We start from the raw sequence: 72089 nt of genomic DNA on the forward strand, positions 1-72089 counted from the left end.
CATGGAACTCGCTACCTCAACACGTCAGATTATCTGCTACACACGCAAGCTTCAAACTGAATCTGAAAACTCATCTGTTCAGAAATGACTATAACCTTCAATGACACCACCACCATACGTACTTGACGCTCAACCTAAACCACTCCTACTGTCTCCTCCCAAAAATCCTTTAGAATGTAATCCTGCAAGGGCAGGGCCCTCTTCCCTCTGTACCAGTCTGTCTATAGTTACTTGTATATGTATTCTGTATGTAACCCCCTTCTCATGTACAGCACCATGGAATCAATGGTGCTCTATAAATCAATAATAATAAAAATAATAATAACTTCCTTGTCTGTACTCATTGCAGCTTTGGAGCAGACCTCTGATTCCCAGGCTATAGTGCGACTGAACAGCTATGCAAACTCAACCATCTCTGTCACCCCATACTCAGCAGGGCTGGTGGAAACTTGAGAGCTGTTAGGAAGCAAGTGCGATTGGATTGACACCACAGAGGAATGGAGTATTTGGGATCTTGAAATTGGGGTGGAGGAGAGGCCACTTTATGGAGCAATTCAGATCCATTGAAGCAGCTGCTGATTTGGCCTCATCTACATTTGTTAGCGATGGTCGTGTCCATGAAAAAAGGGATCATATCAGATTATCCATGGGAAGAAGTACACCTGTTCTTTTGGATGTTATTTGTTGTTACAAAACGGTGACGCCTTAAACACAAGCAGCCTGCTGCGGTTTCAGTTGCGCCCAGGCATCAGCTGCCATTTAGGCCTGTGCCTCGGGTTGTCCAGCTGGCTGCTTTCTCCTCCACGTCTAAGTGTGGAGAGGCAGCTAGTGCGCATGCGTGTGCCGATTTACCCCAGCCGCAGCCTAACTCCAGTGTTTTGCCTAGTGAGTATGCTCAGCCTGACTGTGCCATTCCTGAGGCTAAGTCTTCATTTCGGGCTACAGCGCATGCTCCCACACTTAGTGCGAAAAGCCTCTTTGCACAGGTACTTGCACTCCGTGCCGGGTCTAAGTCCTGTGTTGTGCATAGACACCATGCTAAAGCTGATAGTCTTTTTTCAGAGACTGTATTTCATGCAACTGACCATGGTCAGGCACTTACTGCATCAGAAACTAGGTCCGGTAATGAACTCTTTAGCCCTGCCCCTGATGTGTGGGGCCCATTTAGACCACAGGGCATCAGGTGTCCTGACGATGGCCAGGCCACTCCCAAATGGCTTGCAGAGGCCCGCCCCTATGACTTGTCACCTCATTATTGATGGTCAGACGATGACTGGTGAGGTGTTTGGGTCATGACAGCCATGAGGTAATCATTGAAGTTGCGGTTCCAAATAGGACGCTAGTTATGCCACTCATGACGTATCACTCTGCTTTTGTCTCCAGGAGGTGCATTGTGGTCCACCCTGGTTTGGGGCGGACCCAGGTTATAGAAGGGGCTGGAGACAACAAGGAGGTGCGCAGTCTTCTATTATGCTCCTAAAGAGCACACCTCCATGTGTTGAACCCATTGCGGCTTTAGGCCAGAGGTAGGCAGGGATAGGGCGTCGATGCAGGCTGCCACCACAGTTGGTAACGCAGAACGGTTAAGACCAGCTCCTGTCCTACAAGTCCTGCTTGTGCAGCCCAGTGGCATTAACAGGCCTGCTGCTGCTCATACGCCTGCTGTTCACAGGTGTGGCCCCAATGCACACGGTCAGCGTACTGAATGGCCCCTGTGATGTTAACAGGGAGTTCCTGGGCTGGGTGGGCGTGTGGACCCTGTGACGCTAACAGGGCTCCCAGTCTCAAGATCCGAGTGGCGTCTAACTTGGTTCAGGCTACTATTAGTTTCATAGCCACACAGCTCTGTATCCTCCACCGAACCTTCCAGTTGCCAACCTCTCCTTTTCCATCTGGGAGCACGGTGGACACTGACTGCTGATGGGGATATATACCTTTCTCTTTCTTTTCATATTAATTTTCGTTATATAGCGGTAACATAGTATATACCACCTTATCCAAATCTGCCAGTCCCACCGTAACAGATGGTGTTTCTTCATCAAATGTTACTTTTGCTTAACCACCAAACCCACGGACCAAAACTTTTTTCCCCTTTCCAACACACCTGTTCCCCTTTTCACCAGTATCTGTCCTTTTTCAACTCATTTTGTATATGACCAAAAGTGCAACTCTGCAGGGACAACGTACTCAATGCCATCTCAGCACAATAGCCAGCCCTCGGTCCCTCAGATGTGGACAAGTAAAAGCCCTTTTCCTCCTATCCATGACAAAGCGTTGAGATTCACTCTGTGCAGCACTGGTGTTTAGTGGAAAAGCAGATCGAAGATTGCGTACCACCTTCTGAAGATACTCCTGTACACGTGCGTCCCTTTCTATGGCAGGAATTATTTCGCCAAATTTTGTCTTGTACCGGGGATCTAACAGTGTGGCAACCCAGTAGTTAGCATTACTTCGAATTCGCACAATCCGAGGGTCATGTTGTAGGTAGTGCAGCAAGAAGACGCTCATGTGTCTTGTGCATCCAGGAGGACCAAGTCCTTGGTGTGTTGGTGGCAGAGAGGTGAGAATCGTGCCTCCTTCCTCTGCCCTCTCCCCCCAACCTCGCACAACCGAAATTTGAGCAAGCTCTCACTCATCTGCTGAGTCTTCCATGCCCATCGCAAGTTCGTCCTCCATTTATTCATGGCTCCTGCACCTTCCTCACCAATTTTTGCTGATACTATGCGCCCTTGTTAATCCCTATCCCCCACCATAACTGCTGCCTAGGTGCCGCTTACCGTATGGACCTTGTAGATCTTATTATCCCTTCTGCATATGACTCATCCTGTACTTCCTCACCTTCCTCTTGGAACAATACCTGACTCCGAATAATGCTTACAGTGTGCTCCATCATGTAGATGACCAGAATTGTCACGCTGAGAATGGCATTGCCAGTGCTAATCATCTTCGTCGACATTTGTAAACTGTGTAGAAGGGTGCATAGGTCCTTGATCTGACACCACTCCAGCAGCGTGATCTGCACCACCTCTGGATCAAGTTAGCCCAGGGTATACGTCATACCGTATTTCAGCAGGGCTTTGCGGTGCTGCCACACACGCTGCAACATGTGCAGATTCCAATTCCTGCGTGTCGGAACATCGCATTTCCGGCGTTTAACTGCCAGACCCTAAGACTTCCGGAGCGATGAAAGTTGTTGAGCTGCTGGGTGCGAAGGATCAAAGTGACCACATAGCAGCGTGCCCGCTGCACAAGGCCATGTAGGCCGGGATGGTATTTTAAAAATTGCTGGAGAATCAGATTCAACACGTGAGCCATACAAGGCCCGTGTGTCACATTGCCCTGACGAAGGGCCGCAGACAGGTTTGCATCATTGCCACACACAGCTGTTAAGTCACCAACGTAGTCCACTCAATCAATTTGTACTCTGGTCCCAATGGGAAGACACCACACCCTTTTTTAGGCCCCTCCTGTCTGCAGACCACTGCCAGACAAAGCTATGAACCTCTTGTTACTGTTACCCCCAGTTCAGTTTTATGAGTTTGTGTGCTTGTTACCTGACTACGTTTCCTGCTTGCTGTTTATGTACCTCGTTGGCCGATCCGCATTTCACGTCTGCTTGTTTTCTGATTAAGTCCTGGCCATCCCATTCTGTTCCTCTTCCTCAATTAATGTTTTTGACCCTGCATGACTACTATTCTCTGGAACTGCAGCCTTCCACAGGTATTGATCAACTTGGGCCCTGTGTAATTCCAAATCACTGTATAGGGGTTAAAGGGTTTCAGGGTTCTGTGTCTCCAGCTTGGTGAGTGGCTTGCCTCTAGCCTATCCTTTACAGCCCATCTGAGTGTGTCGATCCAGGCAGGCGTTACACCGTGCCCTCTGCAGAAGGCCATGTAGGCCGGGATAGTGTTTTAAAAATTGCTGGACAACCAGGTTCAACACGTGAGCCATACAAGGCACGTGTGTCACATTGCCCTGAAGAAGGGTCGCAGACTGGTTTGCATCATTGTCGCACCCGACCTTCCCTGACTGCTGGTTGAGTGGAGACAACCATTGATGAAACTCGGTCTCACTCTCCAGAGCTAACCGTCCACAATTCCTCAGCGGTGTCTCACATTTCCCCTACATTTCAAAGTAAATATTTAACCGCCTGATGGCCTTGAGCTCTGCTGCCAGCATAGTAAGGAGGTGTGTGGGATTCCTTGGGCGCAGTTACAAGGAAGGGTGGCCTGACCACACAGGGTTTGGGCCGAGGTGGAGGACCCACACGAGGTTGAGGAGGCAGAAGCAGTGGAGGAACTTGTACATACAGAGGAAGGATTGACACACAAGTCGTGGGGACGGCAAGACTTGTACAGCAAACCCTTCTCCATCTCTCACCATAGTTACCCAGTACCCAGTCAGCAACATGTAACTCCCCTGTCCATGCTTACTGGTCCAAGTATCTGTGTTGAAATGCACCCTGTCACACACAGAGTTTCTCAAGGAATCGGTGAGGTTGTGTGCGACCTACTGTGGTAGCGCGGGCACGCCTTTCTTGGAGAAGGAGTGACGACTGGCCATCGGCTCTTGGGGCGCTGCAATGGGCATAAGGTCTCGAAAATCCTCGGTCTCAAAAGGGTGTAAAGGCAGCCTTTCTGTTGCCAACAAGTTGCAGACGATGAAACTCAACCTCTTAGGCATGTCATGCCCTTCGAAAATCATGTAAAACATAGCGAGGGTACTCCAACCACAGTCTCCCTCGTTGCCACTAATTGTGCCACACACACCCCACTTGACTGGCATCAGTTGACCCCCCTTTTGAAAAAGAAAAAGATGCTTTGCATGAAGCACTCTCAAAAATACGCGTGCCTTTCCCGTCCTCTGGCTGACCCAGGGGAAGAAAAGTCCTCTGAGAGCCATGACTTGTTCATCTTGATACAAGTAAAATATATCTTTGTACCGTGTTAGCCAGTAGAGATAAAAAAATTGTTTAAAAGAACAGAGAGTCCTCAACCACTGAGGACTCTCTGTTCTTTTAAACAATTTTTTTGTTCATCTTGGTTCTTTTAGAAACACAGCGAGGGGACTCCAACCACAGTCTCCCTCGTTGCCACTAATTGTGCCACACACACCCCACTTGACTGGCATCAGTTGATCCCCCTTTTGAAAAAGAAAAAGATGCTTTGCATGAAGCACTCTCAAAAATACGCGTGCCTTTCCCGTCCCCTGGCTGACCCAGGGGAAGAAAAGTCCTCTGAGAGCCATGACTTGTTCATCTTGGTTCTTTTAGAAACACAGCGAGGGGACTCCAACCACAGTCTCCCTCGTTGCGACTAATTGTGCCACACACACCCCACTTGACTGGCATCAGTTGACCCCCCTTTTGAAAAAGAAAAAGATGCTTTGCATGAAGCACTCTCAAAAATACGCGTGCCTTTCCCATCCCCTGGCTGACCCAGGGGAAGAAAAGTCCTCTGAGAGCCATGACTTGTTCATCTTGGTTCTTTTAGAAACACAGCGAGGGGACTCCAACCACAGTCTCCCTCGTTGCCGCTAATTGTGCCACACACACCCCACTTGACAGGCATCAGTTGACCCCCCTTTTGAAAAAGGAAAAGATGCTTTGCATGAAGCACTCTCAAAAATACGCGTGCCTTTCCCGTCCCCTGGCTGACCCAGGGGAAGAAAAGTCCTCTGAGAGCCATGACTTGTTCATCTTGGTTCTTTTAGAAACACAGCGAGGGGACTCCAACCACAGTCTCCCTCGTTGCCACTAATTGTGCCACACACACCCCACTTGACTGGCATCAGTTGACCCCCCTTTTGAAAAAGGAAAAGATGCTTTGCATGAAGCACTCTCAAAAATACGCGTGCCTTTCCCGTCCCCTGGCTGACCCAGGGGAAGAAAAGTCCTCTGAGAGCCATGACTTGTTCATCTTGGTTCTTTTAGAAACACAGCGAGGGGACTCCAACCACAGTCTCCCTCGTTGCCACTAATTGGGCCACACACACACCCCACTTGACTGGCATCAGTTGACTCCCCTTTTGAAAAAGAAAAAGATGCTTTGCATGAAGCACTATCAAAAATACGCGTGCCTTTCCCGTCCCCTGGCTGACCCAGGGGAAGAAAAGTCCTCTGAGAGCCATGTCCACATTGTCAGTGGACAGACACGTGTGCTTATCTGCCAGCAGACCCCCAGCAGCACTGAAGACAGGTTCCGAGAGAACGCTGGCTGCAGGACACAACAAGATCCCCAAGGCGTACGTGGCGAGCTCAGGCAATTTATCCAGATTGGAAGCCTAAAATGAGCAGGGCTCAAGTTGCTCAGTAATGGCATCGACGTTCCCTTGCATATACTCATATCTGTGTCTCCTCCTCTTTTTCCTTGTCCAGCTCCTTTGTTTTCGCATGAGTATATGTCCTTGTCACTTTCCCATGTGTTTGTGTTGTGAGTTGTTTGTCACCTTTTGGACACCTTTGAGGGTGTTTTGTAGGTGTTTTTATGTGTTTGTGATTGCCTGCCATTGTTTCCTATGCGGTTCGAGTTCGGTTCGTCGAACGTTCGACGAACCGAACTCGAACGGGACCTTCGTTCGGCGAACCGACCTCGAGCCGAACCGGGACCGGTTCGCTCATCTCTAATAAACACATAACCCGAAAAATCCTTTATTTGGAATATAAGACAAAAAAACCCCCCTCATTTACCCCTTTATTAATCCCCAAACACCCATCCAGGTCCGAAGTAATCCACATGACGCTTTCAGCTCTGCTACATGAAGCTGACAGGGAGCGCTGTAGAACACGACTGCTCTGTGGCAGCTCCACGCAGCAAGTGAAATGAGCCGTGCTGTCACCGGAGACTTCACTCAGGTAGTGCCAGTGCGTGCGGGGATGATGATGGGTGCGGTAGTGCCGGTGTGTGTGCGGCGATGATGATGGGGGTGGTAGTGCTTGCGTGTGTGCGGTAGTGCCAGTTGTGCGGTGATGATGGGGGCTCTCTGTCTCTCGGCTTAATGCAACGCGTTATTTCACAGGAATCCGTTGCCTTTATATCACACTATTTACAACGCATCCGTCACACAACGCATTGTGACGGATGCCGTTCAACGCAAGTGTGAAAGTACCTTCTGCTGTCAGCGGGCATGGAGCCGAGCTGAACGGCAGAGCAAGCATCCAGCGTGCATACATTCTGCCCCGATTTTAGAGGTGTGTCCGCAGCCCCGCGGCTCACAGCTGATGTCCCGGCTCCTCCCCTCAGTGCAGTGAATAAATTAAATTCTCATCGGTTCTGGATTATCAGGGGCGGCGGGATTCAAACCCATGAACTGTGAAGCTCAGTGCTCCATAGGCAGCAGCTCTACCACTGAGCTACTGCCCGTATTGAAAAACAATGGAAGATTTGGGATGGAGGGAGGGATGGATGGATGATAGATTATATAGATGGATGGAGGATAGACTAGATAGGTGGATGGATAGAGGATAGATTAGATAGAAGGATAGAAGATAGAGGATAGAAGGATAGAGGATGAAGGATAGAGGATAGATTAGATAGAACGATAGGGGATATATTAGATAGAAAGATAGATTAGATAGAAGGATAGATTAGACAGAAGGATAGAAGAAAGAGGATAGAGGATAGATTAGATAGAAGGATAGAGGATGAAGGATAGAGGATAGACTAGATAGAAAAATAGGAGATAGAGGATAGATTAGATAGAAGGATAGATTAGACAGAAGGATAGAAGATAGAGGATAGATTAGATAGAAAGATAGAAGATAGAGGATGAAGGATAGAGGATAGATTAGATAGAAGGATAGAAGAAAGAGGAAAGATGATAGATTAGATAGAAGGATAGAGGATGAAGGATAGAGGATAGATTAGATATGGGATAGATTAGATAGAAGGATAGAAGATAGAGGATAGATTAGATAGAAGGATAGAGGATGAAGGATAGATTAGATAGAAGGATAGAAGAAAGAGGATAGATGATAGATTAGATAGAAGGATAGAGGATGAAGGATAGAGGATAGATTATATAGAAGATAGAGGATAGATTAGATAGAAGGATAGATTAGATAGAAGGATAGAGGATGAAGGATAGAGGATAGATTACATAGAAGGATACAGGATAGATTAGATAGAAGAATAGAGGATAGAGGATAGATAGAGGATAGATGGATAGAGGATAGATAGATAGAGGATAGATTAGATAGAATAATAGGAGATAGAGGATAGATTAGATAGGATAGAAGATAGAGGATAGATGATAGATTAGATAGAAGGATATAGGATAGAGAATAGATTAGATAGAAGGATAGAGGATAGATTAGATAGGATAGAGGATAGATTAGATAGAAGGATAGAGGATAGATAGATAGAGGATAGATAGAGGATAGATGGATAGCGGATAGATAGAGGATAGAGGATAGATAGAGACTAGATAGATAGAGGATGAAGGACAGAGGATAGATTAGATATGATAGAAGATAGAGGATGAAGGATAGAGGCTAGATTAGATAGAAGGATAAGAGATAGAGGATAGATTAGATAGAAGGATAGAGGATGAAGGATAGAGGATAGATTACATAGAAGTATACAGGATAGATTAGATAGAAGAATAGAGGATTGAGGATAGATAGAGGATAGATGGATAGAGGATAGATAGAGGATAGAGGATAGATAAATAGATAGAGGATAGATTAGATAGAAGGATAGGAGATAGAGGATAGATTAGATAGGATAGAAGATAGAGGATAGATGATAGATTAGATAGAAGAATATAGGATAGAGGATAGATTAGATAGAAGGATAAGATAGAAGGATAGAGGATAGATTAGATAGGATAGAGGATAAATTAGATAGAAGGATAGAGGATAGATAGATAAAGGATAGATAGATAGAGGATAGATGGATAGTGGATAGATAGAGGATAGAGAATAGATATAGGCTACATAAATAGAGGATGAAGGACAGAGGATAGATTAGATATGATAGAAGATAGAGGATGAAGGATAGAGGCTAGATGAGATAGAAGGATAGAAGATAGAGGATAGATGATAGATTAGATAGAAGGATAGAGGATAGATAGATAGAGGATAGATAGATAGAGGATAGATGGATAGTGGATAGATAGAGGATAGAGAATAGATATAGGCTACATAGATAGAGGATGAAGGACAGAGGATAGATTAGATATGATAGAAGATAGAGGATGAAGGATAGAGGCTAGATTAGATAGAAGGATAAGAGATAGAGGATAGATTAGATAGAAGGATAGAGGATATATAGAGGATAGATAGATAGAGGATAGATAGATAGATAGACGATAGATGGATAGAGGATAGATAGAGGATAAAGGATAGATAGATAGAGGATAGATAGATAGAGGATAGATGGATAGATACTTCATCTCTTCGTAGGTGAAGGAAAGAGTCAGATTCATTTGTTCCCATAAAACTATCATAAAGAAATGAGGAAAAAAAATACAAATACATTTTTTTTTCACCACTTTGGATTCAACCCAGCAACTTTCAAACACGTGCCCAGCAGCCTCCTGGCTTTCTAGCTTTTCTAGCTGATGAGCCACTAGGAATTGATGATGTAAGTGAGAGGATTTTATATGAATAAATCTACAATGCAGCCTCTGATTACACAGGACACAGATCTCCATTGTACAGAGCAGCGTCTCTGTGTCCTGTTTTCTAGAGGGAGAGGAAAAGAGATGTTTTTTTCTTCTAATGAAATTACTAAAAATAATAATAAAATAGAATAATGGAATTTTATTACACTTTTTTTTATAAAATAATAAACATCACAAATCAGCAAATATCATGGACATATTTGGTGTCCCTGTAATCGTAATGACCCGAACAAGACAGCGATGAGATTATTTATGGGGATCAGTAAATAGCGGGAAAAAAATGGCACAATTTATTATTTTTCTTTATTAAAACCCATAGAAAATGTAATAAAAATGTATCACTGAGGCCGTGTTCACACGAAGCGTAAATGCTGCGTTTTTTCTGCAGGTGACCGCACCACGAGCGCACTAACAATCTTCTCTGATTATTGTGTGTTTGCGGTATTTTTTATGCATTGTCCTCTTATTTGATACATGTTTGGTGCAGATGTGAATCCTGAAGCTTATAAAGAAAAAAACACCAAATCCGCACAATTCAGCGGCGTCTTCAGACCGAGGACGGAGATTTCATGACGTCTCATCCACTTTGCTTGGACATTTAGTCCGTGTTCACATGTAGTGTAAATGCTGCATTTTTTTTCTGCTGTTTTTTTGCATAATTTTTTCCGCTGTGTTTAATTGTCCAAGTAAAGTGGATTCCATGAGAAGACGCTGCTGATCTCTGCGGTTTTGATGCTTTTTTTTCTCTATATGTTTCTATGTGGAGCTTAAAAAAATGCAGGAAAAATCTTCTCTCTACAATAAAAACACTTAAAAACGCAGATTCACATCTGAACCAAAAACGCATTAAATAATGGAGAAAAGGCAGAAAAAATGCAGCAAGAATGGAAAAATCAGAGAAGATTGTTATTGTGTAGTTTGGTGCAGACAGCGGCAGACACAAAAAGAAACAGAATTTATGCAACGTGTGAACATGGCCTTATAGGCGCAAATAAGCCACATGTCATATAGTGACACATATAAATATAAGAAAATTCTGGCTGCTATCACGATTAATGAACAGTCCGGGGCATCTGCTGAATGACCCTTACTGACAAATGGGTGTGGCTAGGGGCATAGTCAAAAATTGCAGCAGCGCGCTCAGCGCGCCCCATACTTTGTCCCTCTTTCCTTTCTTCAAACGTTGGGAGGTATGCCAGAACTGGATCGATCGAACTGAATCTGGATCGATCCGTGCACCTCCTGATTTGTCCTGTGGCGTCTACGCTGGTAAGCTGAACCTTTTTTTGTGTTTTCTATGTGTTTGTATGTGTTTGTGTTTGCCTGCCATTGTTTTCAAAGGGGTTCGAAGGCGTTCGTGGAACGTTCAACGAACACACCCGCCGTTCGACGAACCGAACTCGAACACTAGGGGGATCGCTCATCTCTAGTTATGAGTACCCAAGCATCCAAGCATGGCAGTGCCCGCTCATCACTACTGAGACCCCAACACATGACAGTGCCCGCTCATCAATGCTGAAAACCCGAACATGGCAGTACTCACTCATTACTATATACATATACATATAATTGTGATAAACATAAGAAGAGCAGAAAAATGCAGGAAGGGGCATTTATATATATGTGGCACCCCTGCGGCTTCAGGCGCCACAGGGTACTCCACCTTCTTTAAGGTGTAGTACTTATCCCGGGTCTAAGAAATGTCGGTACCAGTTCCACCAACATACACATACATAAACAGTGGGTTGCCCTCCCAAATGGGGAATGGGCCAGGGTCGGGTCACAGAAGGGGGTCACCACAGCGGTTGGGTTTATAGGACCCACCGCACTTAGGGGCTCCAAATCCACTGAAACCGGGACTCAGGGTCAGGGAGAAGTAACCACAAAGGGGAGTAGGAGCACACAGGGAAGGAAAGCAGGTTGACCTAGTGAGAGTAGTGAACTAGCGGCTGGGGGCAACGGCTTCCCGGACTCAAGACACCACTTAAGGACAGTCAGCTAGACACGTCGAGCAGAGTAGACGTGCCATGCGGCAGCTCTGTGGACCAGGCGTTTTTTGCTGGGGGTGAAGCAGGAGAATGCTTCCACAGGACCGGTGCTCTTGGGGTACAGAATCCTAGGGCAGGCATACGTCAGGTTGTCTACCAACTGTCTAGAAAGTCACCAGACACTTCCCATTATTCCTGGAGCCAAATAGCACATAGAATCCGGGATTGAGCTCTTCGGCTGGCCTCACGGCTGAACCGCGCTATCACCATACAGGACAGGACACTTTTCTGACACCAGGATCCCCAAGTGCTTTATGTCATAGGGATCTGATACTTAGCGCATCAAAAGAGGAAGGGCCCATATGCTGGCACACCGGTTCTGACCTTTCATGGATCTGGGATCGGCTGGAGCCCATCGTGTTGGAGACCAGTACTCTGGGGTAGCGCCTGAACTACCAGTGAGTAAAAGACCTGGAACCGCAGCCTCTGCTTCTGCCTCTCATTTGCCGGCGTCATTGCCCAGCGCCGCGCCGCCAACAGGAACTACCACCACCCCCATACCTTCCTCCATGATAGTCCTCAGGGAAACTCTGCTCCGCCTGTGGGGAGCGACACCATCACGGCTGCGAACTTCACCATCAGCCCCAGAGAACAGAACCTTTGAATGGCCGTATACCACAGGTGGTGTCACGATCATAAAAGACTTTCCTCACCGTTAACCCCATCCTCCATCACCTCCATCCTTCCTACCACCCTCCACCTTCTCCTTCATATATGCCTAGGGGTCACGACACCGGGTGAGGCCATCCCGTGAGACGCAGAGGATCTGCACCACTGGCCCGGCGACAGGTTAACTCCCTCGACCCCAGGGTGCTGCATATACATAGATACATATGTAGCGCCCCTGAAGCCATCAGGGTGCTACAAGGTTCTGCATCCACACAAGTATGCAGGGCCTACCTCCGCAGGCCCCGGAATAACAGTGCTGGTAATACCAAAAACCCAGGTAATCCCAATTTTTCCCCAAACAATCCCCCATACAATGGTGAAAGGCTAGGGTCGGACCAATGGATGTCCGTCTAGAGGTGGAGCCACTCCAGTCCACTAGTTGACTAGGGGGAAGGGGTGGACTGTGGATAGTGACAGCGAGAGACAGTGTGAGTAGTGTGACAGAGAGTGAAGGTGGATAGGAACAAGCTGTCGTAGGTTAACGGTAACCTGGTACCCAGGAGAGTAGTTGCCAGTGGAGCCGGTGGAGAGCTTCCAGATCTACGCACTGACGGGGTACAGGACCCTAGGACAGGAAAGAGCTCCACGCAGACCTGTTAACACCTGCACAGCAAGGGGACCATCAAGGACCTCGCTGACCCCTAAAAACCCAAAGACTCAGTAGCAAAAGAAGAACCAGGGAAAGAACCAGAGACTCCAACCCCACAGGGTTCACGCTACCGTGAGGCGACAGAAGTGGACAAATCACTGGACAGGTGACCCCCAGTTGCTTTACGCCACGGGGACCCATCTTACCAGGAACAGGTGCAGGGGAAGAAGGTATCAGAGTACTGAACTGGCACTGGGACAAAGGAGACCTGGAGGTGAAACCAGCAGTCCTCGGGTAACCAGCTACCACCAACCAGCAGTGAGTAAAAACCAGTTGCACTAAACCTCTGTGTGGACTACATTCTTCCTACGGCCGTTATATCACCCATCCTCTGGGGCCCGGCCCTGCTTGCGGAGGGCCTACCATCCAGGCTGCAATTAACACAAGCCCCAGTAGTGACATTTTGCAGCGGTGGCTCCACATATATATAGCCGCAATACCGCAAGTGGCGTCACGTATGAACATTAACCTAAATTCCCTGTAAATATATCCCCTTTTCAAAAAGCACCCAGGTCACGGAACCGGTCAATGGCCACCAAAGTGACATTCCCTAATTGCATACCTCCCAACCGTCCCGGATTCTGCGGGACTGCCACGATTTTTCAGGTCTGTCCCGCACTCCCGCGGCTCACAGCTGATTTCTCAACTCCTCCCCTCAGTGGAGTGAAAAAATTATCATCGGCTCTGGATTTTCAGGGCGGCCGGGACTCGAACCCGTTGAACTGTGAGCTCATTGTTTCAAAGGCAGCAGCTTTACCACTGAGCTACTGCCTCTATTGAAACCCATAGGAAGATTTTGTTATCTTCACCTCTATACTGCAGGTGAGACACCAGAAGTAGGTTATTCAGCTGCAAAGATGGATGGAGGGATGGATGAATGGAGGGATGAATGGAGGGATACAGGGATGGATGGATGGATGATAGAGGGATGAATGGAGGGATAGAGGGAGGGATGAATGGATGATAGAGGGATAGAGGGAGGGAGGGATGGACGGATGGATGATAGAAGGATGAATGGAGGGATGAATGGAGGGATAGAGGGTGGGATGGATGGATGAATGATAGAGGGATGAATGGAGGGATGAATGGAGGAATAGAGGGAGGGATAGAGGGATGACTGGAGGGAGGAATGGAGGGAGGGATGGAGGGAGGGATGGATGGATGATAGTGGGATGGATGGAGGGATAGAGGGAGGGGTAGAGGGAGGGATGGATGGATGATAGAGGGATGAATGGAGGGATGAATGGATGATAGAGGGATGAATGGAGGGATGAATGGATGATAGAGGGATGAATGGAGGGATAGAGGGATGGATGGATGATAGAGGGATGAATGGAGGGAGGAATGGAGGGAGGGATGGAGGGAGGGATGGAGGGAGGGATGGATGGATGATAGTGGGATGGATGGATGATAGTGGGATGGATGGATGATAGAGGGATGTATGATAGAGGGATATATAGATACACGACAGATAATAGATAGATAGAGATAGAATCATAGATAGAGAGATAGAATCATAGATAGAATCATAGATAGATGGATAGATAGAATCATAGAGGGATAGAGATAGATAGATAGATAGATAGATAGAGATAGATAAATACTGTATCTCAATGTAGGTGAAGGAAAGAGTCAGATTCATTTGTTCCCATAAAACTACTATAAAGAAATGAGGAAAAAAATACAAATACATTTTTTTTTTTATCTTCACCACCTTGGATTCAAACCAGCAACGTTCAAAACTTGTGTCCAGCAGCCTCCTGGCTTTCCTAGCTGCTCTAGCTGTGGAGCCACTAAGATTGATGATGTCAGGGGGAGGATTTTACATAAATGAACCTACAATGCAGCCTCTTACACAGCAGATTACACAGGACACAGCTCCATTGTACACAGAAGTGTCTCTATCTCCTGTATTCTGGAGAGAGAGGAAAAGAGGATTTTTTTTTCTTCTAATAAAGTTACTATAAATAATAAAATAATTAGAATAATGTAATTTTATTACACTTTTTTATAAAATAATAAACATCCCAAATCAGCAAATAACATGGACATATTTGGTGTCCCTGTAATCGTAATGACCTGAACAACACAGCGATCAGGTTATTGATGGGGATCGGTAAATGGCGGGAAAAAAATGGCGCAATTTATTATTTTTCTTTATTAAAACCCATAAAAAAATGTAATAAAAATGGATCACTGAGGCCGTATTCACACATAGTGTAAATGCTGCATTTTTTCTGCAGGTGTCCGCGCCACGAGTGCAATAACAATGTTCTCTGATTATTGCGTGTTTGCGGTATTTTTTATGCATTATTATTGTTATTTGATACATGTTTGTTGCTGATGTGAATCCTGAAGCTTATAAAGAAAGAAACACCAAATCCGCACAGTTCAGCAGTGACTTTAGACGCACCAGGGGCGGAGATTGCATGACATCTCATCCACTTTGCTTGGACAATTAGTCCATATTCCCATGTAGTGTAAATGCTGCATTTTTTTCCTGCTGTTTTGTTGCACATTTATTCTGCTGTGTTTAATTGTCCAAGTAAAGTGGATGTGATTCCATGAAAAGACGCCACTGAATTCTGCAGTTTTCGGGGGGGGGGGTTTCTCTGGAGGTTTCTATGTGGAGCTTGAAAAAAATGCAGGAAAAAGCTTCTCTGTACAATAAAAACACTTAAAAACGCAGATTCACATCTGAACCAAAAACACATTAAATAATGGAGAAAGGGCAGAAAAAAATGCAGCAAAAATGGAAAAAACAGAGAAGATAGTTATTGTGTAGTTTGGTGCAGACAGAAACAAAAAGAAACAGAATTTATGCAACGTGTGAACACGGCTTTATAGGCACAAATAAGCAACATGTCATATAGTGACACATAGAAATATAAAAAAATTCTGACTGCTATGAATATGAATGAACAGTCCGGGACATCTGCTGAATGACCCTTACTGCCAAATGGGTGTGGCTAGGGGCGTAGTCAAAATTTGCCGCAGCGCGCTAGACTGCTGAGACCCACACCCCGCAAACAAGACCCTCCCATGTCCGATTAACCACTCCGAGACCAAATTAACCAAAATACAAACTTTATTAGGAGAGCTTTACCAAAATTAAACAACTCTCATCTTTTATTGTGGATGGAGGTCGGTCACAGCACAATTAACCATTATTAATCAATACTTTCAAACGAAACTTTGTGCCAGGCCAGACTTCCGGCGCACTTTAGCTTTCGTAACCGAACTGTTTGGCTCAAAACCGCCACGGAGGAGCAGAGGACCTAGACTGTGCTCCGACCCCCACCCATAAAGAACAAAGCCTGCTCAATACCATCTTGCAGCGGGAACCGAGGTCATTTCACCCGGCATGAATGACGAGGACCACTGGAGTTAAGGCAGACCTGGCAATCTCCACATCTTCAGGTATAACTTGAGCCCATATGAGACCCCTGATGCCTCTCCAATTCACCTCGAAGCCACGAAAGCCAAATATAGGAGTGGCCCAGTAACCAAATTACAGACTTAGCTGCGCCTAAAAGGAAAAAACTGTTAGTGAAACGTATACAATAAGGCAAACCTGTTTAAGTAATTGATTAAAGAAGCAATAATACCGGACTAATACATTTCGCAAAACATGCAGAACACCACCGGCCTATGCATTGGGCAATCCCGCCCAAGCGGCCTCAGTCGCCGCCCCTATCCAAAGGAGTGAGTACCAAACTCGCTGACGGGCAGACCCAGAAACGTTAAACATTTACGAAAAACTTATAAGAATTGGAATCTCGTCAGAGGGGAACCGTCTTCATGGACTAGAATGAAGAGTTACCATGGCGCAAAGTGATGTAGTTACGGATCAGTCTAACAGGGCACACTGGGCCAGGAATAGAAACAAAAATAACCAGCAGCCATTCCTGGTTTGATCAGTCTTAGATTGCCGAATTCTTATCCTTAAACCCCCATTACCCGATGTGATGTCGTCGTGCCGAAGGCCCCCGTGGGTGCCTCCGGCAGGAGAAATCAACTCACCAATGCGCAATGCGCCAAAAAAGGCTATAGCAAAAGCGGCAGAGAAAAGAGCAGACTCGAAAGGAGGAGGACAAACGGCGGAGATGTGTCCGATGATACTAGGAAGAAGGCTAAAAGAAACCGGCCTTCTGCGCTCCCTTCTAGGCTGTCCCCTGCCCCACGCCTTAACTGCTTGTTGGACTATAAAAAATTTAGCAATGGCCAACCAACCTCGTAGTTTGAAATGGAAAGCAAGCCCCGACAGATAGTTCAGGTGATACAGGTACTGGCAGATAACATCCAATCTGGCAGAATCAAATGTAGAAACCGTGTAATTTGCTGCGAAAAAGTTAACCATTCCGCCCATGCCTTACCGTAAGCCAGCCGGGGCCCCTGAAGACGTCACCAACGGCATCAGCTGCATTCCAACAGATCCCATATGCTGTGTGGGCACGATATTCCCTCTGTTTGGGCGCAAGGACAGAGCTGTCGGAACTTCTGAAATTGAAAACGGGAAAGTGAGTCGGCGATAGTGTTGCACCTGCCAGGCACATGGCGAGCCCGGAACCAAATATTGAGCTCAAAACTTGAAGCACAAAAATTTAAGTAATTTTGTAACTGGCAAAGAGGATGAAGTCAGGTGATTTATCGCGTACACCACCCTCATGTTGTCAGTCCAGAATCAAATCCGTTTATTTCTGAAGGGCGGGCACGAAATGGCGACCGCTGTCACAATGGGGAATAAATCGAGGAGAGTTAGATTGGACACGAGACCATTGGCATGCCAAGATTGGGGCCAATGCTCAGCACACCATTGAACACCGGAAATAACACCAAAACCCAACGATCCAGATGCGTCGGAAGAGTGATAGCTCTTCATTGGAGACAAAGTTATCCTAGAAACAAGTTTGCCTATTGTACCTGGATACAAAATCGTTCCAAATGAACAAATCAGCCCATAGGCGGGATGTAATCCTGGTACGGAGATGGGGAAGCCAAACGCCTTTTGTAGCCAGTGATAACCTCCGGGAAAAACTCGACCCATTGGCATGACGAGACAGGCAATACTAGAAGGGCCAAGAAAGATTGCATCTGATGGAGGGTCACTCTACGGACCGAACAAAAACCCCATGATCAGTGAGCGCAGCTTCAATACCTTGTCATCTGGGAGACGAAAAAACAATCGCATTTGAATCTATCTCAATACCAAGAAAAGAAAGGACCGGCAAAGGACCGACTGTTTCTTCCTTTGACAACGGGACACCGAATCTTGACATCAAGCTGCAAAACGTATGTAATAGAAAGTGGCAGTGAGTGGAATCTTGGGGGCCTACAAAAAGAAGTCATCAAGATAATGAGTAACGGATTGAGAACCGGATTCAACTTGTACAACCCATTCCAAAAAAGAACTAAATAGCGCAAAATAGGAACAAGAGATTGAGCATCCCATAGGAAGGCACGTATCGTAGTCATAACAACCGTCTGCAAAACATCCCAACAACTGGTAGCAATCAGGGTGGATCGGGAAGAGGCGAAAAGCCGACACAATATCTGACTTGGCCATCAGCGCCCCCCCGCTTGCCGAACTAAACCCATAGCTTTGTCAAAAGAGACCTACGTGACTGACGTGTCCAATTCAAGTATACCATTGTTGACGGATGAACCTCTCAGGTGAGACAGGTGATGAATTAGACAGAATTTTCCTGTTTCCTTCTTAGGAATGACCCCAAACGGAGACACCCGAAAGTTGTAAAAAGGTATCACCTTAAAGGGTCCCTTAAACCTGCCTTTATCTAACTCGCTGTTTAGTTTATCAAGCAAAACCTCATGGAGTTCCGTTGCCGACTTTAGATTCCGGACAAAAACGGGTTGTCTGTTAAGGTTAAAAAGGGGGTAAAGAATCCAAAAGTAAAGCCGAAGTGCAGCTGAGCTGCCGCCTCTTTATTGAGGTACCGATCGAGCCACGGCCCCGTCTCTGATACGCTCACTGGTGTCTCGATTTTCAGGTGAATTTGACGACTTTGTTGGCAATTTTGCCGAAGGGCGGGAGCATTTTTCTGCTGCATAGGGGCCTCCGCAGGTAGAGCATTCAAGCTTATATCTGCAGAGACCAAAGAATCGGCAGTGCCGCTGGGTCTACGCACGGCCACTGAACTGGAACCGGCCGAGCTGCCAGGGGCCGCGACATGAAAGGGGACTTTAGGAGTCATCATGAAGCGCAACCAGGAGTCCGTAGCTTTAACAAGTCAACATATATAAAAAGCTCAGGACAACGGTCAGGATATTTCTGACCCATGCACACCCTAATACGAAAAAATGCTTGCAGTTAATTATTAATAGTTTTTGCAACCCTGGGGTGTTTTTTTTTTTTTAAAAAGGCCGTTCAGCAGAACCCTCTCCTTGTCTACAGTAAATTGATCAGTGGAAACAAGCGACCAAATGTCTATATAATCATTTGCCCAAATTTTTTTTTTTTTTTTACAGTCTCTGGGTGAAGGTGAGAGTCTAAGGGGGGAGGGATACCGCAAAAGAATGTATCCTTATGTATATCAGCCCTAGGAGGGGACTCGTATCTCTTTTCAGGTTGATTTCAGAGTAATAAAGGGTTAACCATATTTTTTTTTTTTTTTTACTCGGGGTATTTAAATGGGCTAACAGAGCTTCTAATGACATAGCTGTAGTATCGGCACCTCCCCAAGCACCAGAATAATTGTACTCACCGACCGCTGGAGCATCCGTAGGATTCACCGATATATGTTGAGCCGCTACCGATCCGGCGGCATGTGGTTGAACCACATAGGGTTTGGCATCTCTCTGCATGATCTGCGTCGAGAGTGCCTGCTGGATGTCCTGGAGTCATCGGATGAATCAGCCGTGGTTGATGGCGAACGCCATCCTGATGACCGAGACCGACGGCTTCTGCGAGAGGATGTGGACCGTCGCTCAGAATAGGCAGAGCGGCGATCGCGATCCCTACTGGATCACCTGCGTCTATATAGGCTACGGGAATGTGAGGAGTCAGAGGAGTCGGAGGCAGCGGAGCGGTGTCCGCGCCCAGGCGTCGCCTACCATGGGCCGTGCTTCCAGCACCCGCTGCATCGTGGACAGGGAGGACCCGGGGTAGGTTCTGCAGCTCCGGGGGAAAGGCCGACACTGTATGTGATGCGTGAGGCAAGGCTATCCCCTCTGGTGCCGCTGGGGGCAATGCCAGCACCTGCGGAGCAACAGGATGCAAAGCCATCCCAACAGTAGCTGCAGGAGCAGCAAGCGGCAAAGCCATCACCGCAGCTGCTGCAGGAGCCAGAGCAATCACTGTTGCCACCGCAGGGGGCAAAGTCATTCCCCCACTCATGTCTATGTGTTGAAGAGACAACTGGGGAGATAACATTGTAGTTGAGGGAGCAGCTGCCCCCACCCTACCTGCTTCTCCATTAGTGCATTGTGGCAGGGGAGGTAAGAGTAGATAATTGCATACTACTAGCAAACTCCTCTGCTGAGGAGGATCTGCAGCTATTATTTCCTCCCATGGCCGTGTGTGGGGGCGCTATTACAGGTGGAGTGTTGGGCTGAAGCAGCAAGGATGGGGTTAAGCCTTGCCTCCAGAGCGCAGGGATTTGATTTATTAATTACAGCGGCACCGCTTTGCCTGTAGGACAGGAGAGGCTTGCGGCCGCCGCGCGTGTTACTGTGGTCGGGCGTGTGGGCGTTACTGAGCGTGGGAACATGCATGGCGCGCACGTGATTCGCGGGCACGTGGGGCGCGCGCCCGCCCCGCGCGCAGTGTGTGACTCAGACGCTCCGGCGGGCGGCTTAGACGAGCAGGCCGCCTGCCGGCCGGAGTTTGCGTCTGAGCCTCAGGAGGAGGGGAACGCTTCTCACCTATAATAGCAGCAAGCCACGCGTCACCCTCCCTCCTGATCCTGTCCCTGACAGCCTGGTCCAGCATGTCAGCCATCTCTCACTGGGAACGACAGGAGAGACCGGAACCAGGAAGAGGGTGAATATTTATAGGGGAAAGAGTGGGATCATGGGAACATTCCCATTGGATAACACCCCTGGAAGGGGAGGAGGGAGAATCGGACATGAGAGGGAACTTAACCCCTTACTACCAGGGCACAGCAGTCAGGGTGCTTTCAGTAAAACACTGACATGCCCTATAATGTCATGGTTCTATAAAGATATTAGGTAGAAGCAGCAGCAGGAAGAATCCATCATAATATAAGAAACTATACGACTATAATGAAATAACAGTCACTAATCATATTTAGAGGACTGAATAGTTGTAACAATTATGCAGCACCCTGTGTCCACATACTTAAGCTCCACCTTTGCTTTCTGAGTATCAGACACTTTCAGTTTCATTTCTTCCTTCCTCCCTCAGCCATGGCGTCTGCTATTCTGAATGACGAGCTGCTCTGCTCCATCTGTTTATCTATTTTTAAGGACCCTGTAATGCTGAGATGTGGACACAACTTCTGCCGGGTCTGTATTGATCGTGTGCTGGATACACAGGACGAGTCTGGAGTTTATTCCTGTCCTGAATGCAGAGAAGAGTTTCAGGAGCGGCCGGCGCTGATGAGGAACATAAATCTTCATAATGTCGCAGAACGTTTCCTGATTACTCAGCAAGAACAAGAGATCACCGGGATCTACTGCACTTACTGTGTGGACTCTCCTGTACCTGCTGTTAGATCCTGTCTACACTGTGAGGCTTCTCTGTGCGAGAAACACCTGAGGGTTCACAGCAAATCACCAGAACACGTCTTATCTGATCCCAGCACTTCTCTGGAGAAAAGGAAATGTTCTGTCCATAAGGAGCCTTTAAAGTATTATTGTACTCAGGATTCTGTCTGTATCTGTGTGTCCTGCAGTTTGGTCGGGGAACATAATGGACATAAAATGGAGTCACTGGATGAGGCCTCAGAGAAGAAGAAGAAACTGAGAAATGTTCTCCAGAAACTGATCACAAAGAGAGAGGAGACTGAGGAACGAGTCCAAAGATTGGAGGAGCAGAGGAGAAAAGCTCAAGAGAAAGCAGCTGGAGAAGCCGAGAGAGTCACTGCCCTGTGTACAGACATCAGGAGACGGGTGGACGACCTGGAGAAGAAGGTCCTGAGTGAGATCTCCAGGCAGGAGAAGGAAGAGTCACTGTCGCTGTCTGCTCTGATCCATCAGCTGGAAATAAAGAAGGACGAGCTGTCCAGGAAGATGAGGCACATTGAGGAGCTGTGTAACATGACTGATCCACTGACCGTCTTACAGGAACCAGACACCGGGGACTTGTGTGATCCTGAGGAGGAGGGAGGTGATGAGGACACAGGGGGACATGATAAACAGCTCCATGATGGAGATGACCTGGACGTGGCTGTGATCTCACACACATTACACACATTATGTGAGGTAATAACAGGTATAAGGAGCGGGATCTATGTGGAGGGTCCTGCAGACATATTACTGGATGTAAACACAGCTGCTAATAGTCTCCTTATATCAGACGACCTGAAAACTGTGACCAGCACACGAGAGAACCAGAATCGTCCAGAAACAGCAGAGAGATTCCAGTATAATCAGGTGATGAGCAGGAGGGGATTTACCTCAGGACGACATTACTGGGATGTGGAGATCAGTAGATCAGGGGGGTGGAGGGTGGGGATGAGTTACCCCAGTATAGACAGGAGGGGGCCGCAGTCACTGATTGGAGATAATAACAAGTCCTGGAGTTTGGAGAGATATAATAATCAGTATTCAGTGAGACATGACAATAAAGAGATCCAGTTACCTGACAAGATCTCCAGTGATAGAGTCAGGATCTGTCTGGATTATGGGGTCGGGCAGTTGTCCTTTTATGAGCTGTGTGACCCCATCAGACACTTACACACCTTCACTGCCGCCTTCTCCGAGCCCCTTCATGCTCTATTATGTGTATTGGATGGTTCTATAAAGATATTAGGGAGAAGCAGCAGCAGGAAGAATCCATCATAATATAAGAAACTGGTGATGAAGAATATAATAGTGAAATGATCATGTGACTTTTGCTGATAATCTGATGCTAATATTATATCCTCCTGATCATATATCTATACGCTGCTTATAATTCCCTCAGTTACTAGAAGACATTTTTATACCTTTGTTCTCTTCTTCTATAATGGAATCTCTGATAAGATTTTCTTCACTTTTTCTCCATAAATGAGGCGACTAGTAAAGGTCAGATCGGCTTTTCTTGATATAATCCTTGGAAATTGATGACTTCTTATCTGTAATATTGTAATAAATTGCTCAACAATGTGTAAGGAAACTTCTTAGTGGCCGATAACAAGAAATGTGCCATTTGCCAATCTAATAGATGGATAATAAAGAACAGGTCACTTATATCTGACTCTCTGTGTTCATCTGATGACAGAATTGTCTAATCTCCTCAATTAACTCCTTCATTACCGATGATCTACTGGTATGTCGTTGGCCAAGTAGAAGTAATTATCGCCGGCTGCTGTGGTGAGTCAGTGGTAATCCCTGCACATGTCTGCTGATTTGAACAGCAGACATATGGGGCCATGGGCGGATTAAGGCTGTGTCCACGGTAGAATGTTGCTGCGGATTTTTCTGCATGAAAATTCGCAATTTTCGCGGCAAATCCGCACCTTTTTTTTGCCGCGGATTTACAGCGGAATTGCCGCGGATTTTGATGCGGATTTTTTATTTTTTTTTCCCCATTCTATAGCCAAAATCCGGATCAAAATCCACAACAATAATTGACATGCTGCAGATTTTTCCGGATCAAAATTTCACAGATTTGAATAAGTAACTGGTGTTTTTGAGCGGTTAAATGGTTTTGGGCCACTGATTTCACACCACATTTACATACCTAGTGATGCCACACATCAAATTCAGATCACTCCAGCCTGGCCCAAACAGGTTCTGGGCATCAGAACTGGCATCAAAGTGGGCAAAACCCCAGTTTACACAGATTTGAATAAATAACTGGTGTTTTTGAGGGGTTAAATAGCTTTGGGCCACTGATCTCACACCACATTTACATACCTAGTGATGCCACACATCAAATTCAGATCACTCCAGCCTGGCCCAAACAGGTTCTGGGCATCAGAACTGGCATCAAAGTGGGAAAAACCCCAGTTTTCACAGATTTGAATAAGTAACTGGTGTTTTTGAGGGGTTAAATGGCTTTGGGCCACTGATCTCACACCACATTTACATACCTGGTGATGCCACACATAAAATACAAAAAAATGAGGTAATCTCATGCTTTATAGCAGGTTCCTACATGCCCATACACAGGAGGTTTTTAACCCAGAGAGAGGCTTCAGAATAGCGTTAGGGACCCAGATACGAGATATGCCGTGAAGGGGCAACTGGGCAGATATACAAATGGCCATTTATATATGCTAAATATCTCATTTTTCTTCGATTTTCCTTAGCAGTAATGCAGGTCCATGTTCACACATTCATGGTTTCCATACTTTAGCATTATCAGAGTGCAAACTGTGTTTTTTTGTATTTTATGTCATGTTCAGTTATGCGCCTGTTCACACGTCAGGTTGATGAGGCTGAGTGCAGGCAGTCTTTTTTGACAGAATAGAGTGACATGGTATGAGGAGCAATTGGGCAGAATGGGGAGTGAGGTGGAAAAGTATATGGACACACAGGAGGTAGTGCGGAGACAGTAAGGGATGAGAAAAATGTGAGGGGCACAGAATAAAGACTGGGTAGTGGAGGGGGGTGGTATGGAGAGGGGCAGAATGGGAGGACAGTGTGAGGTTATAGCAAGGAGGGGGAGTGTGATGAAGGCACAGTATAAAGACTGGGCAGTATAAAAGGGACACAGTGTAAAGGACACTGTAAACAGTAGGCTCAGTTTGGAAAAAGGGAATATGTAGGCCATGTACGAAAAGAGGGACAGTGTGGGTCATATTTTGTGCAGAGAATACTGTGAGGGGCCATTATTTATTCTGGGGCACAGCGTAAGGCAGATATTTTTAAGTAGAAGTATTATAATCATTCTGCTACTTTTAGGGGCATCGTGTCGGGATGTGCCGCAGAAGACCGGAGAAGATGGAAATCTGCAGAGACGAGATGTGAATGTGAAAAGTCATCATGGCGTCAGGACAAGATGAAGAATAGAAAGAAATAACTAAAGACAACGTCATATATATATCTATAAGGTACCTGAATGTAAATGTTTATTTGTGATACTGACAATGTCTTATCATTAGGCCTTGGTCCCACTTGCGCATTGCTTCTGGTGTGAGAGCAATGGGACCCCACTGATCAGGTGATTATGGTGCAGGTGGCTGGAAATGCTTATTTCTGGATCTGCTTCGTCCTCTGATGGATTCCGCGGCCGGGTACTGCACATCCACCTCATTGATTTTAATAGGAGACTGCTGCCACTATCAGAAGACGGAGCAGATCCAGAACTGAGCACTTCCGGCCACCACCGGCACCTAGAGTAGGGAATTGGCGGGGTTGCCAGTTGCCGGACCCTGACCAATGAGACATTTGTGACCTATCCTAAGGAAAGGTCATTAATGTTAAAGTAGTGGAAAATCTCTTTAATAAAGTCTTGTGCCGTCTGACAAGTTAAGGGTTACTATGTTTTTATTTATGTTGTTAGGAGCATTAAAGGGGTTGTCCAAATTTGTGATGAGTCTGCAGTTACTCTGTGTGTCCCTCTGTGACTGCAGCCTTCTGAATTCTCAGTGTGCACACTGCACGCTGTCAGGATTCTCTGGTGCCGGCAGTGACAGTGGGAGGTTATGAAGCTGCAAGTATGCGATTTACATAAATGTGGCCATGTGCTGAATAGACATGCTCAATGAAAATGAATTGACTGAGGCTGGACACATCAAATCAGAATGTGTCGAGAAGTATACAAATCTCATACTTGTGCTCACATGATCGTCCACTCTCTCCACTGGCACCCCCCCTCCCCCCCCTCCTCGCCGCAGATATGTGCAGCGGCAAATTGTTTTTCTACAAAAAAAGCACTGCTCGTAACTAGTGATGAGCGGGGACTACCATGCTCGGGTGCTCGGTACTGGTAACTAGTGATGAGCGGGCACTAACTAGCATGCTTGGGTGCTCAGTACTCGTAACTAGTGATGAGCGGGCACTACCATGCTCTGGTGCTCAGTACTCGTAATTAATGATGAGCGGGCACTACCATGCCCGGGTGCTCAGTACTGGTAACTAGTGATGAGCGGGCACTACCATGCTCAGGTGCTCAGTACTGGTAACTAGTGATGAGCGGGCACTACCATGCTCGGGTGCTCAGTACTCGTAACTAGTGATGAGTGGGCACTACCATGCTCAGGTGCTCAGTACTGGTAACTAGTGATGAGCGGGCACTACCATGCTTGGGTGCTCAGTACTGGTAACTAGTGATGAGCGGGCACTACCATGCTCGGGTGCTCAGTACTCGTAACTAGTGATGAGTGGGCACTACCATGCTCAGGTGCTCAGTACTGGTAACTAGTGATGAGCGGGCACTACCATGCTTGGGTGCTCAGTACTCGTAATTAATGATGAGTGGGCACTACCATGCTTGGGTGCTCAGTACTCGTAATTAATGATGAGCGGGCACTACCATGCTCAGGTGCTCGGTACTCGTAACGAACAGTTGGATGCTTGGATGACTTGGATGGGCATGACTTGAGTACCCAAGTATAATGGAAGTCAATGGGAAATTTGAGCATTTTTCTAGAAGATTTCCCGCAAAAATGCTCAAGTTCCCCACTGACTTCCATTATACTCAAATATTTAAGTTGCGCCCATCTGAGCATCCAACTGCTCGTTACTAGTACTGAGCGCCCGAGCATGGTAGTGCTCACTAATCACTAGTAACAACGTACTTGTTAAAAACATTTTTGAAAGGTTAGGATGTTGCTGCCTTTTTCATGGCAGAATAAAAACTTTCACTCTGAATTTGGACGCTATCTCTTTATAGACTGCTGAGACCCCCCAACCAAACCAACCCCCCATGCCCGAACAAAACACACGTTTGTAATAAAACAAGTAAACTTTATTGGAGAGATAACCAAGTGCAAACATATAAAACTCTCATCTTTTGCTGGGTTGAGGTCGGTCACAGCTTTTACATTAATTTGTGCAAATATCAAAACCAACTTATACTGCTGTCAAGACGAGGCGTAATGCCAGGCCGGTCACCCGGTGCAATCAGCCTTCGCTTGACACCACCATTCCAGAACTGACCGCCACGGAGGAGCAAAGTCCCTAGACAGCGCTCCGACCCCCACCCATTAAAAGAAGTGCCTGCTCAATGCCATCTTGAAGGCCTGATAAAAAAATATCGATGCCAATGTCCGATAAATGGACGCCATCCGGCAACATGAGGCTAGAGTTGTCCCCTTCCAGCTGCCTATGTCTGACGACTACACCACCCTTAAAGCGGATGAAACGGGACATTCTCGCGTTCAAAGTACGGCGTGACCGCTCAACCGCTGCTGCGTCGCGAGCCCCCTGCCATGCAATGCGGGGAATTACTTCTGACCAAATGAGAACCAGCTCGGGAAAGAAACCGTGGAATTTATCCACGTCAGACCTCATAGTAGTCAGGAGCTCTGCAAGCCGGTAGGAACAAAGATCATTGCCCCCGGCGTGTATTATTATTATTATTATTATTATTTATTATTATAGCGCCATTTATTCCATGGCGCTTTACAAGTGAAAGAGGGTATACGTACAACAATCATTAACAGTACAAGACAGACTGGTATAGGAGGAGAGAGGACCCTGCCCGCGAGGGCTCACAGTCTACAGGGAATGGGTGATGGTACAATAGGCGAGGACAGAGCTGGTTGCGCAGTGGTCTGAGGTGTATGAGAAGAATCACCGGGGACGCAGCAACTTGAGCGATGCCGACTACCTCCGGGAGAACCTGCGGCCACATCAGGCCTCTGATGCCCCTCCAATGCACATCGAGGCCACGAAAGCCGAGATGCCTTCCACCCGGACGATACGCCGCTCTCTGGCCAGCCCAAAAAATATATGAGTGGCCCAACAGCCACACCGCCGGCCGTGCACCACCTATGGAAAGAAACAGAATTAGTAAAGCAATAAATCAGGTCGAACGTAGCGCGCAAAGCAAGAAGAACGCCATCTACCAATGCGCTGAATCTCGGAATTGGACAAACCAGCTCTCGCGGCCTCGGTAGCCGCACCTATCCGAAAGGAGTGTGTACCAAAATCAGTAGGCTTCAAGCCAAACGATCGCAGGCATTTACGAAAGAGGGCCAAAAACTAGAACTTTGTGAGTGGTGAACCATCCTCGTGAGATAAGAAGGACACACCAGAGCGACGCACAGCTAGATAGTTGTTTACCAAAACAATGGGGCAGACAGGGCCAGGGATAGCGAATAAGGGGATCCAAGAGCCCCTGCCAGATGGGTCCGTTTTGGACTTACGGATGCGGATACGCAAACCCCCATTGCAAACTGTAACATCATTGTGCCGGAGGCCACCGGGACGGTTCTTCGACAAGGACAAAAGCTCACCAATTCGCAAAGCGCCAAACAAGGCCAATCCAAAGGAAACCGCGAAAAGGGCGGATTCAAAGGGGGATGAGCAAAAATTATGGACGGCCCCAATGAGGCGAGCCAACAGTGCAAAAGAAATGGGCCGTCTATGCTCCAGGCGGGGGGTCAACCGACACCAACCACGAACGGCCCGACTGATAATAAAAGATTTTGTGACGTCCGACCAGCCGCGAAGCTTGAAATGGAAGGCGATGCCAGTTAAACGATTCCGGGCCACGAACCCAGAAAAACCAGAATCACGCAAATGTATCAAGTACCGAACTGTAGCTGCCAAACGGGCAGGTTCTGAACTGTCAATCGGAGGGTGCCCCGCAAAATTCAGCCATTCCGACCATGCCTTACCATAAGCTTGCCACGTCGCAGGAGCCACGGAAGCTCTCACCAACGGAATCAGTTGCTGAGAAGGAGGTTCCACATACTGACAGAGCAGGGCAAGCTGTCCGGCTGAGCGCGAGGGCAAAGCTCTCGGAATTTCTGTAAATGAAAACGAGAAAGAGCATCAGCAGCGGAATTGCGAAAACCAGGGACATGACGGGCACGAAACCAGATGTTAAGTTCCAAACATCTAAGGACTAATGACCTGAGTAATTTTATGACCGGGGGGGACGAGGAAGACAAATGGTTAATTGCATGAACTACACTCATATTGTCAGTCCAAAACAAAATGCGCTTATTCCGTAGAGCAGTTCCCCAAATAGCGACAGCCGCCACTATGGGAAAAAGCTCAAGCAAGGTTAAGTTGGAAACCCAGCCTAAGGCATGCCAGGAATCTGGCCATCGTTCAGCACACCACTGGTCATCAAAAATCACTCCAAAACCAAGTGACCCAGAGGCATCAGAGAAAAGGGATAGCTCCTCATTAGTTATTTCCTCCTCCTGAAAGCATGTATGACCGTTGTACTGAGAGATAAACTCAGTCCAAACAATCAAATCAGCGCGCAGCGGTGCCGAGATCCGAATCCGGTGGTGGGGGAGCCTGACACCCCTGGTGGCGAGGGCCAGGCGACGAGAAAAAATACGTCCCATAGGCATGACACGGCATGCAAAAACCAGAAGGCCCAGTAAAGATTGCATTTGGCGTAAAGTAACGCTACGAACTGAACGAAAACCCTTGAGCAATGAAAGTAATGCAGAAACTTTGTCAGATGGGAGGCGAAAAATCATAGCCTCAGAATCGATTTCAATCCCCAAAAAGGATAGCTTTAAAACCGGACCAACTGTTTTTCCTTGTGATAAGGGAACGCCAAATTTTTCCATGAGCCGGCAGAAATTATCCAACAAAAATTGACATTGTGAGGAATCACCTGGTCCTACAAAAAGAAAATCATCCAAGTAGTGAGTGATGGAATGGAAGCCAGACTCCCATCTCACCACCCACTCCAAAAATGAACTGAAAAGTTCGAAATAATAGCAGGAAATCGAACAACCCATGGGCAGGCACGTGTCGTAATAATACGAGCCATCAACGAACCAGCCCAGTAAATGGTGACAGTCGGGGTGAACGGGGAGGAGGCGAAAGGCCGACTCAATGTCAGATTTTGCCATCAACGCGCCCCTACCAGCCTGTCGAACTAGCGAAACCGCTCTATCAAAAGACACGTAAGTCACGGTGGCATCCGCTTCAGATATGCCATCATTTACTGATGATCCTTTGGGGTAGGACAAATGCTGAATCAGGCGAAATTTGCCCGGTTCCTTTTTGGGAACAACACCCAAAGGAGAAACCCTTAAGTTGAAAAAGGGGGGTGAAGAAAATGGGCCTCGAATCCTGCCTGCTGACAATTCGCTTTCCAACTTCTGTAGTAACACATGATGAAACTCAGTAGCCGATTTTAGGTTCTGAGCAAACGAGGGGTCCCTACAAAAATTAAAAGGGATGAAAAAACCGAAAGTAAAACCAAAACGCAGCTGGGCCGCCGCCTCTTTATTGGGATACTGGTCGAGCCACGGCCCCATCGCGAGGATGCTCACTGGCGTCCTTATCCGGCATGCTGGATGTTTTTGCAGGCAATTTTGCGGATGGACGGGTACACTTGGCTGCGGTATGAGGTCCACCGCAGGCGGAGCACTCGTGCTTGAATTTACAGAGGCCAAAGAAACGACAGTGGCCTTCATTAAATGACCAGCATGTGCCGGGTCTACGAACGGCCACTGAGCCGGAGCCGGCGGTGGTGCTAGGGGCCGCTGAATGAAAGGGCTGATAAGCCTTCTGGGCCAGCATCAGTCGCAGCCATGTGTCCGTGGCTTTGACCCCCCAGCCTAGCTGGGGATGGAGGGCTAAACGACGACGAAAATCTTCGTCGTAACGCCACCAGGCAGATCCCCCGTGCGATTTGTAAGAATTGTATATGGTGTCAAGATAAATGAACAACTCGGAACAGCGCTCGGGGTGCTTCTGTCCCATTACGCATCCCATAACACAAAATGCTTGCAGCCAGTTGTTCATAGACCTGGCTACTTTTGGCCTCCTTTCAAAAGGACGATCCGCCGATCGCCGCTCTTTATCAACTGTATGTTGATCAGTGGAAACCAAGGACCATATATCAATATAGTCATTGGCCCATATTTTTTGAACAGTCTCCTCGCTCAAGTGGGATCCCAAAGGGGTAACGTCACAGAAAAAAGCGTCTCTGTGAATATCCGCGCGTGGAGGGGGGGGGAAGGAGGGAGGGGGGTGGGTCAGGTTGGTTTGAAATTTGAGCATTAAATGAAGGGTTAACTAGTATTTTTCCCCCCGCCGCAGGCTGCAAATTTGCCAAAAGTGCTTTAAGGGCTGCTGGCATACCCGCACTATCCCCCCCATGCCCCAGAGTAGTGGTACTCACCAGCATCCTGAATAGGGGCGACATAAGGCTCCAGTGGTGGATCAACGAATTCCACGGGCTGCGAACGCGCTGTGGGAGGAACCGACTCCCTCTGCGGGTGATGGTGACGTCGGCGATGATGCCCATGAGGCACGACGGAGGCGTCCGATGAAACTGATGAGGCGGAAGGAGAGCGCCACCTCGATGAGCGAGAGCGGCGGCTCCTCCGAGAGGACCTGGAACGGCGGGAATGGCTAGGTGCTCCATGCGACCTAGCAGGGCGCTCGTATCGCTCTGGGGTGTGTGATGATGCAGATGAATGTGTTGCTGAGCGTTCGCGGCAGCCGCGGCGGCTACGACCGCGGGCCAGAGCTTCAGCATTCATCTGTTCCAAAGCAATCATGGGGGCCTGTGAAGTGTGTGCTAGTGGGAACAGATCAGATGGGGGGTGGGCAGACACAGCTGGCTGCGCACCCGCAGATCCCTGCATAATGGGTGGCAAGACCAGCATCTGGGGGTTAATGTGTGCTGAAGGGCTTATTACTGCCCCAGCACATAAAGCAGGTTGGCTTGGAACAATGTTTGCCTGTGCTGTTTGTGAAGGCTGGGTGGGAGGGGGAGGAGGCAGTGGGGGCACAGCGTCTGCAGTCTCCTCTATGGATGAGGAGCTGCAGCTATGATGACCTCCCATAGTTGGTGGCAAGTGGAATAGTGGTGGTTCAGGGTGGCAGGGGTTACCAGCTGCCGACCGCGGGTCCGCGTTACCGGAGGGACAGAGTCGGCGTGCGGCAGCCGCGGTCGGGAGCTGGGAGGAAGTGGGCGGAGCTTGTCGCGAGGCGCGCGCACGAGTGCGCATGCCCCGTGACGTCATTGTGGATGGACTCAGGCGCTCCGGCGGGCGTGTACGCCGAGTGGATCGCCTGCCGCCGGAGATAACCGCCCGAGCCTCAGGAGGGAGAGGACGCATCTCAGCTAGGATGGAGGTAAGCCATGCGTCCCCTTCCCTCCCGATCCTGTCCCTAATCGCTGCAGCGAGCGCGTCGGCCATCTCTCACCAGAATTACTGCTGTGTCTGGGTAACCAGCAGCACAGCAGCTTCCAGGTCTCACGGATGAGGAGAGACCGAACCAGGAAATAAGGGGGATTTTATATGGGAAACTGGAGGAGGAGAAAACACTGGGATTGGACACGGACAAGGGGGCGGACGGTTCGGGCATGGGAAGGAAGAATTAACCCCTTCAGACCGGGCTCAGCAGTCAGGGTGCATCCAGCTCAATATTACTGATATGCCCCACAACTTTTGGACATACAACAATCAGGCAAGAAAATATGTCTGGTTTAGCCATTGGCATTAGCTGTAGGTGAGTGAGACTGTGCACTGATCCATGCCTGAGTAATATTTACAATCTGTGGTTTTTCTAAACTTGCAGAGGAAAACGTGTTCCACTTGTGTGTGACAAAAACACTTGCCCTGCTGAATACCCTCTCCGACATTACGCTGGAGACTGGACATGACAATACACAGAGAGTAAACTAGGCCAGTTCTTGCCTCTGGTCCAATCTCCTGATAAGGGTGCGGTTGCATTTCGTTTTGCATGGAGAAGTGAAATCTGATAACATATCGGACTGCACTCGCACCAGTGCAAAACGTTGGGGCAGTGTCCATCTGCGATTGATTTTTCATGTCACATCGGCCTGAGAAATTAATTACAGCACGCTGCGTTTGGCAGCAAGTCTCAGCTCACGCCCCCAATACAAGTCTATGGGAGCGTGTGAAACATTGCACTGCACTCACATGTCATCCGACAGCAATGTGATGTACGCAGAGACAGGCCGGGGAGGAGATAGGGAGAAAGTGCTCCCTCCCTCTTCTCAGCAGCTGAGATACTATCGCAAGATCGCATCACAGTCGCATGACTCTCGGCTGACGCCTGTAGCAGAGGGTCATTAGCATATCGCTTCTGATGCTCTTGCATCGGAAAATATGCGCAAGTGGAATCGTACACTAAAGAAGGTAATAGGATTGTGCCTCGGGGTATCTGCCTGAGAAAGCACACAGTCTAGGTATGAGTGAACCTGGCTGTTTAGCCAGTGCATCTCTATTTGCTGAAGTGCTTCAGGTTTGTGCAATAACAGCTAAAACCTGTGATCCATCATGCCAAAAATACTGTAGCTGCTGCTGCCTTGGTTACTAGTTGTAGGCCTAGCTCTGTCACAGGTAGGGGAACATTGTGTCTGGGGGAGATCATATAGGGTCTGTTGGTCAGATATGCGGTTGGGAGGTGTTCTCTCAGTGAAGACGTCACAGAGCAGATAGCAGAACCTATTCTGGTAATAAGCCAATTACGACAACCTTTCGGAAGCTGGAACAAAATAATATTCAATATTGATTACTTTTCTTACTGGTAATAAAATGCCTGTTATCCCACCAGAATTCCAGCATACAGCTTACCATGCTGGCCAGCACAATCAGGGCCCCATTTGGTTCATTATCATCAAACTATTGAGAGAGTTGTTTGATATTATCATCATCATCATCATCATCATCATCATCATCATCATCATCATCATCATCATCGATTGCCCTGTCCCCCTTCGCATCCACCTGCTGCTGCAATTCTTCCTCCTACTACGTTCTCCTTATCTAGATCTTGCTGCAGGTAACATAGACCTTGAGAGACCCCAACTGAAGCACTGTGTAATACTATTGTATGTACTGAGGATTTCGATTGCGTAGGGCAATGACAACCAGAGACGGGTTCTTGGTGCAAATACGTTTATAATATGCAACCAACAATATGTACACAGAACAGAACATAAACACAGTAGAAATAAACACAGTAAATACCTGCCAGGTTCGGGGCAAAGGGGAATTCCCGGGGCCGCGCACCGGACTCCCCCAGGGAGACCACCAGGAGCGAACCCCTATACAGGGGCTGTCTGGCGATCACCCCAGAAGGCCTAAATGCTCAGCAGCCGAGACACGAAAGGGCAACGGGTATAGTCCAAAAATGTCCGTACGTGATGTGAGTCCTAGGGTGGATATGAAACGGAAGGAACTGGGCAGAAGTGCCGACCAGAGACGGCAGACGGAGTCCGGGCACAGCTTGATGAAACCAGGTGAAGTCCAGAGCCGGTGTCGGGTGTTTCCACAGGATCCAACTAGCAATCCGGAGATGAGAGCAGTCGGGCAGGAGTACACAGGAAGCAGTATACTCAGGCAACTAGACTAAGCTTAGGGGCGGCCTTTTAAACAAATGAACAGGAAGTAGGGCAACAGAACAGAAAACTCCATGTTAACAAAGGGCAAGATCCTACAGAAGCAAACTGGAAATCCCGGAACACTGACAGTGACTTGTTGTTGTTCTTCATTCATCTTGTCTTGCACTCTATGTTTTTTTGCCAGGATGAATGAGGGGGGGGACATTGTTAATTTCACTCTTGTCCCTGTAGATAAATGTGGTTGCCTCTTCAAAGGCTTCAGTAGACTACACACATCCCTCATCAGCTGTGACTAGCATACCGCAATGTAACCCAGGCTCCTGGTAGGCTGCTGTATGAGTCCATCACTTTTGTTGCTGCTCCTACAAATGCTTCAACATATGCAGCGCAAAATTCCAGCAGGTTGCAAAATCTCCGACCATACCATTTTTGCCATGCCTGTAGGGTGTTGTCTTGCCATGTCAGAGCATTTGAACTGAGCTGCCACTTCTCTGGCCATAGCTCCCTCACAACTCATTTGTTATATCTCTTGCTTCTCTTCACTTATCCAAGACAGGTATAAAATGGCTGTGGCTTACAGCTGTCAAGTATTTTTGAAAAAGAAAATAGTTTTGGTTACTATGGATTATGTTACCTGTTTGGCTATATCTGTACTTACTGTAACATCAAGGAATTTTCCTCTAGGCGCTTTACAATTTTGTTCAACAGCAAAATACTTTTGTACATTTTTGTCCTATATAAATTTGGTCAACACGGTATACCTTGTATTACTTGTGTATGGGGCCATAAACGAAACTAAGGTATAAACAACAAAACAAAATAGTACAAGGTGTGAGGTAGCGCGGTCGGCTGCGCAGCAGAAGACACTGGATCCAGGCATATAGGTTCACAGCACACGGTGTTTAATGTCCAAACAAAAATCCACAGCAATATACATGTCTCTCCAGCAGAGACTCAGGGAGTTGTGATCACTCCCTCACACCCGGCACACCTGCCCCTCGTTCCTGTTTCCATTTAACCCTTCCTTCAGCCTGTAGGGAAACAGCATTAACCCTAGAGTGGATTTACTTTCTATCATGGAGTGAGCACAACCGGGGCGAGACATACCGGCCGTCATAGATAACCCCGGTCACAGTCTCACATACCCCCCCCCTCAGTTCAAGCGAGCGGGGTTGAACTCCTGCCAGCAAACACGGGCCGCGGGACAAGGCATCGGCGTTGCCCTGCAACCTACCGGCCCGGTGTTCAACCGTAAACCGGAAGTTCTGCAGAGAAAGGAACCACCGGGTAACCCGGGCATTCCGTTCCTTGGCGGACCTCATCCAGACCAGTGGAGAGTGATCCGTCACCAAGCGAAACTGCCGTCCCAGCAGGTAATAGCGTAGGGACTCCAAGCCCCACTTGATCGCCAGGCACTCCTTCTCCACTACGCTATAATTCCGCTCGGGAGGGGTGAGCTTCCTACTTAAGAAGGTGACGGGGTGTTCCTCCCCCTGAACCACCTGAGACAGCACTGCCCCCAGGCCGACCTCTGAGGCGTCAGTCTGTACTATGAACTCCTTCCGGAAATCAGGGTGTACGAGAACGGGCTGTCCGCACAGGACCCCCTTCAGGGCCCGGAAGGAGTCCTCGGCCTGCGGAGTCCAGCGTACCATGACGGACTTCTTGCCTTTGAGAAGGTCCGTCAAGGGGGCTGATAGTCCCGCAAAATCCTTTACAAACCTCCTGTAGTACCCCACGATACCCAGGAAGGCCCTAACCTGCTTCGTGGTCAGGGGTCTAGGCCACTTCTGGATCGCCTCAACCTTGTTAATTTGGGGCTTAATCACTCCTTGGCCTATCACGTAGCCCAAGTAGCGGGCTTCCGTGAGTCCCAACGCACATTTCTTGGGATTGGCTGTCAATCCGGCTGTTCGAAGCGCGTCCACCACCGCTTGTACCTGTTCCAAGTGGGTCTGCCAATCGGAGCTGTAAATAATGATGTCATCAAGGTACGCTGATGCATACGCCTGGTGGGGTTCCAGCACCAAGTCCATCAACCTCTGGAACGTGGCCGGAGCGCCATGTAACCCAAAAGGCAAGACAACATAGTGGAAGAGACCCTCCGGCGTAACGAAAGCGGTTTTCTCCTTGGCGGACTCCGTCAGTGGCACCTGCCAGTACCCCTTGGTCAGGTCGAGCGTGGTAAAATATCGCGCCTGTCCCAGCCTATCAATCAGCTCATCCACCCGGGGCATGGGGTAGAGATCGAACTTGGATATTTCGTTCAATCTCCGGAAGTCATTGCAGAACCTTAAGGAGCCATCGGGTTTTGGTATTAGGACAATGGGACTAGCCCATTCACTCCGGGATTTTTCGATGACCCCCAGGCGTAGCATTGTCTTCACTTCCTCTGATATGGCTTGTCTTCGAGCCTCCGGCACGCGGTATGACTTCAGGCGTACCTTCAGGTGGGGCTCGGTGACAATGTCATGTCGTATCAGACTGGTCCTACCCGGCAACTCGGAGAAGACATCGGGGTTCTGCTGAACCAGCCGTCTGGCCTCTCGCCTCTGTTGCTTGGTGAGGGCTTCTCCGATCCTTACTTCCGGTTCGTCCTCTCCGGAGGTCGCTGAAGCCGGGAGTGAACGACCCGAAGAGGAGGGAGATGGGGGAAACTCAACCATCAGGCTTTCCCGTTCCTGCCACGGTTTTAATAGGTTGACATGGTATATTTGTTCAGGTTTCCGCCTACCGGGCTGCAATACTTTATAGTTGACCACCCCGACTTTTTCCTTTATCTCGTAGGGGCCTTGCCACTGAGCCAGGAATTTACTCTCCGCCGTGGGGATTAATACCAACACCCGATCCCCGGGTTTAAAGGTCCGCACGGTGGCTTGTCTATTATAGCGGCCGCTTTGCGCGGCCTGAGCCTCCTGTAAATGCTCCTTCACAATTGGCATGACCGCGCTTATGCGGTTCTGCATTCCTAAAATGTGTTCAATCACACTTTTATGGGGGGTGGGCTCTTGCTCCCATGTTTCCTTTGCCAGGTCCAACAATCCCCGGGGATGTCGCCCGTATAACAATTCAAAAGGCGAAAACCCCGTGGATGCCTGTGGCACCTCTCGGATGGCAAACATCAAATAGGGAAGCATCATATCCCAGTCCTTCCCGTCTTTGGAGATCACCCTTTTTAGCATGGTTTTCAGGGTTTTATTGAATCGTTCTACTAACCCATCCGTCTGAGGATGATACACAGACGTACGCAACTGCTTGATCTGGAGTAGCCGGCATAGTTCTTTGGTCACTTTAGACATGAATGGGGTCCCCTGATCCGTAAGGATCTCCTTGGGCAACCCCACCCGGCAGAACACAGAAAACAACTCCCGAGCTATAAGCTTCGCCGCAGTATGTCTGAGAGGTATCGCCTCTGGATACCGGGTGGCATAGTCAACGATCACTAGGATGTGTTGGTGCCCTCGAGCAGACTTTACGAGGGGCCCCACCAGATCCATCCCTATCCGTTCAAAAGGGACTTCTATAATGGGTAACGGCACCAACGGACTGCGAAAGTGGACCAGTGGTGCGGTAAGCTGACACTCCGGGCAGGTTTCGCAGAACCGTTTTACCTCCCCAAAGACCCCGGGCCAATAGAACCTTTGCAATATTCGCTCCTGCGTTTTCTTGACCCCTAGGTGGCCACTCATCAGATGTTTATGAGCCAAGTCGAGGACCCGCCGGCGATACGGCTGGGGCACCACCAACTGCTCCACCCCCACGCCCCGTATTTCATCTACCCGGTAGAGTAAATCCTGTTTAAGAGCGAAATGGGGGTACCTTACCTGGGCACCGGGCAGCTGGGCCACCCCGTCAATTACTAACACCCTATTCCGGGCATGTATTAACGTAGGGTCCTGGAGTTGGGCTGTCCCAAACGCATCCGGGGATGCCTCCAAGTCCGGGATGGGCTCGACCGTCTCAGCCTCTCCTGCCAATACCTCTAGGGGCGACCTATCGGGTTCACATTCTGTCCCTATCATGGGGACCCCTACGGCAGGTGTCCCGGATTCAGGATTGTAGGGCTCAGGCCCCGGACTGACCAATATCGGAGGGGACCTAGGGGTTCCCTTCCATAAAGTCCAAAAATAGGGCAGATCCCGTCCTAGGATCACGTCATAAGGAAGAGTGTTAAGCAGTCCCACCTCATGTTGCACCTGACCGCAAGGTGCTGTGATGGTGACAATCCCCGTGGGATAGTCTCGGCGGTCCCCATGTATGCAAACCACCCCCACGGTACGTCCTGTGGCCTTTACTTTAGCCCTCAAGGTGGATCGCACAAGGGTCACTAAGCTTCCGGAATCCAACAATCCTGTAACCGGACATCCATTCACCTGTATTTGGCACAAGTGGGGCTCAGTCTCTGGGGGAACCAGGTCAGCGGTACACACCACCTGAGCATACATTGAACCCCGCCGGGTAACCCCACAATCCATGGGCTCCGTGGTCAGGGGACACTGGGCTTCCATATGTCCCACCCGCTGGCACCGCCAACATCTAATAGGGAAGGAAACCCCCTTGACAAGTTGTCGTTTAGGGTACATGGCCTTCCGGACCTCAGGAACGGCGGGCGCGGCCTCAGCCAGGATGGTAGCGGACTCCTGTACCGGTGTCGGCGGTGGGTCCTTGGCCCTAGGCTTGGATTGGCCGGACCGACGGGCGGTACGCAAAGTCTCAGTGTCCCGTATCAAGTCCTGCGTAGCCACATGCCGCTCTACCAGGGACACTAATTGGTCCAGGGTACTCGGGTCACCCTGTCCTACCCACCGTTGAACGGTGACGGGTAAAGTGCGCACAAAACGATCCACTACTACCCTTTCCACCATATGCGCCGGGCTCAGAGTGTCAGGCTGCAACCACTTTTTTACAAGATGTAATAAGTCATAGGCCTGGGAGCGTACGGGTTTGGCTTCCTCATAGAACCACTGATTTACCCGCTGAGCCCGTACATAGGTATTCACCCCCAACCGAGCCAGTATTTCGGCTTTCAGGGTCACATAGTCAATGGCGTCCTCGGTACCGAGGTCCAGGTACGCTTTTTGGGGTTCCCCCGTCAGATAGGGCGACAATACCTCAGCCCACTGGGGGGTCGGCAGCTTTTCCCGCTCGGCCACCCGCTCAAACACTGCCAGGAACGCTTCCACATCATCCCCCGGGGTCATCTTTTGCAACGCTTGTCTCACCGCTTTCCGGACGCTGCCGTCGTCACCCGGTCCCGGGGTTGTTGCTGCCGGTCCGGCACGGATTGACTTGGCCAGGAGAACCATCTGTTCTTGGTGCCTTTTTTCCTGCAATTTCAAGGATTGCTGGTGCTGTTGCTGCTGTTGCTCCAACGTCCGGAGCAGGTGGGTATTCACCTCTTGTTGTTGTGCATTAGCCTGCTGCTGCTGTGCATTAGCCTGAGCCAAATGCCTTAGTATGTCCTCCATGGCGTCGCTGGGTTTGGGCCGTAGTATAGCTGCTTGAATCCAGGACATGTGCTACCGGATCACCAGAAAAGGAAGTACACCTCACCGGGCTGGCATGCCCGCATTCTCCACCATATGTGAGGTAGCGCGGTCGGCTGCGCAGCAGAAGACACTGGATCCAGGCATATAGGTTCACAGCACACGGTGTTTAATGTCCAAACAAAAATCCACAGCAATATACATGTCTCTCCAGCAGAGACTCAGGGAGTTGTGATCACTCCCTCACACCCGGCACACCTGCCCCTCGTTCCTGTTTCCATTTAACCCTTCCTTCAGCCTGTAGGGAAACAGCATTAACCCTAGAGTGGATTTACTTTCTATCATGGAGTGAGCACAACCGGGGCGAGACATACCGGCCGTCATAGATAACCCCGGTCACAGTCTCACAAAGGCCTAAAATGAATCTTTATTAAAGATATGATTAAAACAAGTCATACAGTATTAAGATGGTACCACAAGATATTGGGGATGAACGGAAAAATGTGTGTGTATATATATATATATATATATATATATATATATATATATATATATATATATATATAAAAGCTCAGTGTGTGTGTGTGTGTGTGTGTGTGTGAGTGTGTGTGTGTGTGTGTGTGTATGTCCGCTAAAGGAATCCGCACCGTCGCATTTACAATCACAAAATTTTGCACAAACACTTCATGTGACTCAGGAACGTCATAGACTGTTTTGACAGGAAAATTTAACCCCGCGCTTTACATTTACACTCCAAAACTCATGTTTCCGTTAGCTGTGAGTGGTTGCTTTAGGAACAAAATAAATTGTTAGTATAAGAAGCTTATGTGTGAGGTAATAAGATGTCGGTGGGGAGACGGATAGAGAGAGAGACAGAGACAGACAGACATAGACACAGAGAGACAGACAGAGGCAGACATGGAAATAGGTAGACAGAGGGGGGAAAAGAGACAGAAGGGAAAGGAGACAGACAGGGGAAAGAGACAAACAGGGGAAAGAGACAGACCTGGAACGAGACAGACAGACACACAGACAAACAGACATGACTAGAGACTGACAGACAGACAGGGAAAGAGACTGACACACAGACAGAAAGATAGACAGACAGACAGACTGGGATAGAGACAAAGAAACAGTTACTATCCCGGGCAACGGCCGGGTACTACAGCTAGTATATATATAAAACAAGGTATAGATCACATAATTATACACGCTCGCATAAATGAATTACAATGGATATCACAGGAATGTATTAAAGCACAGTACAAAAAAAAACACAAGATATAAGGATTAATAATTTAATAAATAAGAACGCCCTGACGAAGTTTCTACGAAACGTACGTCGGAGTGGAGGGGGTGGATGCAACTTGTATCATAACTGAACCATAGTAAGTACTATACTTGAATCTTAATTATGTATTAATAGATCACTTTTTGATTTCAATCCTTGTGCTCTGGATACTTACCTTAGCTCTCTTTGAGCTCCCCCTGCTGGGCACTTACTAAAATTTTGGAGTCAATCGATGTACAGGACATTATCTGGGCATTAATATGTTAGCGCACTTAGAGCTCCCCCTGCTGGGCATTCCACGTATTCCACATGCTCAGCTCCGGAGACCTAGTTCCAGCACACATGGCGGAGTATGAGGCAATAGAAAGGTATAGGCATCGACTCAATCCGGACCTCATTATGTGTGCCACTCTCTGCCTGGAGTCGAGCTCTAGTCTCCTTTTTGGCACATATACCGATATATAGTACTGTGCAAATGTTTTAGACAGGAGAGAAAAAAAAATGCTGTAAAGGAAGAATTCTTCTAAAAATAGTTACCGTAATATTATATTTTTATCATTAAAAAAGCCAAAGTGAATGAACAAAAGCGAAATCTAAATCCCATCAGTATTTGGTGACCGCCCTTTACCTTCATCACTTCTTTTAAAGGGAACCTGTCACCAGTTTTTTAAGCTGCGGCCACCACCAGTGGGCTCTTATAAACAGCATTCTGAAGCGGGCTTTACACGCTGCGATATCGCTAGCGTGGGTACCCACCCTTATCTGTTGTACGACACGGGCAAATCGCTGCCCGTGCCGCACAACATCGCCCAGACCTGTCACACATACTTACCTGCCCGGCGACGTCGCTGTGACCGGCAAACCGCCTCCTTTTCAAGGGGGCGGTTCGTTCAGCGTCACAGCGACGTCACAGTAGCGTCACTGAACCACCGCCCAATAGCAGCGGAGGGGCGGAGATGAGCGGGACGTAACATCCCGCCCACCTCCTTCCTTCTGCATTGCGGCCGGGAGGCAGGTAAGGGGAGCTTCCTCGTTCCTGTGGCGTCACACGGAGCGATGTGTGCTGCCGCAGGAACGAGGAACAACATCGTTACTACTGCAGTAACGATATTCGGGAATGGACCCCCATGTCACCGATGAGCGATTTTGCACGTTTTTGCAACGATGCAAAATCGCTTATAGGTGTCACACGCAACGGCATCGCTAATGCGGCCGGATGTGCGTCACAAATTCCGTGACCCCCAACGACCTAGCATTAGCGATATCGTAGCGTGTAAAGCCCCCTTAACATGCTGTATATAACAGACCAGGCCGCTGTGTAGAACATAAAAACACTTTAAAATACTCAACTAAACGGGTCGCTGCTGTGGATGTGGCTCAGATGGGCGTCTTTGTCCTCCGAAGTTGGAGCCTCCTCTTTCGTCCATCTTTGTCCTCCTTCTGAAGCCGCGGTGCATGACGCGTCTATGTCATATAAACTTGCCGGTCCCGCGCATGCGCACTACAATACTTTGAGCTGCCCTGCTCAGGACCTGAATGCCGGTGAGTGTGTATGACATTGGACGCGTCATGCACCGCGGCTTCAGAAGGACGACACAGGCGGTGACAAAGACGGCTGAAGGAGGCGGCACCGGCACCGGAGGACGAAGACGCCCATCTAAGCCACATCCACCGCAGCGTCGGGTTTAGGTGAGTATTATAAAGTATTTTTTATGTTCTACACAGCGGCCTGGGCTCTTATATACAGAATGTTACAATGCTGTATATAAGAGCCCACTGGTGGTGGCCGCAGCTTATAGAGCAAAAAACTGGTGACAGGTTCCCTTTAAGTACCTGCACACAGTTTTTTGGAAGAAACTTGGCAGGAGGTTGTTCCAAACATCTTGGAGAACTAACCACAAATCTTCCTGTAATCTTACACAGACTCGAAGAAGTTGATATCAGGGCCCAGTACAATATCTGATATCATCCCACATCATCACATAAAATGACATAATATGCAGAAGGTTTCATCTGCACAATAATAAGTGTTTGCAGCATTTTGGATGCAGCATGTTTTCGCCACATCGAAAATGCTGCGTTGTACAGTACAAGCACAGTGTATGGGATTTCTAGAAATCCTGTGCCCATTGTGCTTGTTTTCCCTCAGCAAAAACTGACCTTCGGTGCGGCTTTCCGAGCCACAGCATGCCATTTGTTTGCTGCAGAGACGCAAGCGTTCTCCATAGGGAGAATCCAGTGAGAGATCGCAACTGCCTGAACCTGGATCGTGGGCATGGGAGGCTGCAGTCTCCTACGGAGGACACTCACAGTCCTGCAGGTCAGGATCCGCCACATCCAGCAGGCAGTAGGTCCTGATCATGGGCACGTACCCTAATAAGACAAATTAGTTAACCAGTTGGTATCTCCACTGGGATCAATGGTAAACCCAGAGCAACTACACCAGGGGTGGAGAACCTTTTTACTGCCGGGGGCCATTTGGAAATTTCTTCCAACCTTCGGGGGCAGCACAAAATTATCAATGTGAAAATGAACAAACTATATTTGGTCAAACAGTTAGTTAACTCACCCCTATAGTGGTGGCCGGAGCTGCTTCTGTTTTGTGCGGCTGTGATGTTCGGCGATATTTATGTTGCTTCACTCTTTTTCAGGTTTGTCTCGGTCTGGAGCGCAGGCAACTCTTTGTGATAATAAGATTGGTAGACCATAAACATCACACAACAGACACAGGGACTGGTGTATATAAATCACAGGAGACACATACATCACTGAAGGGGCTGTTGGCATATAGATCACATAGGAGACGTTGGGACTGCTGCATATACATCACAGGAGACACCTACATCACAGGAGACACAGGGGGCACATACATCACACATATACATGTCCCCAGCCCCCTCCTGTGATGTATATGCTTTCAGCCTCTCCTTTGATGTATATGCGCACAGCCTCTCCTGTGAGGTATATGCACCCAGCCCCTCCTGTGAGGTATATGCCCCCAGCACCTCCTGTGAGGAATATGCCCCCAGCCCCTCCTGTGATATGTACAGCCCCAGCATCTCCAATGTATATACCCCAGTGTGTGATGTATATGTGTCGCCAGGGGTTAAGGGGATACCCAGAACCGGGCCAAGGGGTTGCTTCTGGAAAGGGGATCACGGTGTCATGACCCGGTCCGTGCTCCCTGGTTCCACAATAAAAAGGGGGGTTATGTTCGTGACGCCACCCGTGGAATGTGATCAGAGATGACCACCGCTGCTGCAGAACCTCCGGGGTGATGGAAGGCAGCTTGAGATGGGACGGCTCCCCACGGGTAGAGCCTTTTCCCCGGGGCAGTGTGTTAGTCTATGGGGGGAGTGCAGGACACGAGCACAATAAACAGGCAGACTCACGGTTTTGCAGTTTCTTTGTCCTTTACTGATGATGGTATTCAGCAGAGTACTGTCCACGGAGTCTGTGAGGGGTTCAGGGTTTCTCCCACCCAGCCGGGCCGTTTTGGCTTCCTTGCCTGCACTGTGTGTCTGTGGCCCTGCTGATGTGTGAACTATGCAGCCGGCTCTGCTTCTGCTCTGCTCCTAGGTACCGACCTGACAGGCAACTCGAGTCCTTACTTGTATGTTCCTGAACTCTCCTATGTTGCTTGTGTCTGTGGTACAGATAGAGAATGTGGAATCCTCACTTCTCTGGTGGTAACTGTACAGTATGTAACCTGCAGTCTCGGATCCAGCACCCGTTCTGTGTGCTCCACTGGGATGAGCTCTGCAATGCTCTGTCTCCCAGGAATGTTCCTCTGTGTACGCTTTCTCCTTTCCTCAGACCCTCAGCTAGGCCTGGAATTGGTCAGTGGATCCTGAGGTGAGCTAAAGCCAGCTTCCAACCTACAGATCCTTTCTCCTCAGTGCTCTGCACTGAACTTCCAAACTGAAACTACTCCAGACCATTTCCTCCCTCCACCAGAATATACAGGGAAGCAGCTTGGGCTCCCCCTTCTGGCCAGGAGGTCTTGGTGTTGTGTGTGGGGAGTTAACCCTTTGTGTTGTTACTGTGGCAACCCTGGGGTGCCACATTCCCCCTTAGTGAAGAACAGTACTCCGGGACTGTGAAACAAACAAACAAGTTATCACAACAATTATATATATACAGAGTCTCAAAAGGAAAAATACAAAAACCTTAAAGTTCAAAAAGAGTCCAAAATGTTCAAAAATATATAAGTGTTCATACAGTATAGTCTCTGTAGGTACTGGGCTTTTGGTCTTAACGTTGCAATTAAATAAACATTTAAACAACCAAACGCTTCTTAAAGGTGTCTCTACTCTGGTCATAAGTGCAGTAGGCCTCACGGCCCTCGGGCCACCAACATGTGATCAAGTTGTAACTCTCCGGGCTGCCACCTTACACCACTCTTCTCTCACCTTTTCTGTACACTAAACTGTTACGGTTTTTCATATAAACATTATAACATATGTACATTTTATATGCAATTCCACATTAGTCTTTATATCTTGCTGGTATCTGACCCTGAGTACTACGCTGTGACCTGCGTACTGCTGGTGTACTGGGTGTACTTAGCATAATGGTGTGGGTGGAAGTGTACCTATTTGGTGTTTCTGGTACTTGTGAGGATGGGGAGCTGACTGTAGGACTGGCAAGCTCACTGGGACCAGGAATCTGTTCTTCCTCTACGGTTTCAACTTCCAGTTCTTCTTGTCTTGAGACTTCTTGTGGTACGAGTTCTGATGCTGATTCTGCCACTTGAGGGAAGGCGATCATTGGGACTACTACTGCTCCATAGTAATTTGGCCATGTTTTTGGGAAATCTCCTAAGACTGTATGGAATACATCTTCTTCCTTCTTGACAGGTTGTACCTGTACGGGTAAGGTGACTTCTGGTGTCTTCAGGGTTTCAGGACACGGTTTGAGTTGATCTCTTGACACGACAGCTGATGTCCTTCCTTCATCCTTACTGATTAGACACACTTTGGGATTATCCATACTGGATGGTAAGACTGTATATGGGGTGGTTTCCCACTGATTATCCAATTTGTTTGTGCGTCGTTTCCTCTTGAGAACTTGGTCACCAGGTTGCAATGGGGTTGCTAGAGCATGCTGGTTGAAGTTTCTCTCTTGTCTTCCCCTAGCTTGTTGGAGACTTTTCTCTACGCACTCTTGTACTTGGCGATACTGCTGCTGACGTAGGGTATCCCAATTGGATTCTTGAACTTCTGCATCTGGCTTCAGAATTCCCATATCTAGATCAATTGGCAGTTTACCGGGCCTTGCACGCATAAGGTAAGCGGGGGTGCAGTTTGTAGAACTCACCGGGACATGATTGTACAAGTCCACCAAGTCTGGCAATTTCTCTGGCCATTGATTTCTTTCTGACTCTGGTAAGGTCTTCAACAGGTCAATCACAATATGGTTCATCTTCTCACATAAGCCATTTGTTTGGGGATGGTATGCTGTTGTGCGGATCTTTTTACAGCCATACATGTTGTAGAATTCTTGGAAGATCTGTGATTCGAAAGCTGGACCTTGATCTGCAAGGACTTGTTCTGGGTAACCATGGGGTCTGCAAAAGTACGTCTGGAATGCTTTAGCTGCTGTTCTAGCTGTAAGGTCTTTCACGGGTACCACCACTAAGAAGCGTGAGTAATGGTCCACGATGGTTAAGGCATAGACATAGCCAGACCGGCTTGGTGACAACTTGACGTGGTCTAATGCGACTAGCTCGAGTGGTTGCTTGGTTACTATGGACTGGAGTGGAGCTCTCTGGTTCTGTTGATCCTTTCTTCTGAGGTTGCATGGTCCGCATTTTCTACACCAATCTTCAATTGATTTTCTCATGCCAACCCAGTAGAATCTTTCTCTTAAGAGCACTTCCAACTTTTTCCAACCAAAATGACCAGCACCGTCGTGGTAAGCTTCCAGAACCATCTTGACGTCTCTCTTGGGCACGATGATCTGCCAGACCAACTCATGTGTTTTTGGATTGGTGTGCCTTCTACAGAGCTTCCCTTGGTACAAGAACAATTTACCTCTCTCTTTCCAGAGATGTTGTGTCTCAGCTGGGGCATTCTGATTAGGGTATGCACCTTGTTGTGTAAGCAGTTCTTTCACTAGCTGCACAGCTGGATCACTGTCTTGTGTGTCAGCCCATCCGTGGTGTGCTAATGGGTTGAGAGTTGCCTGCTGTTGTTTTTGGTAGACACTCGGTTGATACTGTCCCATCTTAGGACGGTGAAAGGCCGGCAGCTCAATTTCTTCCAGTCCCTCCGGTTCCTCTTCCACGTCCCCCGAGTGTGGCATCCGGGATAAGGCATCTGCATTCCCATTCTTGTGGCCTGCCCTGTACTTGATGACAAAGTTGTAGTTTGACAGTCGGGCTATCCATCGCTGTTCCAGCGCACCTAATTTTGCCGAGTCCAGGTGGGTCAACGGATTGTTGTCAGTAAAGATGGTAAATTCTGCAGCTGCCAGGTAGTGTTTGAAACGCTCTGTTACAGCCCAAACTACTGCCAGTAGTTCTAACTTGAAGGAGCTGTAATTCTCTGTGTTTCTTTCTGTAGGCCGGAGCTTCCTGCTTGCAAAGGCAATAACTTTCTCCTTGCCTTCCTGCTTTTGAGACAATACTGCTCCCAGTCCTACGTTGCTGGCATCCGTGTACAAAATGAAGGGTTGATGGTAATCTGGATATGCCAGGATCTCTTCTCCTGTCAGTGCCCACTTCAACTTCTTAAAGGACTCTTCTCTCTCATCACTCCACTGGAAAGGAGGATTTCGGGCTGCAGACTTCTTTGACTGTCCTACCAGGATGTCTTGAAGGGGAGCTGCTAGCTTCGTGAACCCTTTTATAAATCTTCTATAGTAGCCCACCAGTTCCAGGAATTGCCTCACCTCTTTCACACTGGTGGGTCTCGGCCAATCTCTGATCACGGTAACTTTTTCAGGATCTGGTGCTACCCCTTCTGAGCTCACGACATGTCCCAGGTACTGTACCCTTGGCTTTAGAAGGTGACACTTGGATGGCTTGATTTTCATGCCGTATCCGGATAAGGCTTCAAACACTTCTGCCAGGTCTTGTAGATGCTGTTCATAGGTCTTGGAGTAGACTATGACGTCATCTAGGTACAGGAGGACAGTTTCAAAGTTCTTATGTCCTAGGCAGCACTCCATCATTCGCTGGAAGGTACCAGGCGCGTTGCAGAGTCCAAACGGCATACAATTGAACTCACAGAGGCCCATCGGCGTGGTGAATGCTGTCTTCTCCTTGTCAGCCTCTGCCACAGGAACTTGCCAATACCCACTAGTCAGATCTAGGGTGGAAAAGTAAGTAGCGGATTTTAATGCAGCCAATGACTCCTCTATCCTAGGTAATGGGTATGCATCCTTGTGTGTAATGCGGTTGATCCGTCTGTAGTCTACACACATCCTCATGGTCCCATCTTTTTTTCTAACTAGCACTAGTGGGGCTGCCCAGGGGCTACAACTGTCTCTTATTACCCCTGCTTCTTTCATTTCTTTGAGCATGTCTTTGGCGCATTGGTAGTGAGCCGGTGGTACTGGTCTATACCTCTCCTTTATGGGTGGATGGTTACCTGTGGGTATAGTGTGCTCTACCCCTTTGATCTGCCCAAAGTCTAATGGGTGTTTGCTGAATATTTGTTCATATTCATTCACTACCCTGTATACTCCATGCTTTTGATGGGAGGGTGTAGAATCGGTACCTACATGTAGCTTTTGGCACCAATCCTCCAGCTTTCCCTCTGAGCCATTGTCTTCCGCCTGACTTGACGGCTTCAAGGGCTCAACGGTGGTGATGGCGTTGTTATCAACCGTATATAGCTTAGCCATGGTAGCATACTTTGGTAGGGTGACCTCATCTTCCCCACAATTTAGAAGGCGTATTGGCACTCTTCCCCTGTGTACCTCAACTATTCCTCTGGCCGTCAGTATAGTGGGCCTACTGTCTGAGTACACGGGTTCTACCAGGGCCTGATAGTCTCGCCCTCTGATGCCTATTGCGGCTCTACACCAGACCAGCATTTCTGTTTTGGGAGGAATTACAATAGGTATTGGGTCACTTACCCTTGCACTGCCAATTTCACCTCCTGACATTTCTACCTGCTGCTTCAGCATCAAGGCTTTAATTTCCTTCTGCAGGAGTCTCTGTTGCCCAGGTTTGGCAGTCTCGACGATCTGCTGCAAGACAGTAATTACCTCTGCAAAACAATTTTCAATTACATTCATTCCTAGCAGCATAGTTGGTTCACGTTCTCGTCGGTCAACATCAACAATGATAATACCCTGATTCTGCAATTCTACTCTCCCAATCTTAATGGTCATTTCTCTGAAACCAACCTGTGGTACTAATTCACCATTGCTAGCCCATATATTCAATGCAACATTAGATGGACCACTGCTAACATCTGAATCAGCCCAGTACCTCTTATAAAGGACATGCGGAATTGATGTTATTTGGGAACCAGTGTCCAGCAAGGCATTGAGCGGAATGCCATCCAGCACGATGGGGATGACTGGACGTCCCCCCACATACTTGTCGTGCCAGGGTGAAGGACCTTGAGAGTTCATTCCTGAGGAGCGGCCCGCCTCCCCAGGGGATCCCCATTTAAAGCACATTCACGGGCAAAGTGACCTGGCTCATTGCAACGGCGGCAAATGGGCTGTCCATCCGGCTGGTAGCGGTCGCTGGGTCGTCCTCTCGTCGCTTGGTATCTCCTAGGCCTCATCCATGGGACATCCTCCTTGCTGGTCACCAGCTCAATCTTGGGTGCAGACTTGGATCCACGCAGCTCCTGGACGATTCTAGCCATGGAAGCAACAGTGTCTGTAAGGGCTTCAAGCTTTTGATGTAGAGCCTCATTAGTGATCGGCCCCAGGTGGTTAGCAGCAGCCGCTGACATGGCCGATGTCACTGGCACTACTGGTTGCTGGGGTGCCACTGTAAGGTGTTGAACAGAGTCTATATCCTGCGGCTCCTCCACCTGCTGGAGGCGGATGGCTCTATCCTTTAGCTGGGCAAATGTTAGTCCTGGATCCTGGATCACCATCATGCTCAGTTGTCCCCGGTGGGAAGGGGATGAGAGTCCTTCCAGGAATTGGTCTATCAGCAGCTTATCTGCTCCAGGGGCTAAGGCTGGTTCTGCTAATTTAAGTGCTCTGAGCGCCTCCTGCAAGTTTAAGGCAAAGTCTCTTGCGCTCTCTCTAGGTTTTTGCTTGCATCCAAAGAACCTCATTTTAGCCCGGCTGCCAGCAGTGGATTCAAAAGCTGCTTTTAGTCCAGCTATTATATGCTCTACAGTGTCCTTTGCATCGTCCGGCCAGGATGTAGCCTCCCGCTGGGCATTGCCAGTTAACTGTCCCATAAGCATACCAACACGCTGAGCTTCTGTCAGGGGGTACATGCTGTAGTAGATTTTTAGCTTTCCGATAAAGTCATTAAGTGTGTTGGGCTCACCTGAGTACTGCGGCAGCCACACTGCACCCGGGGTGTACGGCATCAGGAACGGCATGATAGGTGCCGCTGCACTGCCGGGTACAACAGCGTCTCCCTGCTGCGACATCTTTGCGCCCCCTTAGTTAATTTCACCAGTCTTCTTGACAGCAAGCCTGGGACACTTTTCTGCGCTTTCGTTCGGGTCGCAGCACCGAGCGCACCTCCTCTGCAAGCCGTGGGCGGAGTCTTAGTTTAGGCGCGATGTTTTCCCGCGCGTAGCAGCTAATAGCGCGATTAAAGATGGCGCCTGGAAAATTTTACCAATGATGTTTTTGGATTTTTCCAGGTATCTTTGCAAAGTTTAAAGTCCGTTCTTTGTTGCAACAATTCACACTGCAAGTCTTTTATGCGATGCAATAAGTCTTTACAGGCACACGTCACCCGGGTTGCAGCCGAGTCCAGTCCGCATCCTGTTCGTGACGCCAAAGTTGTGTCGCCAGGGGTTAAGGGGATACCCAGAACCGGGCCAAGGGGTTGCTTCTGGAAAGGGGATCACGGTGTCATGACCCGGTCCGTGCTCCCTGGTTCCACAATAAAAAGGGGGGTTATGTTCGTGACGCCACCCGTGGAATGTGATCAGAGATGACCACCGCTGCTGCAGAACCTCCGGGGTGATGGAAGGCAGCTTGAGATGGGACGGCTCCCCACGGGTAGAGCCTTTTCCCCGGGGCAGTGTGTTAGTCTATGGGGGGAGTGCAGGACACGAGCACAATAAACAGGCAGACTCACGGTTTTGCAGTTTCTTTGTCCTTTACTGATGATGGTATTCAGCAGAGTACTGTCCACGGAGTCTGTGAGGGGTTCAGGGTTTCTCCCACCCAGCCGGGCCGTTTTGGCTTCCTTGCCTGCACTGTGTGTCTGTGGCCCTGCTGATGTGTGAACTATGCAGCCGGCTCTGCTTCTGCTCTGCTCCTAGGTACCGACCTGACAGGCAACTCGAGTCCTTACTTGTATGTTCCTGAACTCTCCTATGTTGCTTGTGTCTGTGGTACAGATAGAGAATGTGGAATCCTCACTTCTCTGGTGGTAACTGTACAGTATGTAACCTGCAGTCTCGGATCCAGCACCCGTTCTGTGTGCTCCACTGGGATGAGCTCTGCAATGCTCTGTCTCCCAGGAATGTTCCTCTGTGTACGCTTTCTCCTTTCCTCAGACCCTCAGCTAGGCCTGGAATTGGTCAGTGGATCCTGAGGTGAGCTAAAGCCAGCTTCCAACCTACAGATCCTTTCTCCTCAGTGCTCTGCACTGAACTTCCAAACTGAAACTACTCCAGACCATTTCCTCCCTCCACCAGAATATACAGGGAAGCAGCTTGGGCTCCCCCTTCTGGCCAGGAGGTCTTGGTGTTGTGTGTGGGGAGTTAACCCTTTGTGTTGTTACTGTGGCAACCCTGGGGTGCCACATATATATCACAGGAGGGGTTGGGGCATACACATCACAGGACACGCTGGAGCATATACATAACAGGAGTTGCTGGGGGCATATACATGACAAGAGGGGCTGGGGAACACACATTACTAGGTCACAGGGAGGCATAAGCATTGCTGTGGGGGCACAGACGGCACTGGGGGGGGGCACACACAACACTAGGGTGGCACAGAGAGCACCAGGGGGACACGGACATCACTAGGTGGGCACAGGCATCATTAAGAGGGCACAGGCATCACTAGGGGGGCACATAGACATCACTAAGGAGGAAGCACACAGACATCACTAAGGAGGAAGCACACAGACATCACTAAGTTGGAGCACAGAGACATCACTAAGGGGGAGCACAGAGACATCACTAAGGGGGAGCACAGAGACATCACTAAGAGGGAGCACATAGACATCACTAAGGGGGAGCACAGAGACATCACTAAGGGGAGCACAGAGACATCACTAAGGGGGAGCACAGAGACATCACTAGGAGGAGACTGGGGGCCACGGACAGCACTTGCAGAGCACTGACGTCACTAGGGGTTACACAGCACTTGGGGTGGTACGCAGCACTGGAGAGATCACAACAGTGGGGGTGATCCACATCACTGGGGAAGCTGCACACAACATTGCAGGGGGCACGCTGCACCAGAGAAGGGGCTGAGAGCGGGCAGCACACAGCGCCGGGCAGCGGGCAGCACACAGCACTGGGAGCTGCACACAGCATTGATGGGGGCACGCTGCACCGGATAGCGGGCGGCACACAGCGCCGGGGAGCGGGCTGCACCGGAGATGGGGCGGAGAGCAGGCGGCACACAGCGCCAGGGAGCGGGCGGCACAATGCTGGAAACGGTGAAGCTGCTGTGGGATGGAAGCGCAGAGCGCTAAACCCGCCCACAAAGTAAGTCCTGAGCATGCTGGCACCTGCCAGCGAAAGAGCTCATTGGTGCGTGCAAGCAGCGCATGTGAAGATTTAAAGGGCCGGCGGCCGGTAACACCACGGCGGTGGCCGGAGCACTGCTGCCCCCAGGAATCTGCCCGGGGGCAGCACAAAAGGTCACGGCGGGCCGCATGCGGCCCATGGGCCGGAGGTTCCCCACCCCTCAACTACACAAAGATTTAGCCGGTACTGATTTGTTGTCCTGACTTGTTTCCTTAGTTATGATTTTGCTTGGGTTTGATAATATTGTATTCTGTAAAGTAAAAAGAAAAGAATTTATAAAAGAAAAAAGTCAACTTTTGTAAGAGGGCGGCACAGTAATTTTCAAGCCTCTTACTAGTCCACTCTCTGTGCTCGATAATTTCTTTGTATTGAGGTTGTCGAACATTTTTACCTTAAATTACTTATCTGGTCACTTTGTTAGGGATCATGTGTGTAAGTATAATAATGTTAATGAAATATTCACGATTCGCCATCTTCTCCATACCTGCCTGCACCTGACGCCTTGTCTGCACCAGCCGTCCCGGCTGCACCTGTTCACAGTTGTGACTCTGCTTGTCCCATACCTGAGCTTGTCCCTACTCTGGGGGTCAGCTGCCACAGTCCTGTACACTGCCCCGGGAGTGGCAGCTAGAGTCTACTGGCAGCCTAGCCCATGCTCAAAACCAGTTTCTCTGGCAAATACCGGTGGGAGTTTAGTTAAGCTCCTGTCATATCATGGTAAGGCCGAGTCCCCCTTGTGATCTAGTGGGTCCTTTCCTGCTCACTGCCTGAACACCGGTGAGCATTGCAGTTTGCACAGGCCATGGACTCCGCTGACTCCAACACCCTTTCGCTTCCAGTGCTGTACCAGATGTCTCTCATGTGGGACCAGCAGGATCAGATTCTGTCATTTCTGCAATCCATGAACTCCCGTTTGAACTACCTTGGATCGTTTGTCTCCTCTGCATCTTTTCAGCCTGCAGCTCCAGCACTGAGCTTATCTGTCTACTAGTGATGAGCGAGTACTAAAAAGCTCGGGTGCTCGAAGCTCGGGCCGAGCATCCCAAGATACTCGTGTACTCGGGCCGAGCAACGAGCCCAATGTTATCCTATGGGAGACCCGAGTATTTTTGTGAAATGACCCCCCGGCAGCATGGAGAAACCCTAAAAATGTCACAAAAGTCTCAGAAGAGTGCTCAAATGACATGGCAACAGCATGGGGAAGACCCCTTGAAGCATTTATCACTCAAAAGTCACAGCTGTGAACAATTTTGTCCGCGTTTTACGCCATTTTTACGGACTCACCAGAAAACCTTCCAAAATGACCCCAAAATGATTTTTCATGGCAGAAATGTTAAGGGCACATACCCAATAGTGAGATAGAGCTGGTGTATGTTACTTTTTGAGATTAATACATGAAAGATTTTACGTGAAAACATTGTGTGGCACTCCGATGTCCCTGAGAAGAGACGTACATGAAGGCCTCTTGAGTCTAATGTGCCCATTTTGAGGAAGTGAGTCTTTGTAGTATTTTCCTTTGCCAGGGCAGTCCAAAATTGTGAGGTTCACCAATGCCCCTGCATAGAGACGTGCATGAGGGCCTGTAAACCTGAAGTGCCCATTGTAAGGAAGTGGGTCTATTGTAGTATAGCCCTTTGGCAGGGCAGCCAAAAATTGAGAGGCTCCACATTGTCCCTGGATTGAGACGTGCATGAGGGCCTGTAAACCTGAAGTGCCCATTGGAAGGAAGTGGGTCTATTGTAGTATAGCCCTTTGGCAGGGCAGCCAAAAATTGAGAGGCTCCACATTGTCCCTGGATAGAGACGTGCATGAGGGCCTGTAAACTTGAAGTGCCCATTGTAAGGAAGTGGGTCTATTGTAGTATAGCCCTTTGGCAGGGCAGCCAAAAATTGAGAGGCTCCACATTGTCCCTGGATAGAGACGTGCATGATGGCCTGTAAACCTGAAGTGCCCATTATAAGGAAGTGGGTCTATTGTAGTATAGCCCTTTGGCAGGGCAGCCAAAAATTGAGAGGCTCCACATTGTCCCTGGATAGAGACGTGCATGATGGCCTGTAAACCTGAAGTGCCCATTGTAAGGAAGTGGGTCTATTGTAGTATAGCCCTTTGGCAGGGCAGCCAAAAATTGAGAGGCTCCACATTGTCCCTGGATAGAGACGTGCATGAGGGCCTGTAAATTTGAAGTGCCCATTGTAAGGAAGTGGGTCTATTGTAGTATAGCCCTTTGGCAGGGCAGCCAAAAATTGAGAGGCTCCACATTGTCCCTGGATAGAGACATGCATGAGGGCCTGTAAACTTGAAGTGCCCATTGTAAGGAAGTGGGTGTATTATAGTATAGCCCTTTGGCAGGGCAGCCAAAAATTGAGAGGCTCCACATTGTCCCTGGATAGAGACGTGCATGAGGGCCTGTAAACTTGAAGTGCCCATTGTAAGGAAGTGGGTGTATTATAGTATAGCCCTTTGGCAGGGCAGCCAAAAATTGGGAGGCTCCACGTTGTCCCTGGGTAGAGACGTGCATGAGGGCCTCAAAACATTAAGTGTCCATTGTCAGGAAGTGGGTGTATTATAGTATAGCCCTTTGGCAGGGCAGGCAAAAATTGGGAGGCTCCACGTTGTCCCTGGGTAGAGACGTGCATGAGGGCCTCAAAACATTAAGTGTCCATTGTCAGGAAGTGGGTGTATTATAGTATAGCCCTTTGGCAGGGCAGCCAAAAATTGGGAGGCTCCACGTTGTCCCTGGGTAGAGACGTGCATGAGGGCCTCAAAACATTGTTCCCATTGCAAAGGAGCGGGTCTCCTGTCGTTGTAATGTCCATTCTGCAAAGAATGGGCGAAAAAATTTACCACTGGGGGTATACCTGAAACAAAGGCCTAAGTATTGCAATTTGTAACGGTCATCATGGTGGCGCATGAGGAGAAGGAGGAGCAGTCCAGCGATTATCCAAAGTCCAGAAGTGTGTACCCATGGGTGAGTGGAGGTACATGGCAAACTTTAAATTCCGCTCTCATTTGCTGGTGGTGTGGTGAAGTCTGGCCCAATCCAACCCTTGTTCATCTTGATCAGAGTCAGCCTGTCAGCATTTTCAGTTGACAGGCGGGTGCGTTTATCTGTAATGATTCCACCTGCGGTACTAAAAACACGCTCTGACAAAACGCTAGCGGCAGGGCAGGCCAGGACTTCCAAGGCGTAGAGAGCCAATTCATGCCACGTGTCCAGCTTGGATACCCAATAATTGTAAGGCACAGAGGAATGTCGGAGTACAGTTGTTCGATCTGCAAGGTACTCCTTCAGCATCTGGGCAAACTTAGGATTTCTTGTGGCACTACCCCGCACCTCAGGGGCTGTGGTACGTGAGGGGCTGAGAAAACTGTCCCACATCTTAAAGACTGTTCCCCTACCTCTGGCGGATTGGACTTGTGCCTCTCTCGGCTGTACGCCTCGGTTGTCCACTGATTCCTGACCTATGCCGCTAGCGTTTTGTGAGGGGAATGCTTTGCCTACTTCCGTGACTATGGCCTTCCGGAACTGCTGCATTTTGGTTGACCTCTCCTCCACGGGAATAAGAGACAAAAAGTTCTCCTTGTAGCGTGGGTCTAACAGTGTTACCAACCAGTAATGATTGTCGGCCAAGATGTTCTTAACGCGAGGGTCACGAGACAGGCAGCTTACCATAAAGTCAGCCATGTGCGCCAGACTCTTAACAGCCAGGACTTCAGTAGCCTGACCAACAAGATGACTGAACATGCTGTCCTCCTCCTCCTCCTCCTCCTCATCTACCCTGTCCTCTGGCCAGCCACGCTGAACCGAGGATATGACTGGTGTGCATGTCATATCCTCAATTTGGCCGGAGAGTTGCTCCATGTCTTCATCCTCCTCCTCGTCATAGTCCTCCACTGCACGTTGTGATGAGACGAGGCTGGGCTGTGTGTTATCACCCACACCCACTACTGTTTCTTGCTGCACCTCATCGCGCTCCGCCTGCAATGCATCATGTTTGTTTTTCAGCAGAGACCGTTTTAGAAGGCAGAGTAGTATGGTGACGCTAATAATGGCGTCATCACCACTCACCATCTTGGTGGAGTCCTCAAAGTTTTGGAGGATGGTACATAGGTCTGACATCCATCTCCACTCCTCAGGTGTTATGTGTGGAGTTTGACCCATTTCCCGACAGCTTAGGTGATGCAGGTACTCAACAACTGCCCTCTTCTGCTCACATATCCTGACCAACATGTGCAGAGTTGAATTCCAACGCGTGGGGACATCACACACCAGTCTGTGAGCCGGAAGATGCAAACGGCGCTGAAAGCCGGCAAGGCCGGCTGAAGCAGTAGGTGACTTTCGAAAATGTGCAGACAGGCGGCGAACTTTTACCAGCAGATCAGACAGCTCTGGGTATGACTTTATAAACTGCTGAACCACGAGGTTGAGCACATGGGCCACGCATGGAACATGTGTCAGCTGGCCTCGCCTCAAAGCCGCCACCAGGTTCCGGCCATTGTCACACACGACCTTTCCTGGCTTTAGGTTCAGAGGTGTGAGCCAGTGATCTGCCTGCTGTTTCAGAGCTGTCCACACCTCTTCTGCATTGTGGGGTTTGTCACCGATGCAGATTATCTTCAGCACAGCCTGTTGCCGCTTCGCCGAGGCAGTGCTGCAGTGCTTCCAGCTTGGGACTGGTGTGGAGGGTACAGTGGATGAGGATGCGCAGGAGGAGGAGGAGGCTGAAGAGCATGACATTCCTGAGCTGTAGAGTGTGGGTGAAACACTGACTGAGGTAGGGCCTGCAAACCTTGGTGTGGGAAGGACGTGTTCCGTCCCTCGCTCAGACTGGGTCCCAGCTTCCACAATATTAACCCAGTGTGCCGTTAACGAGATGTAGCGGCCTTGCCCACAAGCACTTGTCCACGTGTCTGTGGTTAGGTGGACCTTGGGTGAAACAGCGTTGTTCAGGGCACGTGTGATGTTTTGTGACACGTGGTTATGCAACGCGGGGACGGCACACCGGGAGAAATAGTGGCGGCTGGGGACCGAGTAACGTGGGACAGCTGCCGCCATCAGGTCGCGGAATGCTTCTGTCTCCACCAGCCTAAAAGGCAACATTTCCAGCGCAAGCAGTCGCGAAATGTTAGCATTTAGAACTGTGGCATGTGGGGTGTTGGCAGTGTATTTGCGCCTGCGTTCAAAGGTTTGCTGAATGGATAACTGAACGCTGCGCTGGGACAAGGACGTGCTTGATGATGGTGTTCTTTCTGCGTAGGCAACTGCAGGTGCAGGAGTGGAGGAGGCTTGTTCGCAGGCAGCATGGACAGGGGATTGGCTCGCATGCACAACCAGCGAAGACGTAGCAGTGACATCAGCAAGCACTGCTCCTCGACTCTGTTGTACTTCCCACAAAGTCGGGTGCTTGGCTGACATGTGCCTGATCATGCTGGTGGTGGTCAGGCTGCTAGTTTTGGTACCCCTGCTGATGCTGGCACGGCAGGTGTTGCAAATGGCCTTTTTAGAATCATCTGGAGCCAACTTAAAAAACTGCCAGACTCGGGAAGACCTAACATTTGTACAGGCACCTTGTGTCGTCGTGTTGTTCCGGGGAACGGTTGCCTGACTTCTGCCTGGGGCCACCACCCTGCTTCTTACTGCCTGTTGTGATGCTACGCCTCCCTCCCCCTGTGCACTGCTGTCCTCGCTCTGCATATCCTCCTGCCAGGTTGGGTCAGTTACTGGATCATCCACCACGTCGTCTTCCTCTTCCGCACCCTGCTCCTCCTCCTGACTTGCTGACAATTGTGTCTCATCATCGTCCACCACTTGTTGAGACACGTTGCCAACTTCGTGAGAACGTGGCTGCTCAAATATTTGGCTATCTGTACAGACGATCTCCTCATGACCCACTTCAATATGAGCTGGCGAGAGGCCAGAATGTGTGAATGGAAACGTGAACAGCTCTTCCGAGTGTCCAAGTGTGGGATCATTAATGTCCGAGGAGGACGTGTACTCAGCCTGGTGGTAGGAAGGAGGATCAGGTTCAGAAATGTGCGGTGCAGTATCACGGCTACTGACACTTGACCGTGTGGAAGACAGAGTGTTTGTGGTGGTGCCAATCTGACTGGAAGCATTATCTGCTATCCAACTAACAACCTGTTGACACTGGTCTTGGTTCAAGAGCGGTGTACTGCTGCGGTCCCCAAGAATTTGGGACAGGACGTGCGAGCGACTAGATGTGGCCCTTTGTTGTGGCGAAATTAGAGCTTGCCCACGACCTCGGCCTCTGCCTGCACCACCATCACGTCCACTTCCTTGTTCCTTGCCAATGCCCTTGCGCATTTTGCAATGCTGTGCTGACGTGTATTCACTACTTGTGCGTTATATCAAAGTTTGTGGAAATTGCACACAAGTGCACCTGTACGCTGCCACCGACAGGCACACACGTGCGGTTTTAAAAACCAAGCACGGACGCACTAAGAACCTAACAGGTTTTTTTGGGGAGCGACAATTACAGACAAGTCAGACACTATCTGGACTGTTTTAGACTGTGTACACCAGCCCCAGATATGATGAAGGCTGGTATACGGTCACCACTAGGAATGGCTATATATACCCTGCCTGCCTGCCTGCCTGCCTGCCTGTATACTGGTACAATAGTCCTGACAAGGACTCTTCTGGTCACTAGCCTGTATTCAGACCTGGCTATACCCTGCCTGTATATAGCAACAATAGTCCTGAGAAGGACTCTGCTACTGTACTCCGACCTGGCTATACCCTGCCTGCCTGTATACAACTAGAATAGTCCTGAGAAGGACTTCTGGTCACACTGTTTGCAGCCCTGCTACGGAAATAGCTATAAAGGGCCGCAAACCTTTCCCTGAAGCAGCGACCCTCTCCCTGCACTGACTGTCTGGATAGCTGTGAGCAGAGCACAGCGCGCCGGCCGGTATAAAGGCTCGGTCACGCTGTGCAGGCCGGCCAATCACTGCAATTCCACAACTAACAGGGCTGTGGCATTGCAGTGGTCTGCCAGCCAATCCCTGCATGAGGGCTGGCTCTCAAAAGAGCGCCAACATGCAGGGATGAAGACCACGAGTACAGCACGAGTATCGCGAGATTACTCGGTCCCCGCCGAGCAGCCCGAGTACAGCGATACTCGTGCGAGTACCGAGTAGTTACAAGCATGCTCGCTCATCACTACTGTCTACTCTACCACGTTTTTATGGCGAGAGCACTCTGCACATTAAACTGTTGGCCCACCGGTTTTCTTCGAACATGGCCAAAGTGGCATTCCTAATGTCGCCCCTCGGTGGGGAGGCTCTTGTTTGGGTAAACCTCCTGCAAGAGAGAAGTGAACCGGTCACCTCTGGCGTCCTAATAGAGCAATATGTACATATTGATATGTGCCGCCCCCACGTCAGCAGCCGGGCTGCTCGGATCCGGATCCGCGGTGGCTCAAGGGGCGTCCGGACCCTTATGTATCATAAGCCAGGGAAGGAGTCTTGCGAGGATAATTTGCATATTCCCAGTGCCTTCTGGGATAAGTGAGTCACCGCGAGCTCAAGGAGAACCGGGTTTTGGCCGTTACAGCCGGAAGGAAGACTTCTGAAAACCGAATTTTAGCCTGTCTTCTTCATTGTGAGCGTGAGTCAGCAAAGTGTGAGCAAAAGTAAGTGTGAGTAGAATTGTTTGTATTTAGTTGTTTAATTACTTAACATTTGTTTAGTGCTATCCCCATTAGAAAATGTGCTCCACTATTGCTAATGCGATCCAGTGTACATCTTGTCTCATGTATGCAGTCCTTGAAAAGCCGTTCGAGGGTGCATACCGTTGTTCGAGATGTGCGCACGTTGCACATTTGGAAGCCCAGGTACTGGATCTAAATGAGCAGCTGGCAACTCTGAGATGCATTAGCAATATGGAAAGGAGTTTGCTGCTCACTGAGCAGCAGCTTGCTGGGTCAGATGTGGGGGAGGATCGTAGTAGGGAGCGGCAGGACGGTGAGGTAGGTAGCTGGGTGACAGTTAGAAAGGGGGGTAAAGGGAAAAGTGCTAGGAAGGCTAGTCCTGAACTGACACACCCCAATAGGTTTGCAAACTTGGCAGATGAGGGGGATGTCATTACAAGGGTAGCATTGCTGCAGCAAGGCATGACCTCTGAACGCCAGAGGAGTGTCTGCTCCAGGAAGGGGGGGAATAGGAGTGCAGGGCAGGCAAGACAGGTACTGGTAGTGGGGGACTCAATTATTAGGGGGACAGATAGGGCAATCTGTCACAAAGACAGGGATCGCCGAACTGTGTGTTGTCTTCCTGGCGCTCGAGTTCGGCACATCGCTGATCGGGTTGACAGATTACTGGGAGGGGCTGGAGAGGACCCATCGGTCGTTGTACACATTGGCACAAATGACAAAGTTAGAGGTAGGTGGAAGGTCCTTAAAGATGATTTCAGGGAATTAGGTTGTAAGCTTAAAGCATGGACCTCAAAGGTGGTATTTTCGGAAATACTACCTGTGCCACGAGCCACACCAGAGAGGCAAAGAGAGATCAGGGAGGTTAACAGGTGGCTCAGGAATTGGTGTAGGAAAGAGGGTTTTGGGTTCCTGGAGAATTGGGCCGACTTTTCAGTTGGCTAAAGATTCTATGCTAGGGATGGGCTGCATCTTAATGGGGAAGGTGCAGCTCTGCTGGGGCAGAAAATGGCTAGAAGGTTGGAGGAGTGTTTAAACTAGGAATGGGGGGCGAGGGTATTCACTTTATAGAAGGGGAATGTAGTGCAGATAGTGACCAGGGCACAAGTAATGAAATTGGGGGTGGTACGGGGGGAAGGGTTAGGACAGTTAATACAGTAAGCAGGAATACAGGTACAGAGTCATACGTAACGTGCATGTACACTAATGCCCGAAGCCTCACAAATAAGGTGGAGGAATTAGAATTAATATTGTTGGAAGAAAATTATGACATAGTTGGGATATCAGAGACATGGCTGGATGAGAGCTGTGACTGGGCTGTTAATTTACAGGATTATAGCCTATTCAGGAATGACCGTACAAATAAGCGAGGGGGAGGGGTGTGTCTATATGTAAAATCATCCTTAAAACCCATCCTGCGTGACAACATATGTGAGGGTACTGAGAATGTAGAGTCCCTATGGGTGGAGATAAGGGGGGGGGAGAATGAATAATAAAATACTGATAGGGGTTGTCAGGTTTCCGGGATTTCCAGTTCTCTTTTGAAAGAGCTTGCCCTCGGTTAACATGGAGTTTACTGTTCTGTTGCCCTACTTCCTGTCTAGCTGCTTAAAAGGCCGCCTCTAAGCCTAGTCCAGTGCCTGAGTATACTGCTTGCTGTGTGCTCCTGCTTTGCTGCTCCTATTTCCTGATTGACATTCGCATCCTCCTGAAAGACCACCGACGCCGACTCTGGACCTTACCCGGTTTCATCCAGCTGTGCCCGGACTCCGTCTGCCGTCTTTGGTCAGCACTTTTGCCCGGTTCCTTCTGGTTCGTAACCACTCTGGACTATCATCCCGTACGGACACTTCTGGACTTTACCTTTTGCCCCTTGTGTCCCGGCTGCTGCGCATTTAGGCCTTCCGGGGTGATTGCGAGACAGTCCCTGTATAGGGGTTCGCTCTTGGTGGTCTCCCTGGGGGAGTCCGGTGCGTGGCCCCGGGAATTCCCTTCGCTCCGATCCGGGAAGGTATTTCGTGTGTTATTGTTCTACTGTGTTTGTTCCGTTTGTGTACCTATCGTGGTTACATATTATAAACATCTCTGTACCAAGAACTCGTCTCTGGTTGTCATTGCCCTAACGCTATCGAGATCCTCAGAACATACAATAGTATTACATTATACTCAGGCCTAAAAAAAAGGATTTCGCTGGGGCAATGACTGAGACACGAGTAGATCAGCTTTTTTCCATGATTAACTCCTTGCAGCAGGAGATGGAGGCGGTACAAACTAAACTTAGAGATGTGGAGGCACAGCTAGGCCATGATCACCAGGTACTGGGTCCGGCTATTCAGGATTTGCAAACCAGAGTGGAGGCTCAGGAAGCCGCCCCCACTACGTCCGTATCTGCTGCTGGTATGCCTAGGTTACCCCCATTTCGTTTCAATGGTGATCGTAGTCAGTTTCGTGGTTTTGTCAACCAGTGTATACTATTTTTTGATGTACATGCTGATTATTACCGTTCTGACCGCTCGAAAGTGTTATGTATAATCATGTTATTAACCTCCCGAGCACTGGCTTGGGCTAATCCTATGATAGAGAATCGGGATATCCGTTTAAATCACCTGGATGACTTTCTGACCGCAATGGCGCAAATGTTTGATGATCCGAACCGCCGTGCTACCGCTGAATCGGCTCTCCTTTCCTTACGTCAGGGAAAGCGGTCTGTCGTTGAATACGCCACTGAGTTCAAGAGGTTAGTGGTAGACACTGACTGGGGAAACAATGCGTTATTATCAGTTTTCAGAAAGGGTTTGTCCGGTACCATCAAGGACGAGTTAGCTCGTTCCGAATCTCCAGGTGATTTCGAACTGTTTCTCCAACACTGTGTGCGTATTGATACCCGCTTGACGGAACGTAGACAGGAAAAATGGGCAGCTGTAAACCGGGTAACCAACTTTGCGTTTCCTTCCAGAGAACCCGCTCCCAGGACGCCACGGGAGGCCGAGGACGTTCCTATGCAAGTGGACTCTCTGCAAAAGCGAGAGACCAACGAACGTCGTGAACACCGGCTCCGTGAGCGTTTGTGTTTCTATTGCGGTCAATCGGACCATTTCTTGATCGACTGCCCGAGACGTCCAAATCGCCCAAATAAGGTATTGGCAGCCATGGCAGAGTGTGACAACACGGACGCAGAGTCCGATATCTCTGAGGCAAGTGGACACCTGGATGCGGTATTTCCCTTGACTGTAATGTCAACATCACCTAAGGACTCAGAAGGGAAATACACCCATTGCTCGCTTCCCATTCAGATCCGGTGGGAGGGACAGTTAATACCTACATCTGCAATGATAGACTCTGGGGCAGGGGGTAATTTCATGGACTCTTCTTTTGCCAGGAAACACGGTATCCGGACTCGGCAACGATCCTCACCGGTTACCATGGAGACGGTAGACGGATCTCCGTTAGTTTCTGGACCAGTTGATCAGGAAACAGTACCCCTAGAATGCGTGATGAAGCCAGGTCAGCAGGAGACCCTTGTTTTCATGATGATTTCTTCTCCCCATTTTCCGATCATTTTAGGAATTCCGTGGCTACGGTCTACCAATCCAGTCATCGATTGGGAGACTAAGGAAATATCCTTCCCACCGCAGAGTGGTCCGACCATAAGTCCAACTGTACCGGTTCCAGTAACACCGACTGCGGAGGGCACTGTACAGGTACCTGTTTTACCCTCGGTTTATCATGACTTCGCGGATATATGCGACAAAAGAAAAGCAGATCGGCTTCCCCCGCATAGACCGTATGATTGCCCCATAGACTTACTCCCAGGGGCGGAGATCCCGTTTGGTCATGTCTACCCGTTGGCGACACCTGAGCTAGAAGCACTAAAAGAGTACATCGATGAAAGTCTAGCCAAGGGATTTATTCGCCCGTCTACCTCACCAGCAGGGGCACCCATGTATAAGGTAGGGGACTCAGTATGGTTATCCACCAAGAACCTGAGATTGGCTGTTCCTTCGCAGAAGCTGGGACAGAAGTTCATCGGTCCGTTTAAGATCACCGGGATCGTGAGCCCTGTGGCCTGTCAGCTACGGTTACCGCACCATCTAAAGGTTCACCCGGTCTTTCATGTTTCTCTCCTCAAACCCGTTTCTCCTAATACGTTCCATGGTCGTGTCGTGCCTCCTCCTCCGCCTGTGATGGTTGACGGCGAGGAGCAGTTCGTGGTTGAGGACATTATTGACTCCCGGCTCCATCGTCATAGGCTTCAGTATCTGGTACGTTGGCAGGGGTACGCCCCCGAGGACGATTCCTGGGAACCGGTGGGTAACATTCGGGCACCCCGGAAGATTGCTCAGTTTCATCGGCGGTACCCGGACAAGCCAGGCCCTGATCCGTCCTGAGGCCGTTTCTGGGGGGGGGAGTAATGTCAGGTTTCCGGGATTTCCAGTTCTCTTTTGAAAGAGCTTGCCCTCGGTTAACATGGAGTTTACTGTTCTGTTGCCCTACTTCCTGTCTAGCTGCTTAAAAGGCCGCCTCTAAGCCTAGTCCAGTGCCTGAGTATACTGCTTGCTGTGTGCTCCTGCTTTGCTGCTCCTATTTCCTGATTGACATTCGGATCCTCCTGAAAGACCACCGACGCCGACTCTGGACCTTACCCGGTTTCATCCAGCTGTGCCCGGACTCCGTCTGCCGTCTTTGGTCAGCACTTTTGCCCGGTTCCTTCTGGTTCGTAACCACTCTGGACTATCATCCCGTACGGACACTTCTGGACTTTACCTTTTGCCCCTTGTGTCCCGGCTGCTGCGCATTTAGGCCTTCCGGGGTGATTGCCAGACAGTCCCTGTATAGGGGTTCGCTCTTGGTGGTCTCCCTGGGGGAGTCCGGTGCGTGGCCCCGGGAATTCCCTTCGCTCCGATCCGGGAAGGTATTTCGTGTCTTATTATTCTACTGTGTTTGTTCCGTTTGTGTACCTATCGTGGTTACATATTATAAACATCTCTGTACCAAGAACTCGTCTCTGGTTGTCATTGCCCTAACGCTATCGAGATCCTCAGAACATACAATAGTATTACAGGGGTGTGTTATAAGACGCCGAATATTATGGAAGAGGTAGAGAATCTCCTCATAAAGCAAATTGATAAAGCAGCGAGTCTCGGAGAGGTAATTATTATGGGGGACTTTAACTATCCTGATATAAATTGGGGAACAGAAACTTGCAGTTCCAGCAAAGGAAATAGATTTTTGATAACAATGAAAGATAATTACTTTTCACAAATGGTACAGGACCCCACAAGAGGGGGAGCACTACTAGACCTTGTACTAACCAATAGGCCAGACCGCATATCAAATATACAAGTTGGGGGTTACTTGGGGAATAGTGATCACAAAATAATAAGTTTTCATGTATTCTTTAGTAAGATGTCTAGTAGAGGGGCTACAAGGACACTAAACTTCAGGAAAGCAAATTTTAAACGGTTGAGAGATGATCTTAGTGCAATAAAATGGGATGATGTACTAAGTAATAAAAGTACACAAAGCAAATGGGAGACTTTTATGAGCATCCTGAATAGGGCTTGTGCAGAAAATATACCCTATGGGAACAAACATCCTAGAAATAGGAGGAAACCCCTATGGCTAAATAGAGCTGTAAGGGAAGCAATAAAAGAAAAACAGAAAGCCTTAAAAGAATTAAAGAGGGTAGGTAGTGATGAGGCATTATATAATTATAGAAAATTAAATAAAATATGTGAAAAGCAAATTAAGTTAGCTAAGTTTGAGACAGAGAGACTCATTGCGAGAGAAAGTAAAAATAAACCTAAAATATTCTTTAACTACATAAACAGTAAAAAACTGAAAAGCGATAGTGTTGGCCCCCTTAAAAATAGTCTTGGTGAAATGGTGGAAGGGGATGAGGGTAAAGCCAACCTGCTGAATGACTTTTTTCCTACGGTTTTTATACAAGAAAATGCCATGGCAGATGACATGACCAGTGATACCATAAATTCACCCTTGAATATTACCTGCTTAACCCAGCAGGAAGTACGCTGCCTCCTCGAAATCACTAAGGTTGACAAATCTCCGGGCCCGGATGGCATACACCCCAGAGTACTACAGGAATTGAGTTCTGTGATAGATAGACCATTATTTTTAATCTTCTCAGATTCCTTAATAACTGGGTCGGTACCGCAGGACTGGCGCATAGCAAATGTGGTGCCAATATTCAAAAAGGGGACAAAAACTGAGCCGGGAAATTATAGGCCGGTAAGTTTAACCTCTACGGTTGGTAAAATCCTTGAGGGTTTCTTGAGAGATGCTATACTGGAGTATCTCAAGAAAAATAACCTTATGACAGAGTATCAACATGGGTTTATGAGGGATCGATCCTGTCAAACTAATTTGATCAGCTTCTATGAAGAGGTAAGTCCAAGCCTGGACCAGGGAAATGCAGTGGATGTTGTGTATATGGACTTTTCAAAAGCTTTTGATACGGTGCCACACAAAAGGTTGGTACATAAAATGAGAATAATGGGGATAGGGGAAAATATGTGTAACTGGGTTAAAAACTGGCTCAGTGATAGGAAACAAAGGGTGGTTATTAATGGTACGTACTCGGACTGGGTCTCAGTTCATAGTGGGGTACCACAGGGGTCAGTATTGGGCCCGCTTCTTTTCAACATATTTATAAATGACCTTGTTGGGGGCATGCGGAGTAGAATTTCAATATTTGCAGATGATACTAAACTCTGCAGGGTAATCAATACAGAGGAGGATAATTTTATATTACAGGGAGATTTATGTAAATTGGAGGATTGGGCTGAGAAGTGGCAATTGAAGTTTAATGTAGATAAATGTAAGGTCATGCACTTGGGTAGAGGAAATAACATTTATGATTATGTACTTAATTGTAGAACACTGGGTAAAACAGACACAGAAAAAGACTTGGGTGTATGGGTGGATGGTAAACTTCACTTTAGTGGCCAGTGTCAGGCAGCTGCTGCCAGGGCTAATAAAATAATGGGATGTATTAAAAGAGGTATAAGTGTTCATGAAAAAAATATAGTTCTACCTCTGTACAAGTCACTAGTGCGACCGCACGTAGTATACTGTGTACAATTCTGGTCACCGATATATAAGAAGGACATAGCTGAACTGGAGAGGGTGCAGAGAAGAGCGACCAAGATTATTAGAGGAATGGGGGGGCTGCAATACCAAGACAGGTTATTAAACTTGGGGTTATTTAGTTTGGAAAAACGAAGGCTTAGGGGGGATCTAATCACAATGTATAAATATATGAGGGGACAGTACAGAGACCTTTCCAAAGATCTTTTTACACCTAGGCCTGCGACTGGAACACGGGGGCATCCGCTACGTCTTGAGGAAAGAAGGTTTAATCATAATCACAGACGAGGATTTTTTACTGTACGAGCAGTGACTATGGAACTCTCTGCCGCATGATGTTGTAATGAGAGATTCACTACTCACATTTAAGCAGAGCCTGGACGCCTTTCTTGAAAAATGTAATATTACCAGTTATGTATATTAGATTTTATGACAGGGTATTGATCCAGGGAACTAGTCTGATTGCCGGATGTGGAGTCAGGAAGGAAATTTTTTCCCCATTGGAACTTGTTTGCCACATTGGGGTTTTTTTTGCCTTCCTCTGGATCAACATGTTAGGCTACGGGTTGAACTAGATGGACTTAGAGTCTCCCTTCAACCTTAAAAACTATGATACTATGATACTATGACCCGGGGGGTCGTGTGGCCACTCAAAATGAAGGGGGTATTTACAGGGAATTATAAATTTAGAGTTTGTGACGCCACCTGTGGTGTGTGGTAAGGTGGAGTACCACCGCTGTCCTGTCCATCCTGTCTGTCCTGTTATCGGAGATGCGACATTGTACTTTGCGGGGTCGTTATTGGTTTATTATTTTCTATATTCCTATGGACAAATAAAAATAAATATTGAACACTCTGTTTAAATTGTTTTTCCCAAGTTTGGAAGTTATCACTTATCTTCTGGAATGGGGATGACTTTCCAATCGCTGTGGATCTGATGGCTGGGTCCCCACAATCCTGAGAAATGTGGCTGTGAAGACGCCATGTAAATGGAGTTGTAGTTGATCATTCGCTCTGCTGCGCCATTCACATGTGGCTCTTACAATAACTGTAAAACAGAAGAGAGGACAAACGATCAAAGCCCAATAAGAATAAGAATCAAATTCATACAAAAAGTGATTTTATTATTATTAACAAGTGTTCTCACAAGTATTTCAGTGGACACAAAATATGCATCATATATATCATATAAAACTCAAATTTATACAGCGGAGTTGTGTGGTTGTGACCACCATAGCATATCCTATTATAGTATATAGCCTCTAGTCATGCTCATAATATCTATATTAATATGATAGAGGGTATATTTATTCAAAAACATCCAGCATATGTGTCTATATATATACTGATAGTCACTTTCAAGTAACTTTTACAAATGGCCAGCAGGGGTCACTATATCATTTTGACAATTGGACAGCAGGAGTCGCTATGCCGTGGATTTAACTAGCAATCAATGTATGGCCAAAAAGAGACCTATGTATCATGTACTAGATATCCAGCTAGATATACAGATCCTGCAAACCTTCAATCAGCATTGCCGTACTGGACATCAAAACTAGCAGGCAATCCCATATATTCTGGCATATTATATCCACCAAACCCAGGGATCACCAAAGTATACAGACCGCTATACCATAAGATTTTACTAGCAATCAATATACAGCCATAAAATACATGGATTAGACTATGGACTTGACTAGTATAAACAGATAACCAGCAGGGGTCGCTACACCGTAGACTATACTGATGACCAATATGCAGCCAAGAAAGACCTATATATCATATGCTAGACATCCCAGTCATAATGCCTCAGATCGACATCACCGCATCAAAACCAAGGCTAACTAAACTACCGTTGTTATAGCATGTCATATAAATCAAGCCATAGTGGTCACCAAGACATACAAATTGTAATTACCGCTGTGTAAGTGGAACTCCCGACACGTGTTTCGGCTTCTCAACCTTCGTCAGGGGGCGTGTCTAATAACCCGGGAGCACAGGCTTTAAATACTGCCTGTCTCCAATCATCATCAACCCCTTGGATGACGCGCGCGTTGTCATGACGCCTTGCCGACGCTAATCCAGCTACCGCGTCACCAGTTATCAGCCCCAGGATATTATAACCCGGGAGTGAAAAACCAGTATAGACACAGCAGACTGGTCAGGGCCGGCCGCCAGTGACAGCCGTGCGTGCAGGTATCAGATGAAATATATGTGCAAAAAACATAATAATTATGTGATATATATAAACTGGTGATCTGAAAAATATCATCTCATGAGACTGAAGTAATATGGAATAATATGTATGTACCCATCTACAATTTCTGGCATATAAGTATCTACAAAGAAGATGACAGTTGAGGATATTGAGACAAGACGTATAATGTTGTAAAATAGTATATAGACTACCATATTTATACACATTTCCAAATCACATAAAGACAGGAGGATAAACAAAAGTCCCCCATTAGTCAAACGGCCATAGTGGTTTCTATTTAACATTTTTCATATATCCACTGAACGATATCATTCGACCGTTATCCATTATATCAGCTAATGCACAAAAAATAAGATGTCAAATCCTCAGTCTTTTCCATTTAATTTTCTTCCGTCAATAGATATATCATCATTCATGAGAAAAAATTCACAGATAACTAGAAATAATAAAACAAGAGGGTTAATTAGACACAAATTAATTAACACTATAAAAGTAGATGCATCTACGGCACATAAATATATATAGGGCGTTCCAGGTCCTGTATGACAAAAACAGCATAATATACTATAAAAATGACGCGAAGCTAATATTTTCATTGAGGCCAGATGGACACACAGTACCCAATGTGTATATCCATCTGGCCTCAAGTTGGGCCAATCTCCTGCTGATCTCACCACCCCTTATCCCCAAGTCAATTTGGTCGATACCTTTTACCCTTAGTAGGCCACTATTACAGGAATGAAATTTGTAAAAATGTCTTGGAAGGGTTTTTAGACCTTCAATATCAGTCGCATTGCGTGCAGCTTCAATCCCCAATATATGCTCACGAGTGCGTACCTTCAGCTGACGTGTCGTGAGTCCTATATAGATTTTGGGACAAGGACATGTCGCATAATATATAACTGCCCTAGAGTTGCATGTTATATATTTCCGTATTTCATATGTTTTAAGATTTTTAGCGTCAGTGAAGGTACTCTCACGGCATATATTGGGGCATGCGACGCACCCTCCACACGGGAAGCATCCCAATTTTACATTGGGTTTGAAATTTCCCAAAAATGTGGGATCTCTTCTATTGCTCCCATAGTGGCTACGGATCAAATGATCCCGAAGGTTTTTATTCCTACGCATGGTAATCGATATCTTCTCGGGGACAATTTTGTTAAGGGTGGGGTCAGCTTGGAGTATGGGCCATGCCTTCTCCAGGCATTCACGTATGGATGGAATTTGCGCACAATAGTTGGTCACAAAGCGAATTTTGTCACTTGACTCAGATTTCGGTTGGGAATATAATAGTGAATTTCTAGATGAATGTTTGGCTCTGTGGTATGCTTTTTTTATTACTCGCCCACTATACCCACTCTCTTTAAATCTTGCCTTAAGATTGTGAGCCTGTTGTTCGAAATCCACATCAGTCGAGCAGATCCTCCTAAGCCGGAGAAACTGCCCGACCGGTACCGATCTGATCATAAATTGGGGATGGGCAGAAGATGCATGGAGGAGCATATTTGTTGAAGTCGGTTTACGATATAGATCTGACTGTAGGAAACCGTCATCATCCTTCCTTATCAAAACATCCAGGAACTCAATCTGTTCAAAGGACCACTGAAACGTGATTTTGATGTTGCGTCCCCCCGAATTCATTCCCTGCATAAATAAATTAAGTTCCTCAACCGACCCCTGCCAGATCATGAAGATATCGTCGATGTACCGCGCCCAAAATAGGACGCGGTCCATCAACGGCTGCTGATCTGACAGGAGGAGGTCCCTCTCCCACAGCCCCAGGAATAAATTAGCATATGAGGGGGCAAAAGCCGCCCCCATTGCAGTACCCTGGAGCTGTAGGTAAA

The 72089-nt window shown here is 48.3% G+C and overlaps 1 protein-coding gene and 1 long non-coding RNA gene across 2 annotated transcripts; one reads left to right on the forward strand and one right to left on the reverse strand.

Annotated features, from left to right (window-relative positions):
- Positions 1-16114: 16114 nt before the first annotated feature.
- On the reverse strand, positions 16115-20960 carry LOC142301088 (uncharacterized). Its single transcript, XR_012752691.1, has 3 exons — positions 20872-20960; positions 17367-17490; positions 16115-16519 (listed from the first exon to the last, which is right to left on the reverse strand). It is a non-coding gene; the product is annotated as an uncharacterized LOC142301088 (long non-coding RNA).
- A 415-nt stretch (positions 20961-21375) lies between these two features.
- Positions 21376-23353, forward strand: LOC142301087 (E3 ubiquitin/ISG15 ligase TRIM25-like). The gene has a single exon (XM_075342108.1). It carries the CDS (start codon positions 21376-21378, stop codon positions 22972-22974), a length of 1599 nt encoding a protein of 532 aa, XP_075198223.1. The 3' UTR covers positions 22975-23353.
- Positions 23354-72089: the final 48736 nt, after the last annotated feature.

The sequence above is a fragment of the Anomaloglossus baeobatrachus genome, chromosome 4 (assembly GCF_048569485.1).
Source record: "Anomaloglossus baeobatrachus isolate aAnoBae1 chromosome 4, aAnoBae1.hap1, whole genome shotgun sequence".
In the NCBI taxonomy this organism is placed as follows: Eukaryota; Metazoa; Chordata; class Amphibia; order Anura; family Aromobatidae; genus Anomaloglossus; species Anomaloglossus baeobatrachus.

Excerpts from the sequence above, each read along its gene's own strand:
- LOC142301087 (XM_075342108.1), top strand. The coding sequence starts at position 21,376 with ATGGCGTCTGCTATTCTGAATGACGAGCTGCTCTGCTCCATCTGTTTA.